This window comes from Carassius carassius, chromosome 21 (genome assembly GCF_963082965.1).
Source record: "Carassius carassius chromosome 21, fCarCar2.1, whole genome shotgun sequence".
NCBI classification, from domain to species: Eukaryota; Metazoa; Chordata; class Actinopteri; order Cypriniformes; family Cyprinidae; genus Carassius; species Carassius carassius.
The window spans coordinates 8028546-8100634 of record NC_081775.1 but is presented as its reverse complement, the minus strand read 5'-3'; the positions used below and the strand labels follow the sequence as shown (position 1 = coordinate 8100634).

Sequence of the window (72089 nt, the reverse complement as noted above, 5' to 3'; positions counted from 1 at the left end):
AAGCCTGCCCTTTCATTTTCCTCATGCTAAAACTGAAGTCAGCAGCCCACATCCTGCACGCTAATGTGTGATGTGTTATAAAAGCCTAACGTCTGACGTGTGAGATCACGCTGGTGTCATTCCAGCGAATTCTAATGCGATTCAGAAAAACTCCAGGATATGTTTCTTTTTATTTATTTTTTACAGATGCTAAATAAAGCTATTGGTGAGGACATACCATAAACATGTAATGTTTTTATACTGTGTAAAGTTCATCACAAACATTGCACACTAACCCTAAACAAAACCTTAACCAAAACCCTAAAAACTTTATGCATTTTATTGGGGAACGTTTACACAGCAATGGGTTGATCCCATGGGTTTTTGATAAAAAAAAAAAAATGTTCACATATAAGTTTCACATATGATGATTAGCCCTCAAAACATCCTAGGTGTATAAGACTTTTTTTCTTTCAGATGAATCCAATCGGAGTTACTTTAAAATTGATTCGTGCTCTTCTAAAATTTAAGAATGGCAGAAGGTTTTTTTTTCAGCAGTCCAAAATAAGTCAAATAAAGTGCATCTATCCATAATAAAACATGCCTCACACGTCTCAGGGGCTTGAATAAAGACCTCCGGTAAGAAATCGATGTGTTTTGAAAAAAAAATTCTATATTTAAAACATAATAAACATCCTTCTTTCACTGCTGTCTGGCGTAGGCGGAAGCCGTTTTAGTGGATGATGTAGAATGTACACTCACCTAAAGGATTATTAGGAACACCTGTTTAATTTCTCATTAATACAATTATCTAATCAACCAATCACATGGCAGTTGCTTCAATGCATTTAGGGGTGTGGTCCTGGTCAAGACAATCTCCTGAACTCCAAACTGAATGTCAGAATGGGAAAGAAAGGTGATTTAAGCAATTTTGAGTGTGGCATGGTTGTTGGTGCCAGACGGGCCGGTCTGAGTATTTCACAATCTGCTCAGTTACTGGGATTTTCACGCACAACCATTTCTAGGGTTTACAAAGAATGGTGTGAAAAGGGAAAAACATCCAGTATGCGGCAGTCCTGTGGGCGGAAATGCCTTGTTGATGCTAGAGGTCAGAGGAGAATAGGCCGACTGATTCAAGCTGATAGAAGAGCAACTTTGACTGAAATAACCACTCGTTACAACTGAGGTATGCAGCAAAGCATTTGTGAAGCCACATCACGCACAACCTTGAGGTGGATGGGCTACAACAGCAGAAGACCCCACCGGGTACCACTCATCTCCACTACAAATAGGAAAAAGAGGCTACAATTTGCACAAGCTCACCAAAATTGGATAGTTGAAGACTAGAAAAATGTTGCCTGGTCTGATGAGTCTGTATTTCTGTTGAGACATTCAGATGGTAGAGTCAGAATTTGGCGTAAACAGAATGAGAACATGGATCCATCATGCCTTGTTACCACTGTGCAGGCTGGTGGTGGAGGTGTAACGGTGTGGGGGATGTTTTCTTGGCACACTTTAGGCCCCTTAGTGCTGATTGGGCATCGTTTAAATGCCACGGCCTACCTGAGCATTGTTTCTGACCATGTCCATCCCTTTACGACCACCATGTACCCATCCTCTGATAGCTACTTCCAGCTGGATAATGCACCATGTCACAAAGCTCGAATCATTTCAAATTGGTTTCTTGAACATGACAATGAGTTCACTGTACTAAAATGGCCCCCACAGTCACCAGATCTCAACCCAAAAGAGCATCTTTGGGATGTGGTGGAACGGGAGCTTCGTGCCCTGGATGTGCATCCCACAAATTTCCATCAACTGCAAGATGCTATCCTCTCAATATGGGCCAACATTTCTAAAGCACCTTGTCGAATCAATGCCACGTAGAATTAAGGCAGTTCTGAAGGAGAAAGGGGGTCAAACACAGTATTAGTATGGTCTTCCTAATAATCCTTTAGGTGAGTGTATATTTATAATGCTGGTCACAAATTAAAAGCACAAAAGACGTATTTGTAAAGAAAAAATATTGGTGGATTTCGTTATAAGCCAAGAGGAGACTTGTTTTCCTTTGCTAAAGTAAGGAATCTTTGCTTCCTTTGTGCCTGTAAACAAACTTGCGAGACTATCATATTCTCAACAGAGCATGAGCGACGTGTACATTTTATGTAATCCGCCAAAAATCTTTGTCAATTCCGCTGGTCGCCAACGGTCGCTGTTGCTTGTATCGCCAAAAATCTCCTACTCTTCATTTAAATGAATTGGATCATGTCATTGCATGTCGTTTGTAGTGTGAAAAGTGCTTTACATTCAATACGCATGCACATGACGTCAGAGTTTTCTCAAGTTTGCATTTTTGTAGTTTTCACAGAGATGATGACGGTATTGCTTTCAAAAACTTTGAAACCCTTTTTTCTAATGTTTGCATTTTCATGCCTCAAAAACGCTATTGTCGTGTAATTGAATGGCCAAAACACAGAAAAAGTTTTTAGTTGAACATGGTGTTGTGTAAATGCCCCCTTAGAATTGAAAAATAAAGGCTACGAGAACAATTTAAAATGAGGATGACACTAAAGGTTCCCAAAGGTTTTGTCCAATGAAACTTACTCCTGGTGACAAATCCATCTTCAACTCCCAACACACACACATGCACAATCATTGAGCTGCTCAATCTACCCCAAACAAAGACATGCCGGAAAGACACAGAAAGGCTGATGGAATGCACAATGCGGTGTTGACAGGTGCATGAGCTTTATCACAAGTGGAGGTGGTTCCAACGTTGCTTTGGCACAAGTTACCTCATCCAAATCCCAACAACACCACCTATGCCTACAAAACACATTTAACACTAATTATGTAACCCCCATATTCTGTTCTCTATCATTCTTTTGTATCATAAAGATGTTATCTTTTAAAATATGTGATTTTCCAACGGTAAAATCTGACTGATTTGTGCCCGATATGTGCCTGATAAGTCTTCTAATCTCATATAATATCTTTGTGTGAAGAGCATATTGAAATTTAAATATCTAAATCAGTATAAACTTAAAGGCTTAACATCCCTAGCGAAAAAAACAACAACAACAAAAAAAAACACTTTAGCATGTTTTATCTTCAAATATAATTTCATAATTATATCTGTTGTCTTTGAAATATGGCTAAAGTGTACTGCCGAATGTACTGTCAAATTCATGGTAAACTAAAGTATAATTTAATATAATTTAATGTACTTAATTGTATATCCACTTGCACAATTATAAAGTTGTAATTAGGCACATTTAACATTGATTACATTTTATATTGAATAAAACTACGGTTAAAATATTTACATTAAATTATTTTAGCATTTTACATGTGCTTTAAATAAGTGTACTTCTTTAAAACGTGACAAAATATTATTAAAACAATGATTTAAAATGTACTTTAAAGTATAGTCATGAAAGTGTCCCTCTTACACTTAAGTAGCCTTTTATTTCAGTAATATTACTATTATATATATATATATATATATATATACAGTGTTGGGGAGTAACTAGTTACATGTAACGGCGTTACGTAATTTAATTACAAAATTATTGTAACTGTAATTAGTTACAGTTACTACGAAAAAATGAGTAATTAAATTACAGTTACTTATGAAATTTTTAACGATTACAAAGGGGATTACATTTGAATGTTTACACGCATCCACATACAGATTTAACTGATTTCTTTCCCAAATTGCACTGACTATTCTGAGACATACCGCCCTAATAATTTCTGGGATGCGGAAATACAGTCTGGTTCGTAGAATCCAGTCATAAAAACGAAATGCCTAACGCGGACGGAATATGCCACATTTTGGATGACTAAATCAAAAGTAGGTCAGTACACTTGAATCAAAACATGACATGGACTAGTGTCTGTGAATATTAAGCCACAAAAATGCAATATATGACTTGCACATTCTGCGTGTCTGTGGAAATCAGGCGCCGACCGGACACCGGGAGAACCGGGACAATTCCCGGTGGCCTGGCAGCTGATTTTGCCCCACTATTTAATATCATTATTTTATAATTGCCTGCCGAATGTACTAAAGCGATCATTTGCGAATCCGCCATTTGAGAATTAAATCTCTAATAAATCATGAAGTGTGAATCATGACTCGCGCGCTCTCCGCGCCTCCGCCAAACGGTTTGGATCAGACTCGGAGTAATCAATGCGAGAGAGAGAGAGAGTGCGAGAGAGAGAGAGAGAGAGAGAGAGAGAGTGTGTGTGAGAGAGAGAGAGAGAGGGAGAGAGAGAGAGAGAGAGAGAGTGTGGACTGCTGGAGCAGAGAAGCAGAACTCCTGTTCAGGGTTTCAGGTCAGTTTCATTTGTAAAGATGCTTTTTTGTCTTTGTTTTTTTATTTATTTAATCAAGCAGCAGCACGTTGCTCATCAGTCATCACTCAAAATACTATATAAAGGACATCATTATTATCTGTTGTAATGTTACAGTAGTAATTTAGCTGAAAAAAATTCAGATTTTTTTATAGGTTTAGGGGGAGCTACGACAGACAACAACACAACCCTTACGAAAATTAACATTTTAATATTTATCTATAAATCCAGAGAAAATGGTTACTATTGTTTAACTGTGATAACCAAAAATTTAAAATTATTTTACAAATGCATTTATTTAAAAATAAATACAAATCCATTTGCAAAAAAAAAAAATTAAACAAGGTTATTTTACTTTTATATAGGCTAATAAAAGCATGGTTAATTTTTGTAAGGGAAAAATATGACTCGTGTACAGTATTAGGATTTTTCTATAAAGATATTGTAGTATTGTAGAGTATTGTATTGTAAAGTATAGTTTTGTTCAATCTTGAGTATTAAAGTCACGAGAGAGATGGATAACAGGGCAAAATAAAGAGACTGAAGAGAAAAATGGAAGTGAAGGTGCAGTTCAGGAGAGAACTTTTAATTATTTTGCATGTCCCCAAATTAAAGATTTAAAATTAGATCGTTAGATAAACGATTATAGACGAAATAGATAAAATAAAAAATAGTTTGGTCCATGAATTTGTTTGTATGAGTTTGAATTTTCCAGTCTGAATTTTTTTCCATGGTTTTTATTTCCAAAGACATGGTTTCATTTACTACACAGAGGCCTACTGAAGCTCGCAGTGTTTTCAACCTCTGCTGCCTCAATATAGGAGTAAACGAGCACATAAACACAATTTCTAGAACTGCTCTGTGTCACTTCATGTGCATTTTACTTATTTTGAGAAAACTATCATCATATACAAAGAGACAGCAAAAACACCAATGTTTAGGAGTTTATTACACAGAATACGTCACATGCTTATTAGATAACTGTATTTAAGTTGATGTATATGCTTTTATTTATTATTCTTTATTTATCTTTTCACAAATTTAGAAAAGTAATCAAAAAGTACTCAAAAGTAATTAGTTACATTACTTTAATAAAGTAATTGAAAAAGTTACACTACTATTACATTTTTAACAGGGTAACTTGTAATCTGTAACCTATTACATTTCCAAAGTAACCTTCCCAACACTGTATATATATATATATATATATATATATAATATACTTTTAATATTTCAAGTACACTACAAGTGTACATTTAATACAGTTAAGTGCCAATATTATTCCATTTTGGAGCTTTAAAGCCCCCATTCCCAAATAATTCCCTAAGTTCCACAGAAGAGAAATTCTCATTTCTCAAAATTCAACTGGAAAATTGTCCTGGAAAGGCAAATCGTTAAGGAAAAGGTGAGTAAGACCGTGGGAGCAGTTAGAGACTAAAAGCTGAGTATGAAAATCGGTATGCAAAGATAATTCCACGGTCCCATTGTTCAGAAAGGGTTCTTCTCCCTCTTAGCTCTGGCTCATGACACTGTGTGGTTTTCTCTTTTTTCATCTTCACGGATGAGAGGGTTCTGTCTTTACTGGTGCCTGCAGAATTTCCTTATGCTGATAAAGAAGGGAGTGGATATATAGGTATGGAGGATGGAGTCTTTGTGAAGCAAAACAGAAGTCAACAGCCAGTGTTTTAAAGGGAAATGGTTCTATGGATGTTTGGTGGCAGGTGTTTGTCACTGAAAAGACAAAGACATCCGTCTTATTTGTCCTATGCAAACATTTGTGACAGTCGTATGACCAAGATTATGTGAGTGGGTGAGAGCTGTTGCTGTTGCGTTTCTAAAACTACCAGGATATGCAGAGGTCCAGGGGAACGGTCAATCATTAAACGTCTAAGCAGAGTTTATATAAACCTCCAATAACACAAAGGCTTCTTTTTTATTGCCACTTTATGGAGGCTTGTGACTTGAGTGTGCGCACTCTTCAAAGTTCCTTCTTGGGAGCTACAGCTCACTTCCCAGCTGTCTATTGACTTACATGCCAAACACACACTGGATGGCCCTTTTTCCACATCACCACTAGCTCTGTTCCAAGACCAGTGCGCTCCCTAGTTAGACAGCATTTTGAGTGCCGGTTTGTTACATTTCATTGCAATACTTTTTTAATAGGTGCACAGCCTCGCCGCTTTCTCAGCAACACATTTTAATACTCAAATTAAAAGGAGTTCAACTGCCCTGCATTCTTTTCTATTTTACTGCACCTTGTATATAAAAGTGTATTCGGTCTGAGTATGTTTATTATATATCTATTAAGTAAGTATATTGTGCTTTATTTGTAAGTTATAGGCCAATTTATTCATTAATTTTTTTGTTAAATGTTTATTTTCATTATTGAGTACAGTCCTTTTAGATTAGCAACATAATAATGTCAAACTATTATGGTATATAATGTACAATGTTCCAATCATTTCCTTTGGTTCAATTTCAGTTAGGACTGGGGTGTCTAGCCCTACTCCTGGAGATCCACTGACCTGAAGAATTTAGCTATATCACTAATTAAACACACCTGAAATATCTAATCAAGAACTGAATCCAAAATCACAAACTGTCTACTAGGTACTACATTTGGTTTGGACCTTACCCTTACCATTGAATAAGGTTAATATGAATGGAATTCAGATATACTGCATCCACCATGCTGTCACTGTCACATGACCTACCAACATCAGTTGTGTCACTTCAATGGCATTCACAGCTCCTCTCCTCTGGTTTAATGGGACAGTAAAGTGTCAACTGAATGCTCATCTTGCTGTAAGTAACAAGTACTTTTCGCCTACTTTGTGTATTATAAATTTGGATGTACTACTCTTGGGTTTTCGGGCCCTTTACTAGAACCTTCTGACAGATGTGTTGGAGCAGGCTGGAGCTAAACTCTGCAGGGCATAATTCCTCAAGGAGTAGGTCTGGACACCCTTAAGTTTCTGTACCCCTAATTAAACACACCTGAACCAGGTAATCAAGGTCTTTAAGATCAGTAGAGATTTGCTGTATTCTATTTGTACTCAGAAGTTGGAAATTCTGATTTATGACTTGGAATTTTAGAGGAATCGCAAAAACTCCAACATCTGAATCTAATATGGCTGCTCAAAACTGTAGTCATATTGTTTTTTTAACACTTTTATTTGTCTGTTGGTGCATTCAAGTCATGTTGGATACATCGTATTTACGAGTTTAACGCACATGAACGCCACCACAAAGTCGTAATTATGAGTGGGAAACTCAGAATTTTCTTTAAGCTCGGAGTTGGCTGGGAGGGGGGGGGGGGTGTCAATGAGAAACATGACAGAATCGATGGATGTAACATTTGTTGATGGTATTTTTTTAGTTGAAAATCAATAGACAGGATTGCAATAAACATTAATCTGTTTTTTATGCAATACAGATTAAAGTGACTTCATAAGTTATTAAAAAAACACCAGATGCAAATTCTTTGCTCTTCATTTTCTACAAGCAGAGTTAACAAACCCTGTTGTGTCTTGTAATATATTAAAAATCTTGTGCAGACTAAACTGACTTGAACACACCCAATGTCATATTTACAACTCAATGCTTAAGTACAAACTTCCCAGGAGAACTTTAACGCAGCATCTGTTGTCAGGGATCTGGAAGGACCCAATTGACAAAACAGACTGATACAACAGGGTAATGAAGTGCACAAGAGATACCACAACATGAATACAGAAACAGCTAGGGAAGGCCACTGGGACAGCTTCCAACATCAACTGGCAGAATACTATGGCGACAGAGGAGGCAACAAGACCAGGCTGATGGAGAAGATCACACCAGGCATCATATTGCAGAACTCAGATACTTGACCACAGACCCTGAAGCAGACCAAGTGCCAGGCAAGTAGAACCAGTGGCAGAACACACAAACTCTAACAACAGAACAGGACAAAGCTCCACAGAAACAAAACAACCCCACAAGACAAGGGGAAAAATAAAACCGATAAGTAAAACAAAATATAAACCAATTAAACAGAATAACAGAAGACAAAAAGTCAGGATAAGAACTAAAACCTTAAAATTAAAAGCAAAAACAAACAGATTACTAAAACAAGGACCAAGACAAGAACAGGGAACTACACAGGACCAGACAAATCAAGGGCACAAGACCAACCAGGGAGACACTGACACAAAATCAGCCATACCCACAGACAGCGACAAGGAGGGTGACAGAAGGGGCAAGAATGACCACAAACCAGAAAACACAAAAGGGTAAGGGGCACTATAAATTGGGAGGAAAATACATGAGGGACAGGTGAGCACAATTAGACTAACCAGGCTAACAAGAGGGTGTGGTAGAAAGGAAACAAGGAGGAGGGGCTGAAGGAGCACATTGTCGAGAAAACAATTAACAAGGCCATGTGCTGACACAAGACATAGACACAAGAAAAAAAAACACAAAACAAACAGAGTGACAGTGCAAAACCCTGACATGTGTCTTAATCAACTCATGGTGGCGCATGCACACAGTAGTATGGACATGACATGGCGTTAACTGTGCAAAATACTGCTTTTTAAGTGTTTTAAATTGACTGTAACAATGGATGCGTCCATCTTGGTTTTCTGACTTCTCTACAGGAGCACGGTCCACATGAGTGTGATGTCATTACCAGCTTTCAAGGTAATCCAACATCTGACTTTAAAGGTAAATGGAATGCAGCATTACCAGCAGGTATGTTGGAGATAAACTTTGCAGGAAAGTTGTCCTCTAAGAGCATGATTGGACACTGCTTTAAAGGCAGCTGCTTATGTAGACAAAAGACAGTAAGGTGGCCCATTAGGTTTTGGAACATTTCTGTTGTCTCTATGGTTCCTCCTGCTAGGCTAAGGCTCTGTGGACACAAGTCTTCCAGAAATTTCCAGATATACAATGCCACTTTATTGTATCTGACAGAAGCCCCATACTTTCAGCCCCCACATAATATGCAATATTACATCATTGGGTAGCCATTAAAATGTCAAACCTCCCCTAAACCCTAGTGTCTCAGGAGAGAGCAATTTATTTGAGGTGATTCTGACCAAAGAACTATTGCTGCATTTACACTGAGGTTAAAAGTTTTAGCCTCAGCTGTTGCCTCTGTGCGTCTAAATCAAACATATGGTGTTATACAGTGTTATACACAAACTCTGAATCATTGAGTTCAAAGACCAGTGCATTGGGATGACATTAATAGCAATCTTGAACATACTGCACATTTAACAATCCCATTTTTACTTCATAGATGAACAGGCTTGTATGATTCACCCACATACTGCACTCAGATATGCATTGTATATTTCATACAGTTAATCAGACAGACCTTGAGTGAATGCTTAGCTTAAGAACTGCAAATGTGTTCCATGTGCTTCCACAGAATTAAACACATTTCGGATGGTGAGGATGTTCTGAGGATCTGAGGAATGTCTGTGGGCCATTTGAAATGCCTTGTGGTTCTTGGCCTTGGTTACTGTCATGATCCACTGCAGCTGGAAGCCGCACGTGCTGCTGCATGGTCACTGTATTTAGATAATGATGTGCTAATGGTGTTGGCTAAGTAAAGCATCACTTTCACTATTTATACATTATGTGGGGTTAACAAAGTATTAAGCTTTGCATTTAAATGTAACCTGTTAGAAGATAAAATAATCCATAGATTTACATTAAAGGAAGGCCTTTTTTGGAGGCTACCCAACCCCTGCTGCCATGACAATGAAAAGCAAAGTTAACTTGACATCTTGTCCTGGGCCAGTCATTATGATTTCAACCAAGGTGGACCTACCTTCTCCCATAAAGTTCTTAAAACCATGCCCAAAATTTGGATATGAAACTATAAAATACATGTTTTGGTAGCTAAACTGAAAATAGTTGTTTGCGTTTATATTGCACTGTAAACTGATGGCGCCAGGACCCTAGTGTCCACACATTTTTAGCACTAATTCTTCACTGTGCATCTTTAGTATATCCTGAAAGTAATATTTTAATGCCAAAAGATAATTTGCCGCAAACTGTTAATAAATCTGGTCCCATTATGTGTTAAGGGGTATGGAGGCCCTGATAGTCACTCAAAGCACCAAGGGAAAATCTTTTACTTTGGAAGTCTCTAGACACCCGGAACACCTTATAAATATGGTAGCAAGTTTTGTGCATTTCTTTCCAATTCCAAGCTCTCATATCTAACATCCATCCATCCATCCAGTTTTCAAACTGCTTGTCCTAAGCAGGTTCGCAGGGATGGTGGAGCCCATCCTAGTGTCTCTGGAATAAGATGTGAAAACCCCTGGAAAGATGGTCAGTCCATCATAGAACTAAAACTCACACCATATGGACAATTTATTGTCTCCAATTGGCCAGTCTAACAGATCTAGATGAGTTAAGATAACATGCTAACACTCTCCCCGACTTTGTAAATCTTTTTGATTAAAAAGCCCCAGTAATTATCATAGGGAAAAGAGGTTAGGTGAGAACAGACAAGCTTTTCCTTTTAAATGGATTGTATGGTGCTTGTGATCAATCAGCTGTGAAGCTACAATCCATTCAAAGGTTCTCAAAAATTTGACCAATAAATCCGTTGAAGGATGATTACCTTTGTACAGAAGAAGAATTTACACTACAAAGAGCAGTGAATAATACAAAGGGATCACACTATTCTTTAAAGCATGTTTACTTCAGAGAGAGGATTTGCATTCAAACACAGCATCTCTTATTGACAGTCAAGATGATTTGCAGATTCTATTGAAGAAATGCCAGCATCATTTAGCAGGCAAATGTTGAACACACATGCCTTATCCAAGATGAAGCTGCAATGAGTTCACTTTGAGCATTGAAGGCACATATGGGGATACAAATATATTACAGATATGCAAACTAGATGATTGCAATATTACTTCCAGATATACATTCTGTTTTTATGATAATGGTTGTGCAATTACAACCGTTCTGAACAACTTGTTTTTCCCTAATTAGTAAATTTCAAACATTGACAACCACATATTTTAAACTTTCCATAAAGGACTAATTATGTAAATAAAATGGTTCTTTTGTGATGCAAACATGACATTTGACTCTGAACTGCTGCTAATCATTATTATTTTGTCTATAATATTCTGACCGTCTTACACCTAGATTGCCTACAGTTCTTCATTTCATTGTTTTTGAGGATACACGCGAGCGTTGCAACATGTTAACATGAATCTACACCCGCCTTCAGCACAAGGGTTTGTCAGAATGTTCTGAAACAGTATACCGTTGCTCAGCCTTTTCAAACTTCTTTTTGCCCCCCAAACGAAGAACGAAAATTAACTTTGTTTGAAGTATATTGGGGCATTTATGAGATCTCATAAGAATAATGGTGTGTGTACACCGAAAGCGAAGTGAATATTCGCATCACGCTATCACTCTAGATTACGTGAATGAAATCATTGTGTAATGCTCTGCTTAATTTTCTGATAGAGCCAGATGTGTCAAACAGGATGTGTCAAGAAGGGTTTTTTTTTTTTTTTTTTACCCTGAAATTGTTATTATTGTTAACTGTGTGCTCAACTTACATTTTTGGGTCTCTCCGGCATGAGAAGGGTAACACCAAGTTGTATAAGCCTCAGTCGCGTTTTCCGCAAGAATAAAAAAAAAAAAATTCAACTTGAACAGAAAATTCACATGCTGCTCAAGTTGAATTTTTTTTTCATTCATGCGGAAAATGCGATTGAGGCTTATATTGCACATTCGCGGCAATCATGTCAGCCAATTTGTATCATTCACTTCCCCAAGTGTGAATTTTGATACAACTTGTTACCCTTATCAGGCCGGAGAGACCCAAAAGTGTAAGTTGAGCACACAGTTAACAATAATAATAACAATTTCAGAGTTAGCCCAAAGATACATTAGAGTCAATACTGAATTGAACAATATCATGTTACCTTGTTTCTCTTTAAAATTTTGATTTTAGTGACTATTTTTCTTTCTATTTGCACACATAACACATTTATGATTTCAACCCTCTACAATCTCCACTATATTCTTAGATGGCTCCTGACATCTAAGTGACCTCTGACCCATGTTATATTGCTATGATTTCTCTTTCTTTTTCTTTTTAAACCCCACCTCAGTATCCATTATGACACCAATGACAAAAAGGATGAGTGGGCATATACTTGTAGTAAAGAGCATTTTCACGTGGAATGTATTCCTGTGTAGACTAAAGTGTCTTTGCTTCTGTTCTACAAATGTTAATATGATGGTTCACCCAAAGCATCATGTCTAAACATTTGTCATGGTTTTCCCAATCTTTGCATCTTTCTCACATTTCCTTCCTCCTTCTCCTCCATTTCCTACATCTCCGATTACTTCTTCTCCATTCTTTAGTCTATCCTCATCTTTATCTGGCATCATAAACCTTGGACTTGGAACAAATCTATGAGTCTTCATGTGTTCCTGGTCCAAATCTTGAAATTGGTTTTCCAGAGGATCACATCTTTCATCAGGATAGAATTCCATTGCCGTTGGACGAAGGTGAGATGTGCTTTGGGTTGTTTGAGTTACAGGTTCTCTCTCTGTTTGTGGAACTGTTACAAATTTGTAGCAAGGTATGTTTATACAAAGGTCATACTAGTAAGTATGTTCCTCCTCATCTGTGGCTTCTGAGTAAGGCTCATTCTCTGGTTGACTTCTCACTTGTTTCTCTGTTTTACTTTCTTTGTCTACTTAATTCCAGCCATCGGCTTTTCCAAGGGTAAGTTATTGACAGCCAGCAAGAGGTTGCAGTGAAACAGGAAGAATCTTGGAACATCGGATTGTATCTTGTGCACCGGGCCATCACCAATGTGCTCTATGACCCGATGTACATCCTTTTGCCAGTATGCATGCAACTTTCCCGGGCCACCTCTCTCAAAAAAAAATTCTGACCAACACCCGGTCTCCTGGTTAATTGGCACCTGTTACTACTCAGTCACAGTATTTATTGCCCTTTGCCTGTTCTATTTTGCAATTTGATATGCTTGTCTCATTTTGTCTTCTCAGTGTTGTGGAAAAGCATGTTGATTTGAACATGGTCGATTCATGCCTGGCGCTATTATAAGCATGCACAACATAAGGCAGGTAATCTTTCCATTCACTCTTTTTTACCTCCTTCAGAGTCCTAAGCATGATTTAGCATCTCCACAGGGTTACACTGAGGGTGATATGGTGTGGTTCGCAAGTGGGCTATTCCTCACAGCTGTTGTAACCTCTGAAACAGGTGGTTCTCAATGTCCCTGCCCTGGTAGTGGTGGAGTTTTTTCAGAATAACCAAACCGAGGAATATATTGCAGGATTTATTTCTCGTTGGATATGCCTGTGTAAAGTAGCAACATTATATATACTGCTGCCTTTTCACATAGATATGTAAAGATGCTCGACCGCTCCAAGCACGTAGATGAGTCCACCATCTTGGAATGGTCAATTTGATATCATTCACTATACTATGGGTTTTCAGACCATCGGCTGTGCAGGATTGTGGCATATTCGAATATTCATTGGTTACTATGATGAATGACGTCAAGTTGACCATTACAATATGGCGGACGGCTTACAAATAGTGGTCCAAAGAAACAGTCACTAATGAGGCATCTATAAATATCTATGCCTTTTTGCAGGGTTGTTGTTACCTAAACAATGGTCGTTTTAAAGACACAAATGTATTGTGGTTCTGACCCAAAAATTACAACTGTGAACAGAATCCAGCATGGAAAGTAGGAGGGGAAGCAATCAAACTCTGATTCCGAACAAGCAATTGTACCAAATATGAAAGTAGCTACTCTAAGTACATGTAATGAACATTTTCTGCTCACTCAAAGTGCTAGCATAGTTCTCCTCGCCAAAATAAATGAATATAGACATTGTTTGAGTAGCACCAATGGTGCAGGACGAGTTACCCCAAAAATTGAGCTTTTGACCACATGTTCACTCTTCAGTTGCTTGTTTGTCTGCACCCTCCCCCCTTCTTTCCTGCAGTCTATCACTCATTAGTCTCAATGAGGTCGGTTCACACCTCATTGCCACCTCTATTCATTGCTGTATTTGGTGATAAGCCCCCTTTAGTTGGTCAATGGGACCCTTTCAGATTCAGCTGCCTTCTTGCTTGCCAAAAGAACAGGAGGGGGACTAACAGACAATTAGTTAGATTTATTCCTAGGCTTTGCCATTGTGGAAAATAAGCTGAGAGGAACACTTCCTCATTTCAGAGAATGTATATTTTGGGTCGTACCAGCATCTGGTCTCATAAGTGGAGTTAGGGATGACTAATCCATGTGATGGTCTAATGGGAAGTAGGGGTATATAGTAATTTATCTGTCACTGGGAAAATAATGTTAAAGTAACTGATGTTTCGATAAAACGTGTCAAAAGAAAAGAAAACAGACAAGGAAACATTAGTCCTGAGGCCCTTTTTGGAATATGAGTGGTGTGTCACCCATTGCAGAGGTGTCTGCTGTCTCCTTCTTGGAGTTTGCTGTTGTTTGGAGAGCAAATTGGGTCAATAAAGGTTTTAACAAGAGAGAAAATTGTCACCCCGAGCCCTGTGAGGAAACATTACAACTGTGAACAGAACACTGCCAAACAAATAAACAACGATCAAATTGAAATTTCAGAGGAAGCTGTTTGGTTGTTTTTCAGAAAGAAATACACCACACTTTACTTGTTTTATTGTAATGTTTTTACTTTTTAAGATGTTTATTTTCATTTTAATCATATTTAATATAGCATGCAAAATGTGTCTCTGCTTCTCACATGAAAAAGAAAACTAACATTTTATTTGCTCTCCTGAGCTTGTTGAGTAGGCTCTAATATAGAGGACCTTAGTGGGGCCCCCTTCATTGCAGAGCCAGGACAATGGCCCCCAACAATGGCTGCGCTGATACTTAAGCAGATGCTTCAAGGATTCACGGATGTTTTCTATGCTATAGTACTTCCAAACTAATTGGAGTTTGAAATAAAACAGGAGATGTTATCTGGAGTTTGACCGAGCCTTTTCCTGCTGTTGAGATAATACATTTGCAAACTCTTAACGTTGTTGTGGTCATCTTTACTTTGCAAACACAAACCTTGTCGGGGTGTGTGGACATTGTTGACACAAACACAAAGAATGGATGGAACAGCTTTATCAACAGAGAATAAAGAAACAAGACTTATCAGTCATTCCATGTATCTAACAATGTCTTTCAAGCATTTAGAATGGGTAGTTTATGCATAATGTTTACATAATAACGTGTGTGTGTGTGTGTGACCCTGGACCACAAAACCAATCATAAGTAGCAAAGGTATATTTGTAGCAGTAGCCAACAGTGCATGTAGCCTATGGGTCAAAATTATAGATTTTTCTTTTATGCCGAAAATCATTAGGATAGCATGAAGATATTTCGTAAATTTCCTACCGTAAATATATTAAACCTTTATTTGTGATTAGTAATATGCATTGCTAAGGACTTAATTTGGACATGTTTAAAGATGGATTTCTCAGTATTTTGATTTTTTAGCACCCTCAGATTCCAGATTTTCAAATAATATAATATAATATAATATAATATAATATAATATAATATAATATAATATAATATAGGATTTTTTTTTTAGGATTTTTAAGAGGGGTTTGGCGTGAGAGAAACTACAATCCCAGGATGCACTGGGTGAGCTGTTTGGTAGTCCTGAGGTGTTCAGTGATGGAGGGGGAGTCAGGTCTTCCATCCATGAGTGCCGAGTCTCGCTGTATCCTCTGAAGTGCTGGGGCAGGCCGACGACACGGACTATCTTCAAACCAGTTGAAAGATACAAATGTAAACTTGGTTTCCGACGGCTATAACAATCTATACAGAGGACTGAGAGTCGCATTTGAACGTTTTGGTTAGTTTTGACTTTGAGAGGACTGTCGACCGAAGTGGAGATTGCGGTAAAAGTTTTTTCTCCCTCTAACGTACCTTCTTTTCCCACGAGTGCAAACAAACACCGCACGGGTGGGATCTTCAGATGAAAAACAGACGAACTCGGTCGGACATTGCTTTGTTGGGTCTGTAAGTGAGTGTTACTTTACGAAATCATCTTGACGCGATCTTGGGGACGAGCACGCGTCTCTGTAGAGTATTTCCACTCACTTCAAAGAGAAACTGAGTAACAGCCGAGTGATTTATTGAAAACCCATAAAGCTACGACTCAGGAAGGAATGTGGAGATGCGTCCAGTGAATATTTGGGAGCCTGTATTTTGTGAACCTCTTAATCTGATCTGGGATTGACTCTTTTCAGAGTATTTGTTCCCGAAAGGAAAAGGTGAGTAACGCCTGTAAACGGACTCTAGCACGTTCGTCTGTAGTAAAATAGCTACAAGTGCTTTGCGGTTTTATGGAATTTGAATATAGTAGGCCTAGTGTTTTTATAAAAACGCTTGTAAGTTACACCTTTTTTTTTTGGGAAGAGTTAGATGACAGTTGAATTACGTTTCCAGAAACGTGTAAAGCCAAGCCTACCATTTACAGGATATTTCATTTTCTTTTCTTGTGTGCAGAATTTTTTTTAAGCCCTCCAGCAGACTACTGTACAACAACAAAAAACTATTTCTCAGCAATTTGAGCAAGAGTAGCATAAGACATTATATCTCTCCTGTAGATACAGGTAAATAAAACCTTTAATGTTTCACTTAATGGCTTCTGCGGATAACGTGTTTTGGTTTGTTCAGCTACAGTTTTGAGCGATTGATTTTTTTAATAGTCAGAATTGGAACCTGATTTTGAGTAGAAATTGCCCCTGCACTTTTTTTGTGTGTGTATTGTTATTTAGTTTATTTTTAATTATTGTTATTGTGTACATGCAATATTGGCCCTCCATCTTGAGGTTTTGCAGATTCCCTTTGCCAAAATAAATGCCTGAAGTTATCTTGATGTGAAAGGCAGGTTTGTTCTTGCAGTTGTTTATCTTCCCACAGTAAAGGACAAACAACACAACTATACTAAAGCATGAGTTTGGATGGCACGGTGGCAGAAGGGTTATTCATAAAAATCGTAAAAAGACGTGAGACGCATTAAATCCTGGAAGCGTTTGAGTATTTTCAATGACAGAAATAGACTCTTCAGCTGAAAGACACATTTATGTCCTTATTTGGGCAGCTAAAAAAATTTACCTTTTACAGAAATCAATATATATTTATTATATTGTATTGTATTGTGTGTGTGTGTGTGTGTGTGTGTATATATATATATATATATATATATATATATATATATATATATATATATATATATAAAATATATATTAGGGCTGTCAGTCGATTAAAATGTTTAATCTAATTAATTACAGGGTGCTGCGATTAATTAATCTTATTAATCACAAACTAAATATAGTTGTGAAAATTCACCCAAAAGATCATTTAAAGCTATTATTGTTTTAAATGTTTAGACTACAATGGCCTAACATAAAGTATTGACACGCTCACGGTGTTTTCCTAATCTTATCACAGATAAAGTGAATTAAATGCAATATTTGTAAAATATACAGAAACATTTTTATGAGCTACAGAAACATTTTAAGAAAACGTTTAAAGACGTAATAAACGTTTAAGAAAAATGTTCGACGTATAAACATATACACTACTAAAAACCAATAAATTGGGGCTATATGTAATTTTATCATTGTTTTTTATAAAAATGACTGTGTGACTACACTAAAAAAGCTTTTACTGTTATAAAAACGCAGATATGTGAGCATTATTGGAATTGAATTGTTAGAATAAACACGCAAAACACTTCGTGCTTGTCATCACAAAATCTAACCAATGAGAATAAAGTGTGTCGTCATGACCTAGGTGGCTGGTCTTGCTTTGATCTTGCGGTACTTTGATGGCACGTGTGATTGTAAGGCTGCCTGCAGCTCTGATCAAAATCGGACAAATGTTGTAACCAGAATGCATTGCTTTGTGGTCAGACGACAGCCGATCTTTGCGGCGCTGCATGAAGTCGCTATTTGTTCACACGGTTCATTCAAAACACGGATTCATTCAAAAACTAAACACTGCTGTGTTTCTCTGAGATGCACAACAGTTCTGCTGTGGCTTTATAGGTAATATTTTTGTTGGCAAAATTGAACAAAACGCACAATATTGTGTTTTGCACAATATTACTTATTTACTGAACTGTTGTATGAAATCGCATGTGCACTGGTGTTCTTCGTGACAAAAACAGCACTCCTGTGATATTGCTCTCATTGCTGGTGTGATATCGCTTATCATATGATATAAATATGAAACAAAAACTCATACAGGGACGTTTTTTGCATCAATATTTAGATTTTTAGGGCATGAATGCATTTGTAGATTTGTTGTCCTGCATCATATCTGTAAACAGTCAACTATATTAAATTTCTGTTGGTGCACAGGTCTGGGGCGGGGCTAGTGCGTTAACTGCATTCAAATATTTGAATCACATTATTTTTCATAATTAACGCGTTAAACTGACAGCCCTAATATATATCTGTGTAAGCACAACAATATTCAAGAATGTTAAGTGATGCATGTGCACACATATATACATACATATGCATATTTATCATTTAACATTCTTGAATGTTGTTGTGCTTCAGATCGTACGTTCTGTCACTTGGTACGTGGCAGAGTAAAGCCTCTGTTATACTTTCTGAGTCTGCTATGGACCGCTAGGTAGGTGCAGGTGGCAAGGAAGTCGACCGGAAGTTGAAGTCGGCCGCGTGCCGCCATCTTGTAGCAGAACTTCACTTGCGTTAACATTCCCATTGACTCCCATTCATTTTGGCATCACTTTGACAGCGAATAACTTTACATCTGAGGCGTTTAAAGAATCCATTTGTCCATTATTTATTTCTAAAGATACACAACAATGTATAAAGGGCTCCATTACCTTCTATGTTACATTATGGCCCCGTAGAAACAGTTTTTGTTAAAATAGGCTAACGATTGCGTCATAATTACTTGACTCTCTGTCGCACAGTAGAGAAATTACCGTACAGACAGGAGGAGAAGCTAGCAGGCAATTAACTTAATATGGCGTACTGGCGTTACATTTTAAAATACTATACAAAATAATTAATCAGAATACTTACTCCTGCTCACTCACGCCAAAGAACTCCCCGCTCAAGCTCGCTGTCTCTGCAAGATTAACGATGGCAGTTTGCACGCACAGCCACTAGAAGATTTACATCTGTCAGACAGGTTGCTGACGTCATCAAGCTTAGTTTGAGTCTGCGCATCAGAAACGGAAGTGCTAAAAAACGCTAAAAATGGGCTTCATTTGTCTTAATTGAGTTCCAATGGGGTCGCTGTGTCCATTTCTTTTACTGTCTATGGGTAGGTGTGATGTAAAAATCGTTATTGGAGAGTGTGCGCAGAGGCTCCGAGCAGACGACTGTGTGCCTCCCATTTTTTGTGACCGCGTGGGCTTCAAAAGCACCATTGCATATACGCAGGCTGTCTGAAGAAGCCCGTTGCTACACGAAACCTGTACAATCCGTCAATAAAGCAATATAAATAATAAATAATTCTGGGAAATTGTTTGTTTACATGTCTGTTTCGGAGCAGACAATCAGCGTACGCTTTCAGTAGTATAAATACAAGTTGTCCCGTGTGTACATCCGGATTGCGCATGCGGAAAGTATAACAGGCTTAATTCTGTACCCGCCTCACAGTGTCACCCTCTCTTCATTCTTGGACTGTGTAATAAAGTCTAGAACTTTCTGATCATTGCAATACTCTTTATATATACTACAGTTACAGACTTTTCTTTCAGTTCAGTTTCAGTTCTGCTCTTAAGTGACCATTGTCATTTCAAAGAACATTCACAGATAGTCTCTAACTCATCACCAGTGTGAAGAACTTTGTGCGGTTTGTGAATGGCGACATGCTGGCTGGCAACTGCATGTGCAGACTTGACCAATACTTGTTGCAAGACAGTGCAGAAATGTGAGCAAGTCAATTAGATATGAACATCTTTAGGCAGTTTGTTCAAGAACGTTTGCTGAAAATGTTTCCTAATGAAGACCCATATTGTAGCTTGAGGAGAGTTACCCTTTTGTTTAGATGTATTTCTGTGATTTCAATCGAATCTTAAAACTAATTTTCACAGAACATAAAGCTCATGGTAGATGATGTTTCTGAATCATAGCTGGTTCCTTTATTCATGAAGCTGTTTTAGTGATTTCCTTTGAAAGTTTTTTGTTAGTTCTAGTCAGCCACTGAAATACTGAAGAACTGTAACTGACCTTGTGAAAATGTAGTTGTTTAAGTCCATAATTAGTTACATCAATTACTTAAATTAGAGGGGAAATCATTATGGCTGCTCGTCCCTTAGGATCTGACCAGTGATTTTACTGTTAGCCGCTCCAGACAGGTCATCAGTTCGTCTGGTTTGCAGTGAAGTTAGAGTATATTGATTTAAGATTCAAGATTTTATTTGTCACATACAACAAGCAGTGAAATGTAGGTAAAAAATAAAAAAAAAACACCGTGGAGCAACCAGGATGGCGTCTGTACGTGGTGGCACCATCTTAGTATTATTGCAAAGCATCAGTGGTATTTCCATAGAGGGATATGGCATTGACAGTTTGAGTTTCATTGATTAAAGTCAGCAAGCTTGTTTCTGTGTGTTTGAGTCACAGCACAGTGATTTGTGTAAGAGTTTGTGTGTTGCATATGGTCACAAACACCCATTTTGGTTTGTTGTGGTGATCTTGTAGTTGCCACTTTATAGTGAAATGCTCTGTTGTTTGAAAATGAAATGAAGCCAATGGATGAAGGAGAAAAGACGTGCTGTGTTGTGGGTGTTTTTCCGGTGGAAGTTTGTGTTGAGGGTTTGGAGAGAAGAGGAATTCTCTGCCCTCTAATTTACTGGGCTGGCAGGGCTGGGTTGGCACAGTAAACTATCGCCCCGCACTTTTAAAAAGAAAGTTACTATTACACAACTTTCTGAGACCTTAATCATGAAACTTTAGGTGGAGTCTCTCACAATGGAGAAATTCTGTTTACATCAAAATATCTGCAACAAAACTAAATGTCCTTAGCTGTCTGAAATCAGATATTTGGGGTATGAAAGGTTAGGGTACAAAATGACACTAGATAAGGGCTGCCCTCGACTAAGGATTTTTCTGGTCGACTAGTAGTCATTCATTTTAAGCATTAGTCGACTAATCGCATGCTTATTAATAAACCATTTAAATCATAATAATGAACTTTTAATTGGCTGCATAGCCTAATAAGCACTCAAGCACACGCATAAAACTTGCCACAGTGCACATCAGAATTAGCCTAATGATTATGAATGTGTCAGGGAAAATCAGTAAGGAGACTGCAATAACATTTTAATAATTTTGATAAGCTTGTGTTTTTTTTGTTTTCGGTTTAACAAATGAAGTCGGCGACACTGACTCGTCTTCTCCACAGTAGTGGATGCGCCTGCATGCATGTTTTATATGGATTACATAATCTAAGAATATCTGTCTTCCATTTAAAATGGTTTATTTTAAATGAGGGCTAAGAAAAAAAAATTTTGTTAGTAAAGGTGCTTCTGTGATAATTAGTAAATTTCCAGCACGTGCTTTCAGACAGAGTGGCATTTACTACGAAGAGCCGTAGTTCTGACAAGCTACAAATAATCACGTTCAAAAATGTGGGCAGTTCATTGCCGATTATGAACCGATTTTGTGTAGCTTGTAGATGAACAGAGACCAAGACCGCAGAAAGCGCATCCTAGTTGCTTCCATTATTTTACAAAAGTGCCATGTTTGTTTGTTCGCATGAGTGCGCACAAATAAATTAATAGTCTTTACAGATTTGAAAGATATTACTCTTATCTGTATGACCAAAAATGTGTATTATAGGCGCAAATGAGCACTCTTGTGCCTCCATCTGTCCTGCAGTGAGCACTAATGTTCAGCTTCCATATCCACACTGACACTTGAACAGCGCACATTTCTCTTGTTTATTATCATTAGATTGAGCAGCCATGAAAAGTTGCTAATACTTAGATATTCCAGATGATAAGCCGTAGTTGTGGTGGATGAATGATAGGCGAGTGTTTGGATGTTCTCCCCGATGTACTATGTTACAGTATTAATAGACCAGCCGTTAACGATCTGTCCGTCACAGACTGTGTGACTTTAAAAAAAAAAAATCTCCACAACTAAATAATTTTGGCTGGCCAAGCCTCCTCTGGTCAACTAACGATTAGTCGACTGAAATAACATCACATTTCTGAAGCGTTAAACATAAACCACATGAGTCAACTCAAAAAATCTACTGACACGCGATTAGTGTTGTCACGGTACCAAAATTTCAGTATTCGGTAACAATACCAGTGAAAATCCATGGTTCTCTGTACCAGTTTCGGTACCAAAGCAAAACACAAAAACACACTTATTAAAAATGCCTTGCACTGTGTCGGCATATATGCAAATGTATTCTCTGCCAGCAGGAGGCGCTTTGTGGCACCCTGTGAGTTTAGAGTAGAATTAGAGATTTGGCAGAAAACTGATAAAGAAGCAGGAAAGAGCTATCAGCCTGGCCCTAATAGCCTCCCCATGGAGTGGCAGTCTCCTGGTTTAGTGGGCCGGCTTTTGCTCTGGCTCCCACCGTCGCTGGAATGAGTGAGGTCAGGCGTCCCGTCTCCGACACAAACCAATGCTGTTCTCTGGAATGTTCCGCTCCAGTAGTAGGCAGCGGTAATAAGCATGGCCGGCTGTACGCTCTCCTCATGTTCCCCTCCAATGATCAGAGAGAGAAGAAAAACACACTGGGGTTCATTAATTAGGGAACTAACTTCTCTTTCCACTTGACTTGGTCTATTTCTTTTTATACCGTGCACACTCTCTGTCGTTTGTCTGCGCCTCCTTTCCTTTTTCCCTCTCAAAGTGAACACTGTGGAAAGAATTTAAATATAATCAGCTGAATGTTCTGCTGTTTGTTTTACTTAGAAATAGTTCATGTAAACATGTTTTTTTTTTCCTTTTAAAAAATGTTTAAACATTTGCATCAGCATAATCTTAGCCACGTAATTTGATCATAAACTAATCCTTCTGCCTTGTGTTTTTTTTCTTTCCAGATGAATGAAATGGGTTAAAAGCTAAATCTAGTTTATGGTACATTAGTCTTTCAAGCCAAGTTACTGTAATTTGACCTGTTGAATCATTATAAGGCTAGATTAAAAGAAAGCAAGATGTTAAAGAGATTAAATGAGCACAGATTTTCCAAAATGTACCATTTTTATATTAAAAAATATAAATATATAAAATATAAAAATATAAGACAAAGAAAGAAATGTCACAGAATCAAACATGTTTAGAGCCTGTGCATTAGCTGTTCAATAACTCCAAAAAGAATTACCATGCTTTTTTCCTTTTTTTTTTATTTTTTTTTTTTTGGTAATCAGCAAACTGAGATTTTGTTAACATGTTTGTATGTAATGTATGTGTTCTGATTTTGTCATATTTAGTTATTGTTATACAGATTCATATTTAGGGCTGGGTAATATTTTTTTTTTTTGATAAATTCCTATTCCAATTCTGCTTTTCGATTCCCAGTTACAATTCCAGTGTGATTTAAAAAAATAAAGTCAAACATTTAGATATCAAACATATCTATTCTGTGTCTCTTTTTGCTAAACATTTAGTTGAGTTTAGTTGTTTAGCTGAATACCTTGAACAAAAACTGGACTTGTTTGAGAGCTGCTTTTGTGCAAAATATATTTTTTTAAATGAAGATTGTGGTTTTCTCAAGATTCTGAAGGGAAAAAAAACACATTAGACTACTAAACAAAATCACATGTAATTTATGAATTAATGATTCAATGACTCAATCACTCAAGATTTATTTGTTTCATTACTAGATGAATCAGCGTTTTTGAAGTAACTAATCTCTTGAATGATTCAAAGACAGATTTTAACAGCCTCTTTTTGCCACCTACTGCCATAACAATGAAATCGATAAATCTTTTTGAAGTGTCAAAAGGTGATTTACTCTATTTTAATCGCTGCCGTACACATTTAGTTTATATCTGAAATATAAACTATTATCCAGGTACTTCTGTGATTATTTGAATGTTTGTAACAGATAATAAGAAATAATGATACATAGTGTTTCATTCATATACATGACAGATGCTCTCTTTAAGTCGGTGTCAGCACAAACGCAGATTTGAATGATCATTATGAACTAATAGTGATCACAGTGTTGTGATCACACATGTCAAAGGTTGAGGAATGTTTGATCACAACACCATGATCGCTCTTGGTTCGTCCCAGCAGTGTACAATCAGTGTGAAACCTCTCTTGAAACATGTTTAGCTTATCACAAATATGAGCTTTTTTCGGCTTCTGATCACAGGTGTAACAAAACTTTGGAGTGCTTAGATTAGCGAGCAAGGTTTTTTTGGTGTATATTTCTGGCTTGGGGATGATTATTGGCATGTCGTAGGTGTCTCTTGCAGTGTTTGGCAGGCAATTGGAGTTGGCACAAGCTTCGAGTCCGTCTCCCCTGTCTGACCATTCGCTCGTCTCTCCATTCTTCTGGTTTGTACCAGCTGCAGACATGACTTGGAAAATGAAACCAACACAAACTCTGGGAAAAATTTTATGTGTATCAAGTCTCAATTCTTGGTGTTTGTCCAGATTTCTCGTTCTTATTAGAACAGCTGTGAATGCGATAGACATCTCATTGCATTGTTCTGTAAAATATTCATCTCAAGGGCATTATGCACCACTGTTTTTACAGGGGCAGTAGAACTAGAAATGATTGCCTAATACGGTGTAAGATATGTTATTGTAGGTTTGATTTAGTGTGCAAAGTGATCTAGTTTCTAAATCTTATATATGCCTACATATTCTACTGTTTGGAGTCTGTACGTTTCTTTAAAGAAATTAATACTTTCAGCAAGAATAGATGCATTAAATTAACAAAAAGGGCTTTACATTGTTACAACAATTATATTTAAAATAAATTCACTTCTTTTATACTTTATTTATCCATGAATCTTGGAAAAATGTATCAAGATTTGCACCAAAATATGAAGCAGCACAACTGTTTGCATCATTGTTAATAATCAGAAATGTTTCTTGAGCAGCAAATCAGTATATTAGAATGATTTCTGAATGATCATGTGACACTGAAGACTGGAGTAATGAAAAACTGTTTAAAAACAGTTCTTTGTGGATTAAATAAATATAATGTATATCAAACCCTAAATAATTGTCCAGTTGTTATTTTTAAAATCTACTTGGCTTTAAAACGTGACAGGGCATGTGTCCAGCTTGAACGGGCATGACATTTATTATCTGGCTAGATAATTGAAAACCATTCATGACAACCCCCAATTCTCCAGGATATTTTCTCAGCTTTTTTTCCCCCTGTGTTAATGTTAAATAGGTTCACACAGTCAATTGTGTTTTAGTTTATTATTATTATTATTATTATTATTATTAATTTGTAAATTTATTAAGTCTAGCTTCATATTAGCTTTAACCACTTAAAGATTTATTTCAAGTTATTTACATTTTGGGAGGACAAAATCCCAATTACAAGCAAAGATACTCAAATTACTACAGCTGAACATTCTGAAAGAAAAGCATCTGGCGAATTGTGAAGCAATGCTCTTTTCTGACCGATCGGCTTGTAATGGAGTATGTGATGAAATGTGTAAATGATGAGTTCCGATAGCTAGTCGGACAAATGGCGTGTCGGGGTCATGCTGGGGTCTAAACCGGCACAGGGTTGACGGATATCTGTGAAGGGTTGGAGGAGTGTGGTTGTGTTTCTGTGTATTTTACTGCGTGTGTTAGTAAGAGCAAACAGATGGAGTGACCCTGGCACAGAATAGCACTATGGAAAACTTTCTACTATAAAAGTATGTACGTCAAGCTTTATGCAATCTGCAGTCTTTGTTAGCTTTGCCTTACTACATTGATATACTAATTATGAAAAAAGTGCCATGTTAACTTGTTGTTTAAAGACTCTGAATGTTCTATCCTGTAATAGTGGAAAAGCCTGATGTGAAAATCCTTGAGTTCTTAAAGAGCGTGCTGTTCCACTAATGACCTTATACAGCAAAGTTATGTTTTTGTCGGCCTCGTGGCTACATCTTAAATGGATGGATAGTTTTATCAGGCTGTTTATATATATCATTGATCTTTGCAACTTATGCATCATATTAGCTTTACAGGAATTTTTCTGTCTGTGATGCTTTTCTATTCTCAACTTTACAATAAAAATTGTAAGATTTATATTGTTAGTAAATTTCCTTAGTGTGAATTTGTACAATTCCTCAGTGCAGATAATTAGAAAATTTGTTAGTATGCTTTATTATTCTGAGCAGAATGCTTGCTTAGTAATGGTCGTGTGAGTGTAGGAAAATATTAACCAATAACATCACTGCCTTTGTTTAACAATCCAGTCAAATCCAGATGGTTGCATTCAAGTCCCGTCCAATGTTATTTCCAACTAAATATACTGTTTCACTGAAATGTCACATTATGAAAGATTCATGTTGTCTTTAATCATTAGTTGTAAATATTTTTAATTGTTTTGCTTTCTGCTTTTCTCTCTCCATCTTACACCCAGTTCTGATGTCCTAGCTGTTTTTATGGAGAGCTGGGCTGGATGCAGAGTTCAGATGTAGATAATCCTTGTTGATGAAGATGATGATGATGATGAAGACCATGTTGCTGGTGATCGCCGTACTTCTAACTCAGGCTCTTCAGTCCCAGGGCAGACCGGCCACCCAAGATGAGAGTAAGTCTTGTTTGAAGTACTCTTGTTGTATTGTGTCTCAGTTCAAGTTGAGTTATTAATAAGCCATGTCTCAGACACTTTGCAATTAAGCCACCTGAAATAGTTTTTAAATTGGTCATATCCTACACGTTCATGGCAGTTTTTTTTCTATTTTTCCCACTTTAATCCAATTGATGTTGTTTAAAGGAGCATTGCGTAGGTTCTGAAATTTCTAACCGTTACTGACACCAGTGGCCGTTAGAGGAACTGCAGTCAGTCTCATGCTCGTTCTCAGTGCGCACGCTATTTTTTTTTTTTTTTTTTACTTACGAGGAGTGTCCGTGGGTGTCTGAATTGTGCTGGAGGCTGGTCGCTTTTCGCACCAGTTCGGGCCCGACTCCTCCACACACAATTGAGCCTACAGGCTGATAGAGGCAACCGTGGTGGACAGTCGAGGTGTCACCCTTTTTTTTACATCATGGTTGGCTCATACATGTACAAATGAAAACTCTATCTTAAAGATTTTTTTTAAGTAAAAACCTCCACATAGCTCCTTTAAGGTTTCTTTCACCAAAAACAAGTGTGATTGTTTTCCACCCTCTGTCTGAGCCTAAATGAATCAGACTGTATACTTCAACATTATCATTAGGATTTCTTCATATAAATGTACATCAGTAAGGTTTCACAGTGACCTAATGTTAAGCTTATATGCAGGTATCTGTCTGCATAATACATCAAACACTTTTCTTCTTCTTAATATTCACTATAAAACGTGATTTAACCAAATCCAAGTTCATTTTTAATTTTAAAGAGATTCAACTCAGGTGTTTAAAACAGTTCAAGATGAAATAATCCGCATGTTTGATTATACTTAAAAAAAAATGTTCTTATACTTAAGAGCAAGTAAAATGCTGTCCCTATTAAAATGAGTTTGTTGAAATTGCACAATACAATTGTATAGCTAGGCCTATGTTGTATGACTAAATGCACATTCTGAAACCATTTTCATATCTCTAATATGCTGTGCATAAGTGGTGTGCCAAAGGGAAAACACATTCTACACTGAGCTGTGGAAGTTTACACTTGGATACCATTCGTTCTCCATTTCCACCTCATATCCAAAATAGTCATTTAAAACCCTAAGGACTTTCATGCATTTAGTCATAGATAGAGAGTGAAAAAGGGAAACGCGCTAAAAAAAAAAAAACACCAGCTGAAATAAAACCCTGAAAAATGTGTCCTTTGGCAACATTCCAGCTGAGCGAGTACCTGTGGCTCTCACAGACCCAAACGTGCTTCCGTGGCCTCATCATCTTCTTCTGGATTTCGGAAACACAGTGTTCCCAGGAGACTTCTAAATGCCTTACATTACAGTTACCACCATTATAAAGCAAGCGGTCACTTCTGCTCTGGCTGTCTGTGGAGGCTTTAAATAAACACACTAGGTTTGAATTTACCCCAGAGCTGGAGGTGTGAAATAGCTTCCATCTGTACCCTCCGGCTATGCAAAAATACCTCACTTTTCACTTCCCCCGCTATCTCTCTCTCTCCTTCCCCATTGTCTCACCATCCTTCTTTTGTAATGAAAAGGTATTTGTTGTCAAGGGTTCACTACCGGAGACGCTATAAATTACTGCTTTTAAAAGAAGACACAGAAAGTACTCCGCCCTGTGGCGCTATTCCACAGTGGAGATCGTGTTTCTGGGAAAATGAAGCATGTTTTCTTGTGGTTGTGAGACCTATGGGTAGAGAGCATAGACCTATGGGTAGTAATCTTCATGAAAACATGAATTGCATGAGAAATCTGGTAAATATTACCGAGAATCCAGATTTATACCTGTAGACTGATTGTGGGTTTGACAAAGTGGGGGCTCGTCCGGGATATAAGATAATTTTGTTGATTTCTGACTATTTTGATAATACATTTCAGTTTCTGACTATTTGTTTGAATACTTCCCTAACATATTTTGTTGTGACTATAATGTAAGGAGGAAAACCCAACCCAACCAAAATCTGATGGATTGACTTTTACCCACTTAATGCTTGACAGCCAAATGGCTAGGCATGCTGATACACTCTACGCGTTTCCTCTACTCCTCCTCTCCCTTCTTCCTCCTGTCAGGACAGAGAGCATTTTTCCCTCTCTCCCCTCAGGCCTCCTGTGGTGTAAATTATAGTTTCAGCTGTTGATGGGTGGCTGACACTCCAGCATTTGGTTACTTTTTTTTTTTCCCTGGGTGGGAATACAACCTGCACAAACAACATGATTTCCTTAAGTAGTGTTTCAAATTTTCTAATTTGTGGTTTGGATCAGAAAAATTTCAAAGGCCCAAAATGCATTTAATTCAAAGTTGAAATAAAAATCGAAATCTAATATAAATGTGTCATTCAAAAATGTTCCTTTTGTACAAATAAACATGTTACACCTTTATAACTTCATATATGGTTAATGCTGATAAAATGTGGTTTTAATTTAGTTTTGATTATATACTAATATAGTAGTATAATTTTATATATATATATATATAATATATATATATATATATTAGTAATAATATTTTGAATTATATATTTTTTAAATATATTTCTTATACTTATACTTTTTTATTTTTAAGTTATTCACTGGAGCAACGTTTCTAATTTACATTTTTAAAATGTAAGCTTTTTATCTAATATATATATTTCAACTTTGTTTCAATTTCTTTAAAAAGTATTTTTAATAGTTTAACAATAGCAACACTATTCTTTTAACTTCCAAAGAGCCATGCGCACACTACAGTACTCAAGCTGATTGTCTTTGTTTTGGTAGGTGAGTAGTCTGTGGCAATATAACATGCTCCAACTAGTCATTGTTGCTATGGCAGATTTCAAACCAGTTTCATACTTTAAACCTGTTTCAATGAACCAGTAAATCAGTATATTGAAAATCATTCAATTAGTTGTCACTCAATAGTTTCCCCATCATACATAATACATTGCTTCAATGATATAGAAAAGTATTGTTAATATGTGTGTTTCTATCATTCTGATTCCTGTTGTTCATGGTTAATTTCCACTGATGCATTTTAATGACTCTTTTCTTATTCTTGCCACATCATTTTTGCTCTCTGTATAACAATCTGACTCTCTAGAAGGAGATGAATAAATACTTTTTGGGAAACAATGGGTGTGATTCAGCAGCGTATGCTGATCTCATTCCGCCCCTCCTGCAGACCATGTGCGTGTGTACATGGCCACATTTGTGTGTAGCCAAGCGGTGATTATGTTTGTACAACCATGGCCATTGTGAACAAATGCCATTAGCATCCAAGTCCTGATGTGGGCTTTAATTGACGCAGGCTAGCATAAGACAAGTTAGGTTAATGTTAGAGGAGGTGTGCGTGTTTCTTTTGGTGTCACACTTAGCCAACACATTCACTAACCAGTGATTTCTAATCAGAATAATAAGATTTGGTCACAAAATAAACTTAACAGTCACATTCCAGTTTCTTTGCATTCAATTCTCATGATTTTCCTGTGTTACTGAGACTAAACCTCTCGTTCTGCTTGTATGTTTTCCTCTTCTCTGTACTTGACCATCATTCTCTTTCATGAAAGGAAATCCCTATGGTCATTCTCTTTTTGCATTGCTTCCTCTCTTGTTTCCAGTCTCTCTCTGAAAGGCCCCTCTGCCCTTCATGCACGCCGACTAAGACTCACTCGCTCACCTCTTTTTGTCCATCGCCATAAAACTTCCTTTTCATGATTTACTGTAATTAACTTGATTTTCAGGGATGTCAATCATTGTTTTCCAAATGGCTTGAAGCAGGAAAGAAAAAACTGCAATGGCTATTCCAGCTGGGTTGCTTTCATGAAAATATGGACTTCAGTCCAAACTAATCTGGTCACAATATCTGTAAGGTCAACAGTTTTGAGTTTCCACACAACAGAGTGCACCTTTTCTTGAAGGTAGTTTAATTAGAATTAAATTTGCTATATGAATTGTAATAAAAACAGCATTGTTATAAGGTGACTGCTACACTACACTCAAGACTTACTGGTGGTTATTGCGGGGCCTTCTGCAGTGCGTGTCCAGTGTGCTCTTCTGCTAACGTTACACCACTGGGCAGACAGCACATTGCCTGTTACGTCGTTTGGGCCATCTTGTTGAGTGCAGTGGCACTGAGATCATCATATTTCACACACTTTAAGTTGCTTTTTAATTTCCAAAAGTAATCGGATTAGTCTAATGCATCGAATCGTTAAACCGAAAGCCTCGTACTGAATGGTTCAATACGAATACGTGTATCATTATACCCCTAATGTCTGTCCGTCTTTCTTTCTGTCTTTCTTTCAAGCCAGATTTTTGCTCCCAAGTGAAAGTTTTAGAAACAGACCATTAATTTTTCTTAACAAAATAAGTATCTAAATAGAAAAATGAATTTCTTAGTTTCTGCATGTTCTAATGAGTGATATTTTTTCAAATTAAGAAACAGGTTTGGGTTGCCTGATATTATTAATAATAATATCATCACTTTTTGTCGATCTTTTAAATGCGCATTTGATAGTAGCTTGAGTTAAGATGCAGAGGTACATTTTTGTTCATTATCAAAATCAGTAACATCTGTAAAAAATTGCAGCAACCTCAGTTTTATATGGTTAAATTTATTCTGACCAAGTTTTTATTTATTTATTTATTTATTTATTTTTATTGAGCACATTTAAATACATTTAAATCATGATAAACCGTTAAAACCACACATATAGCACCTCGATACCCATTCACAGGTAGCCTATTTGTATGAAATAACAGTCTAAAAACATTCAGTATAAATGCACACATGCTATAGCTTAATCAGAAATAAACATTGCAATTATATACCATTACTCCTTTAATAAATTTAGTGTGAAAATCCCACATTTCTGTCACAATACCATGGTGCAGTGAGTGTTACTAGAGTAAATCCGATAAATGATGGCGGTTTGTAGATTGAAAAGCCTTGACTGTCCCGTTTCTCCTGCTTGGCTTTAAACTAGTTTACATCACTGAGTCATTTGTGTTAATTGCTGAATTCAAGCGCTTCACACTGGATCTCACAGCACCGTTCAGTGCTCGCGTGACCAAGTAAACACATCTGCTCTAGTGAGCTTGCGTCGCCCGGCAGTTTGAACTCTGATCCGAGTGGATAAACGGTCCGTGTGACGCGATTCAAACGAGTCACGCTGTTTCGTTTCCGCTTTTGCTGCATAAACAGTGTATTGAACATTTATCGATCTTTTCATATTGTTTTATTGAGTAAAATTATATCGCGACAATTATTATTATCAAATTATTGCCCTGCCCTTTACATTCATATATGTGTGTGTGTGTGTGTGTGTGTGTGTGTATGTGTATATATATATACCCCAAATGCAGTAGTTGTGCCAGACTACATCTGTATTCTATAGCTTTCTCACCGGAGCATGTCTTCATTTTTGTTCATTCATGTTTTTGTTCATTCATGTTTTGTTCTTTGAACTGACTGATGGCTTGGTAACATGCCACTATTTCATATCCTGGAAGGAAGCATGTCGATTAATGACTATAAATCATGAAGCAGCTGTATAATTTTCTCCCTGTGTGATTATTGCAGAATACTCTTACTTGATACCTCACAGTAAACAACTTCTCTGGTGACTGGTGCAAAATTTTCGGCACCTGCTCTGCTCAATCGAAAATGCCAAAAGGAAATTACAATCTCATTGTCATGACCTTACAATCAGTCAGTATGTCTGTAATACGACTTTCTCATCAATTATAATGTGAAACATTTCTGGCTCACTGACACTGAGGTCAAGTGAGGATGTGCTGTTTTTAGTCTGTGAGTGTTTTTGAATGGACCCAGGTTAGTTGTTATAGGACAATTTTTTATGCCAGTATACAAATGTTTTCTCTAGTAGTTTTTTAATTGTGGTTTCAAACATATAGTTTAAAAACCCGCTTAAATTAGACAATTTTTTGTAAATTCTGTCCATCCACCAATAATTCTGTTCTGTATGTTGCTATGGGGGAAAAAGGTGAGCACAAAAAAAAATCACACTGGCATTCAGAAGAAAGAGGTAATTATATAATGAAGGTAGATTTTAACTGATCGACTAGGTATTATTTCATAAATTTCAGGTTGAGGATGAGTTTCCACATATGGGAATGGGAACACAACTGACAGTGGAAGGCAATGAGCCTTATACTGTAAGTCAATGAGTTGATTCATCCGTCTTTTAATACGCTGCTGGTCTTAGAGCTTTTTGTATGGATGCTGAGGCTTTTTAAGTGGAATCTGCAATCTCTGACTGAGTGTCAAAATTGTCAGTGGGTGGAGTCACACAGACCAAAACAGGACATTTTGACACAAAATACACATTTTAAAGCAGAATAACTGGCTGTAGCATTGTTTTTCAGAGAAACAAGTATGTGAACTTATGTGAACTCTGCAAACATATTACCGTGTTTTCCGGACTATAAGTCACACTTTTTTCATAGTTTGGCTGGTCAGGTGCGACCTATTTATTAAAATTATTTTGGCATGAACCAAGAGAAAACATTACCGTCTACAGCCGCGAGAGGGCGCTCTATGCTGCTCAGTGTTCCTGTAGCCTCTCCCTGAAAACAAAGAGCACCCTCTCGCGGCTGTAGACGGTAATGTTTCTCTTGGTTCTAAATAAATGCGACTTATAGTCCAGTGCGACTTGTATATGTTTTCTTCCTCATCATGACGTATTTTTGGACTGATGCGACTTATACTCAGGTGCGACTTATAGCCTGAAAAATACGGTACATATTTTTCTGCTTAAGTACAGTCAAAAATTACATACAGCAACTTTGAATCTTTACTTTCCTGAGCAGTAAGCGTGCAAATGCTCAATAGCTTTTCTGTAGTATAGAGTTCAAGGTTAATAAAAAATGACCTGCCAAACTTGAAAACAATCCAACCTTGAGAAGGCTTTACTTATTTAAAGTAAACTTATTTACTTGTTTTGTGGCTAAATAAGTCTATGCTAGCTCATCTTCTTTTCTCCTTCCTTCATTCTTTTCTGCAGTGTTTTGGTGGGGAAAGTTGATCCCTCCCTGGCCCCTGTTCCTGTCAAGATTAAGAGCCTGTTAGACACATGCGAAGCAGGAAATACCTTAACTAGACCCTACTGAGGTCACCATGGATACCAGCCCAAAAACCTGCTGCTACAGACCTCCCACTCGCTCGGCTCTATTAGCAAAGTCAATGGTAGTGATGGGCGAAGTTAACTAGAAAAATGTGGCAGGATTTCATAGAAGTTTGACCTTTTTTGAACGATCAAGTCCTGATGCATCTTTTACAGGAAACCAAGCATTCGTATCCTTTCAGCAAGTCAAATGCATTGTTATTGAAAGGAAATTAATCCAATTACCAATTGAATATGAAGCCGTCACCATTTGTTTTGTAAATACAAAAATCTCACCTTGGCTTATTACTGCTTACTGTAGAGTCAGAATGTGCTCGCCAGTCAATTCTTTTAAAGAGGACCCCCAACAGGGATAATTCTCCAGTGTACTACTCTAAGAAGCAGCCCCCATTAAAAGAGTATGGGTAGTTGCAGACGGGTGACATAATGTTGATGGGCAATGAATCAACATAATTCAATTTAGACTTCCCACCCCGCAATCTTCCCCCCCATCTCTACTGGTCGTCAGGAGCAACTGGTTGGCTCAGGTGGTGGTGTCTGAGGCAATGCCCCTAACCTTGCATCCCATAATCAAATTTCAGCTCTATCTCAGAATTGATCTGACAATTGGCCCTTGACTAATTCAAACTCGGATTTGATTTAGCAGTGACTGAGGTGGGATTTTGATAGATGCTTGTAGGTGTTGTCGCTCATCTAAAGGATGCCAAACACTTATACTCTTGGGCTTAATTACACCTTTCTTTTCAGGAAAGAAGTTAAGATAAATTCTGAGATCATCATGTGCCATAGGGATGTGCCATATCACACCATCCACGATAACACCAGTATACATTTTTACATAAAAATTAAATTTTTACAAAAAAGTGTCAATTGCACTATCAGTGATATAGCATCGCGATGATGTATTTACTAGGGATGCACCAAATGTTCGGCAGCCGAAATTATTTGGCCGAAAATAGCAATAAAATTATTTAAACATTTCTTTAAAAAATCGTGCACTAATTATGCCCCCAAATTCTATTAAACGTCCTTAATTAATTTGATTAAATCAAACTAATTTCTTACATCCTGTTCTTAGTGTTAGCCCTGGTCGAGCCGATGCTGTACACTTTGTATCCGGGGGACAAACTGGAGCTAAACTGTAAAGGTTTAGAGGAGCCACAGGAAGTTACCTGGACTAAGGACCACGTTCCCCTGGTTGATGGAGAGCACACTCGCCTGCGTAACCATCAGATGGAGATTGAAGCAGTAGAGCCGGCCGACTCTGGTCTGTATGCTTGCTTTGCTCAGGGACCCAACAGCAACCATACAGATTACTTTAGTGTCAACGTTACAGGTGAGAAATAATCTGAATAAGATATTACGGGTTGATTTTTGTGTTGTTTACAACAACAAAAATGTAACCTTAATTTTTTATCTCAATCAGATGGATTGGCTTCCACAGAAGATGATGAAGAAGATGAGTCTTCCTCAGAGGAGAACAAGCTATCGAGTGACCAGAAACTGCTTCGTGAGTCACCCTCCTCTCTTAGTCAAACTCTCTGTGCTCAAAATTCTGACTCAAAGATCTGCAAATGTCAATAACATTATCTGTTTCTTACGCAATTGTTAGGATTTTCTTTTAAAGTAGGAACTATAACAGGAAATAGTTCACATTTTTGTCTTATAAACCACAGGTGTCTTGTGTGGAATGTGCCTTTGTTCATTAGACTGAAAGTCTTTATTACTTTTGATGGATTACTCTTTGAGTCCCAAGGGCACTATCTAGCCAGTCAGGAGTGAAACCAGCAACCAACACCCAAATCTCACACACTTTGATCTGCCACTTTGGATTACCGTTCTAAAATAGTCATAGCCTTGGTATTGTTCACATTGTGTTTTTGAATCAGTGGTTTTCATTGACCAATTCAACTTTGTCTTATTTTATGTGCTTTCGGTCTGTTCCTCAGCAATGGCACCAGTCTGGGCTCAACCTGATAAGATGGAGAAGAAACTGCATGCGGTTCCCGCTAGCAAAACCGTCAAGTTCCGTTGCCAGGCCAATGGTAACCCTACACCAACGCTCAAGTGGCTGAAGAATGGCAAAGAGTTTAAGAAAGACCAGCGAATAGGAGGCTACAAGGTGAGGGAACTACACCACAGTCCATTAAAATCGTGAAACATCCAACATCTTGGTTATCTAACTTCAGGTATGCTAGCCAGCTGCTCTGGTTTGGGGATTAAAAGGGCACCTTGTCCTCAACAGATCTGTCTTCCAGACACCTCACTGTAGCATGACAGAGGCTGAATAGCCATGCCTGGAAGGCAGACACTGGAGTCCTGGGTTTCTGGTGGAGGCAGCCTACTCTTGCTTGGCTCTCCTCATTTTACTCAACTGTTTGTACTTATACAGATAAGAATAAACTCCAGGATAAACCAACTCTGTCCTTTTACTCATTTAACCATGTTGAATATCAACAGACCCAAAGTAACAAACCATTTAATTTAATTCCTTAGTAAATCATTAGTAGTAGTGCTTTGTTTGAGTTTCAACCTCAGTTCACTTGTTACACACTTGTTAAATTTGTAATTCGGACCACAGTAGTTCTAGTTATGCACAGTAATGTTTTCATTTAAAATGAATCAAAATTAGATTTTTTCTTTATGCATCTGTTGCCTATATAAAAACTATTTGGTAACACTTTAGAATAGGGAACCCTCATTCACTATTAATTAAGAGTTTTCCCTAAATAAACTCCTAATTTGCTGCCTTATAAATTTTAGGTATGGGGTAGAGTTTAAGGGATCTAAAATATGGTCATGCTGAATAAGGCATTAATATGTGCTCTACAAGTACTAATAAACAGTCAATAATAATAATAGCATGCTAGTAATATGCATGCTAATAAGCAGCTAGTTCATAGTGAGAATTGGTCATTAAAATAGTGTTACCTACAATTTATTATAATTACTTCTGCCAAGCTTTAAAAGGGAACAAAAGCTAAATATATCAAAGTTGTGTATAGAACTTAAATAGGTATTTTAGCAATTTTCATAATTTTCCCACCCACATATTAATCCAAAATCTTTTGAAGAGAGACAGTGACCGCATATGATTAACAGGTTTAATTTAGGATTGTATTCACATACAAATATTGATCAAAACACATATTTAGAGCACATCAAATATGGTCAGTCACAGCTCAAGAATAAACCTCATGTTTGACAGCCTTTAGGGCCCGTTCACACCGAGAACGATAACTATAATGATAACAGTTTTTGCATTCACAATAATGCACAATATCTGTCTGATTATTATAAGTTTGTGCTGCGCTTTAAATCCTCAAGTTCTTTAAAACAATATAAAGAAAATCTGTCTTGTCAATGCAGACCTGTAGCATCTGTGTTTCTCATCAAGGTGTTCTCCAGCTAGGAGACATTAGTCCTCTTCCGCTCCTTACTGCATACACACTTTACCATCTGGAGAGTGTTTGAGGCCACTGCAATGCATACACAATAACATGTCCATCGACATGGTTTATTCAAACATTTGAGTATAACCAAGCATTATGCTCTCTTTTTTATTTATTTATTTATTTTTCCTAACCGAGCCATGTCATAGGGATGAAGGTGCATTCATATGTTCAATTAAATGTGTCTTTTAGCTCCAGGAGTGTGAGGGGCTTCCGTTAAGGGGCCCTGCAGCTTTCCGTAGTAACCTCCCCCAGCACTCTTCTGAGTCTCTCGTGGTTTCTTTTGTTTAACAAGAGTCTGGCACAATTGTTCATTTACATTAAGTGATTGTGAAAAGGAAGTCAGGCAGACTGTGAGTGTAGCAGCTCACATCTGGGGTTCTGTAGGCCGAGAAGCCATAACCTCTTATTAATTTTGCCCAGCCTAAATCTCATTTAATCAAGAAGAGCTGTTACTGCAGAGAGCACTTGCTCTGCTTGCTGGATCTTTATAGGTTTAGTTCACCTGAAAATGGAAATCCTGTTGTCATTTACTCACCCTCATGTCATTTCAAACCTCATGAGATAGTGGTCAAGGATGAAAAAGGCAGTATAAAGTACCATAACATTACACTTCTGTGCTTCTGAAGCCACATTTAACTGTGTGAAATGGTCTAATAAGAATGTTAAGTACATATTCACAAATAACAAAATGTTGCAAATATCTGCTATAGTTAATATACACAAAACAAAAACAAATGTATTGTAAATATTTTAATAAAAATATACATTTATTGAAAACTCTGCTGGTTGTAATAGAGTTAAGTTTGGTGTTTTCTGGCAGTTCATAGAGTGTTTGGCTTGAGAAGAGGTCCGTATTAGTAGACATGGAGTGGCCTGTTTCCCAATCTCCACCAGGAAACACACTGTTCTCCATGGCTCTGATCCCGTGCCTGACTGATGTTAAACTGACCTGATAGGAACTTGCTGCCACCTCACTCTGTTAAACTTCCTCAGCCTTTCACTGAAGTGAACTTAAAAGACAATCAGGTCCTAATGCATCTAGCAGTTTTCTGCTTTTACATGTTGGGCTGCATTGTCTATAGAAGCCTATAATTGAAGAGTTTTACTTATGTGCCCACATTTGTTTTTTTCCAATAAAGTTCCAACGATATGTGATATCTTTAATTGCATTTAGGTCTACAGAATTTTTTTACATTTTTATTTTATTGCACAGGTTCGAGAGCACATGTGGACCATCATAATGGAGTCGGTGGTACCATCAGACAAAGGCAACTACACATGCCTGGTGGAAAACAAACACGGCAGCATCAATCACACCTACCAGCTGGACGTAGTCGGTTAGTCATGGTTCTTTTCTTGTCTGTCTTCAACATTTTGAAATGTAGTTTTAGTTAAGTCCAACTTTTTTAGTTGTTGGTCTCTGTATGTGAGTAAATTTGTGTTGGTCTCCCCTTCCCCACTAGCTCAGCTGCAATGATTTATTGCTAAACCTCTGATTAAATCGATTCACTTTTTTTAGCAAAGCACAAGAGATGGCAAATGCTCCACAAGGGAGGGTCGCAGAACCACTGCAATGTTTACTCGAGTCAGTCAGATGCAAATGGGTGTTGTTCACCATGCAGCTAATGCTCTGACGCAGCACCACTAATGGTTACCATTACTTCTCTGAAATGAACCGAAGTAACGGGTGGCTTTACACTTTGCGTGCGAGTATCTGTGTGCTCGTCAAGTACAGACACGTGGACTCCATTGATGGTGCGTGTTAAATGATCCGTTGCAAATACAAAGTGTTTACTTGATGCCGTGGATGAGTTAGAGACGCGGTTAGTGGCTCAAGATGTGATCAGAGTATTTGGAATAAAGGAATTTAAACACTGATTGGCTGGACTTGATTGATGCCTTCATTAAATAGCAAATAAATCAGTGCTACACTCATCTTGACGGAGCCCACTGTGACATCATTTGCACCAAACACACACAGTAGTGAGAAGACACTGTATGAATTTGGCACACAGAAGACATTCACACATTTGTGCCATCAAGTCCTCCTGGGAAGGTCCTACTTATTAGTTTAAAGGGTTGAAATTATGATGTAATGTCATGTGCATGATTTTGATTTTGAAAAGAAATGGACTTATTGGGCAAGTACATTTTTCATATTTTTCCCCTCATGAAGTATTATTATTTTTTCATAGTACCACAAAATGAAGAGCAAAAGAATGCATGTAAGGGGTGTAGTTAATGCTTATTGTATTATTATTGTGCAGCCACAGAGATTGAGTAATGTATTTTTAATTAAAAATTATAGAGATTATACAGATTTGCATGGTACCAACTACAACAAAGATGCCCAAACCAAGACCTGTGGTCAGTAGTTGGCCCATGGATGTCTTTTGATTTGGCCTACCATGCTATCACAAAAAATGTACTGTTGAAGCTTATCTTTATTTCTAATTTCATATTTGTTTTAACATATTTTTAGTGTTATTTAAATGTAGGAGAAAATAAAATAAATACAATTTAACATAATATAGTCAAGAGCAAATTGTTAAAAAAAAAATTAATGTTGCTTAATTAAAAAATAAAGGGTTTGTAAAGGCTTAAACATTGTCATATTAAAATTTTAATTTGTACTAAGGGAAAACTTATATTTGAGTTGACCAATTTTAAGGCACCATGAACATTTAAAGTTAAATCAACTATTTATTTTTTTAAAGCAGTGTTGTAAAATTTTGGACACCTTTGGACTGTGACTTTTTGTCACAAGGCCTGAGAAATGGGCTGTGGCTTAAAATAACATTTCCCCCAAATTACAGCAATTATAATAAACGTTTAGCCTGCATGGTAAAGCGGCTGCTTCCTGCAGGATTTATGACATTAGTGTTTATTAAACATCTGTTATATATCCTGTTTGCTGTAATGTAGATTCCAGTTTTGATTTCTTTAAGAGGATAAAATGATTCAAAATCTGTTTTTATGTTAATGGGGTCATTTCTACAACACTAACTGTGTGCAGTGTGTTTGTGTGTTTTATTCAGAGCGTTCACCGCACAGGCCGATTCTTCAGGCGGGGCTGCCTGCTAACCGGACAGTGGTGGTGGGGAGTGACGTGGAGTTTGAGTGTAAAGTCTTCAGCGATCCTCAGCCACACATCCAGTGGCTGAAACACATTGAGGTTAATGCCAGTAGATTCGGCCCTGACGGACTGCCATTTGTTCGGATCTTAAAGGTAAAATCCATTTAACCAGTCAACCTAAATTTTTGATTAAAGTGCTTCCGTTTAATTCTTACCTTGCCATTAATGGAATTTCCCAACGTTTATGAGATGGCGCTACCGTACCATTGACCGAATATTCCAGCTTTCCATGTTTTCACTGTTATACAGTAAGAGGTGCTATTGCACATCTTGTTAAAGAGCACAGAATCTCTGGATCAAAACACAAGCAAAGATGATGTGTGTGTGTGTATATGTGTGTGTGTATATACATACATATATATACATATATATATATATATATATATATATATACATACATATATACATACATACATACATACATACATACATACATACATATATATATACACACACACACACACACACACACACACACACACACACACACACACACATATATATATATATTAGGCATATTACTCAAAACTGCCCAGTGCTACCAAATGAAATGATGATCCGGGAAGTGGCTGGCAAATTATTATTATTATTATTTTTTTTATAAATGTTAATTAATTACATAGTAACACCTCAAGAGTTTACCATATTTCATCTGCAATTATTATTTCAATTCACCCTTCATCAGTGTTATTGTACTGTTATTTATATGCTATTGTAGTAGTATTAATATTTTGAATAAATCTTTTTTATATTTTCATATTCTATTTAGCTTTAAACTTTTTGTATTTTTAGTGCATAAAAACAACATTTTGAAATATTAACTTAGCAATAAACTGAAATATGTTTCAGTTTATTCCATCTTTAATTTCAGCTATATTTAAATTATTGAAAATACAGTTTTTAATACTTTTAGTTTTGTTAGTTTTCCAATTGAAGTCTATGAATCAAACATAAACTAATTTCCAATTGTGTATAAGCTTTTTTATTTTTTATATATTTATTGTTTGAGGTAATTGATGTTGTCACAGGAACATTCTTTTTAAATACAAATTTCAGATCTTTAGCTTTTCTGTTGCTGTTAAACATCTGTGTCCAAAACATTTTGACCACGCCTTTTTTAAATTAACTTTCAACATATTTCTTCACCTCTATGGACCGAGCACCTAAGCAAATGGAGCAGGACTAACAGCTTTTGGGGGAAATACTGTCCGAATGTATTTCATAAGATCAGTAATGGCAGGTGTTGTCCTTCAAAGATGGCTGGGATCTCAGTGACCTCAATGTTTGACTTTGTGCTTGACCTCTGACATATGTTTGACCTCCGCAGCACTCTGGGGTCAACAGCTCGGACACGCAGGTCTTGACACTGTACAACGTGACAGAAGAAGAAAGTGGGGAGTATATATGTAAAGTGGCCAATTATATAGGCCAAGCCAACCAATCAGCATGGCTCACCGTCGTTAAACACTTGCAAGGTAACACATGACTCCTGCTGCAGAGATTCAGAGATCATCCATGCAGAAAGAGGCAGTCATACACAGTTAGATGGAGGTAGAAACAGTGGTTATCAGGCTTTTAGATGACTGCGACACATCTTCTCACTTTGTCACTCTTTATTTTATTTTTTTCCTGTGGTGCCTTAAATGACGCCATGGAAAATCCCAGCAGAGCAACTGGAAGTATTTTGGCTTTTGTTTACATTGGATGTTTCCTTCTCTCCATCTTTGTGCAACACTTTGCCCTCCTAATAAGGGTGTGTTTCATGCCCTCTGAAGATTACTTGCACTCTCTTGCACTTCAAAAGCATTTCAGTGGCACCTTGGGAATGTTCCCGTCTAAATTCCTTCAGCTCGCTCAAGGGCTTATTCTCTACCTGACTCCACTTTGCTATTGCTTTGCTTTCATAATTAAATTCTACAATCTCTTTCTTCCTCATTGGGTTGCCACAATTGAAAAACATTGTATTAATACAATAAGATAGAGTAAAAATTCACTTCAAATATTAATATAAATCTCATAATTCTAGGGAACGCATATAGTCTGGATATATTTAACAAGCTTTCAAGTATACATTTTGAAACATGATGAAATGCTACAATTTAACATTACATGGTATATTTGATTGCTTTTGCATTACGAAAACTGCAAAATTAATAATTCCTGCTTTCCGCACTCCTTTGCAGAAAAGTGAGGAGAAACCTTTTAAACAGTCCACATCCATCGGAAAAAATCATGTTATTTTTCGTGTTCTTTGTTTTATATTATCTGGCCAATAGTACTCCCTTCTGAAGATGGCCACAATTTTCAAAATAGAACATCCCAGTGTTTTCTTGATGTGTTGACCACTTCGATAGCAAATTCAATCGGTACTATAGTATCGCTTCAGTACCTTTGGCATCCTGACTCTTTCTTTGTCACACATTCTTTAACAGACCTTTCAAATCCCTTTTTGCTTCCTTTTCTGAATATGTGAGAGTCTCTGCTGGGTGATGTTCCATGTGGCCCGTCTTGTGCATGTGGACTCTAGAGGGTGGACGTCACCCTCATCTTCAGGTGTTGGGTCTCTAGCAGGTGAAGCCATGTGCTTCGTTCTCATCTAACCATAACCATCTGTCAGCAGGGTCATCGAAGGATCCAATAAGAGAGCAGTCCTGATTTCTTTATGGGTGCTGAAGGGTGTTTCTCCAATGCCTTTCTCTTCACCGCTCTTTATCCAAAACCTCTCTCTCTCAACTCTAATGGGTTTTCCCGGAGCTCTATGGCTTCATCCTGTGGTTCTTTTCTCTATAGACGGCAGGCGTCAACACCACGGATAAGGAGATGGAGGTACTGCATCTCAGGAATGTGTCTTTAGAGGATGCTGGAGAGTACACCTGCTTGGCTGGAAACTCTATCGGCCACTCCCATCACTCTGCATGGTTGACTGTCTATAAAGGTATCTTGTGGTGCTTCTTTTGGTTGCTGGTTTCTTTTCTCTTTTTAACAGCGGCAGTTCACACTGTGGGTTGAATTCGGTCACATCACTGCATTGTGTCTTCATGAAATCATACAATCATTTGTATGGAAAGCACAAAGTAGTGTTTTTGACTCTCATGCTCTGTTAAAATTGACTTTACTGGAGCCTATTAGACCACAAAATAACCCTACTCCGTTTTAGCACATAGACTCACTTTTCATAAATATGATTTGCGTTCAATCAATTTACACTTTTGTTTACTTTCATTACAAGTAATGCCGTGGTTTTGTAGCAAGTAACAATGCAAACCTATTCTTTGTGAACCGCACCATTCTTCAACCCCTTTGTGTCTGCTTTGTGTTTTTTTTTTTATTCATCTGGGTGTTGACTGACACTCAAAATGTCAGTCGAAGCATGTCAAAATGACATGAAAAATGGAATCAGAGTGAAGCCAAACATCCCACAATCTCTAGAGTAAAACTTAACTTTTTTTACAGCTGCACCAAGAAAATATCAACTCAAAGACAGGTATGGTACTTTTGTAAAATCATTAATGCTAACATGAGTTTATGACTGTAACAGTGGACTCATTAAAGCAGTTTCATTCTAATGGATTGCCTTAAAGTGGGTGGCTTGCTTTATATTGGTAACCCCATGTTATTTATTCACTTATGGAAGAAAATTATCATAGCCAAGTGGCATTGGTAAAGAGCAATTGCATTTTATTTTACAGTACATGTACTTACAGAAATACTAATGTTCACCACTTGGATTTCATATGAGTTAAGGTTAGGTTTAGTACCTAGTTGTAGTACAACAGGTTCTGCCTATGTAGAATCAAAGTATGTCAGAAACTGTAATTTAACTGCAAAATAAGTTATGTAAAACATAAAAATAACAACCGAGAACAGATGACTTGTTGTGGCTTGGGGTTTGGCAAAGCTTTGTTTCCATTATAACTTTTATATTATAAAACACTTTTCCTAGTTTTTCAAGATTAACCTGTTTCCAATTAACATTTCTGTTTGCCTTAACACTGGACAAGCATCGCAAAGAGCATGATTCTAAGCATAAAGGCTATGCTGACATCATTTCCTCTTTGGCTCAGGTTTGATAAATGCCTCACTCAGAGGGTGAATCTGTTTAAATCTATTTAAGTAGATTCAATTTATCAAGTTGCTTGTCAGTCTTAAATACATTCAACACTTGAGAATGGAATTTAATTCTCACGGTTGAATGTTGGTTTTCTTGCATGTTGCAGTCAGCAAATTGTGGGCTTACGTCTTATTATAAAGCCCATTTTTGTAAATTCAATAACTTTAGCATTTGAGCTTCATGTTCACACTACAATATTCATATTTGATTGTTCATTTAGTTATTAAAAGAGAAGTCAAAGAGAAGTGATCTGTCAATGAGATGCATTTGCATGTGTATTGTTGTGTGCTGTGTGAAATGTATACATGACACAATAACATCTTTTGTGTGCATGAATTGTGTAAAAGAAACCCATCATTATGAACCCGAGCCTTGGGGCAGACAAACACCAACCGAATAGCATAGGAAATATCTGTATCAGCCAGACTTCTCATGTAATTTTACCCTCATAACCTAGCTCTCCATTTATACTGAAATGCATACCCGCTCAGATTTTGTCTACCCACCCAGATAAGCCATTCCTCTCAATTTACATTTGTAGTTGTGTTGCAAATTTAATGTCTCATATGAGTTTACATGAGGCCATTTTTTGGCCTAACCTCGAAGCGAGAGCTGCCAAATATCATGAGCAGTGGTTTCCTTCTCCTGCTAGTCACATAAGCAGAAGAATGTGCCATGAAACCCGATCCATGAAAGAAGTAATTATCATGCTACAATAGGAGTTTGTGTCCACTGCAGTGCGCCACTCACGTGAACGACGCCATGTCCAGAATTGTTTCAAGAGGATTTTTGGTTTGTTTTGTGCATGTATGTGTGTGGATCAGTGTGTCTGTGCTGTATATTCAGGTTTATGAAAAAAAGAAGTCTCCTGCTAATATGACTTCTGAATCAGCAGATATTTACACATCTTCATATCTGCTACACAGGCTGACCATTAGGGTCACAGTTCAAAATATCCTTTCCAACTGACCTTTTGCTAAGCTCCAGGAAAGAAAAAGAAGATTTTACCTTGCTTATTGAAAATTGCAAGATATAAACTCAGAATTGCGATAAATAATTTGTGAGTTGTGTGATTTAATAAATCCCAAAAACATTAAGGCATTAAGTCAGTTGCAGTGATTGTCAAAGATTCAAGCTCTGCTGGTACAGAATCTTGAGCTGTTTGCACCGGTATAGACTGAATTTCTCATTTTTAATACACAAAGGTAAACACATCATCATCATTCCTTGAGCATTCAGAAAGCTCATTCCCTTCTCTTCTGCCACCTTGCATTGCTCCCGTCTTTCATAATATAGCCATTCCTCCGACTCCACTGCCAAACCAGACCTACCTGGAGGTGCTGATCTACTGCGTGGGCTTCTTCCTCATCTGTGTGATGGTAGTGATCGCTGTGCTGGCCAAAATGCACAGCTCGGCCAAGAAAAGTGACTTCAACAGCCAGCTGGCCGTCCACAAGCTGGCCAAGAGCATCCCGCTGCGCAGACAGGTAACAGAAAGTAGATAGGGGGTTTGATCTCTTTACCACTAAACAAAAACATCTCATTTCAACAGCTTCTTCTCATGTTAATGCTACTGTGTCGTAGCATGCCAAGGATACTGAAGTGTTTCTCAGGTCACCTTTGGAGGTTATCTAGAGCCATTTTGAAGATATTTAATTAGAATGTTAAGCAATGAAAATTCTGTCAGAGGGTTTTCATTAAATAAAATCCTGGTCGCACTTTAGTTTAAAGAACAATTCTCACTATGAACTAACTATTAGTAAAATGACTTTTGCCTCAGTGAACTCCTTATATACAGCTTATTAATAGTTAGTTAAGGGATATAAAATATAGCCGTGCAGAATAAGCCATTAAAATGTGCTATATAAGTACTAATAAACAATAAATATGCTAGTAATATGCATGCTAATAAGTAACTAGTTAATAGTGAGAATTGACCCCTAAACTAAAGTGTTGCTCTGTTCCTTAATGTACATTCACATTTGTGAAATTTTATGAGCAAAAAAGGTGGAAGCCTTTTTTTTGTGTGTGTGTGTGTGTGTGTGTATTGATGTATGAAGCATTTTCAAACCAAGCAGCACTGAATCTGCATGACCAAATTGAACTCATTATGAAATTGCTTCATCATGCAAAATTCACGTGGATTCCGACAGTAAAGACTTGATTTTACCTGGGAAGATCAGGCTGAGGTGAATCTGCATGCCCAGCTAGAACCTTTTGTGAAATCTGCATGGGGAAATTATTTACAAATATTCAGATCATGGATTCCTGATGAAATAAAGCTTTCATATGGCTTTTAATCAAATTTTTCATTTAAACTCAAGGTTATTGTCAATGGTCTAGTGATGTATAAATTACTTTCAAACCAGGCAGCAGTGAAACGGTGTCTGTAGGAGCCTCTTGAGCTAGTAACTCACATACACACATGAGTCTTCATATGTTCTTTTCTGTTGCTTTCTTGTACGGAGAGTAAGTTGTAAGTGTTTCCGTGCAGGTGTCTGTGGACTCCAGCTCATCTATGCACTCAGGTGGGATGCTGGTCCGGCCCTCGCGTCTGTCCTCCAGTGGATCCCCTATGCTCTCAGGGGTCTCCGAATATGAACTGCCCCAGGACCCTCGCTGGGAGGTGGCCAGAGACAGGTAACACAAACATACACACAGTGTACTCAACATTTGTTGACCAGCTGATTCATAAAAATGCTCAAGTGGCCTGGAGGAATGTTTGCTATTCAACAGTGATTAATATTGTGTGTGTCTCAGGTTGGTTCTTGGGAAGCCGCTTGGCGAGGGCTGCTTCGGGCAGGTGATGATGGCCGAGGCTGTCGGGATGGATAAAGACAAACCCAGTCGTATCACCAAAGTGGCTGTCAAGATGCTCAAATGTAAGTGTTTTCTGCCACCGTTGTTAGTTGACGGTTGTGTGTGTGTGTGTCGTACCCCAGCAATCTCTGTCTTTGATTTCAGTATCTCACGAGGAATCTGACGGTCTGCTGAGCGTTCGTCTGTATTTCACCTTGACCCTGAAGCATGTTAATCGTGCTCTTGTGTCACATACCATACAAAGCAGCTGTTTATTCGGATTCATATTGTCTGTTTCCCATCCTCTCCTCAGCGAATGAATGCTCACAAACACTCAGACACTCTGTGTGCTGTTTTCTGAACTAATATCATTTTTAGCATTAATTACTAGTATTATTTTAGTGTTGTTTAGTATTATTTATAATAATTAACAGAATATATAATTATAGTATAAGTAAATATACTAAATATACTTCGGCCTATTCATATTTTGGATTAGCTTTTATTTGAGATTTTCAGTTTTCATTTCATTTTTTCAAATTTGATGTGCTTATGTCTTTTTTTTATACTTTTGTACATATTTAGAAAACATATTTTGTTCATAATAGACAACATTTTTCATCATCATTTACTCATTGTGTCAAACCAGAATGACTTTCTTTTGCACAACATAAAAGAAGGTACTCTGAGTACTGTTGGTAACTAAGCTGTTTTAGTCACTAGTGACTTTCATTGCATGAACAAAAAATACTGAGATGTTTCTCTGATTATCTTCTTTTATGTTCCATACTTTGTTAGGCCATTGTTGCCTTTACATTTAAAACAATAATAGTTTTAAATGATCTTTTGGGTGTATTTTCACAACTATATTTAGTTTAACAAGATTAATTAATCGCAGCACCCTGTAAATAAATAGATTTTAAAAACATTAATCCACTGACAGCCTTGATATATAATGTTCTAATTATATAGATATATAAAAACATGCTTTTTGTAATATAATTTTTTTTTTTTTTACTTACCAAGAAAATATTGAACTCTTTTTTTTTTCGTTTCTTTTTAAGTTTAGATTTTTATCCTAATGTTTACATTTCATTTCAGCTTTATTTACAGCTTCATAATATGTCCAATAGTTTTAGTTTTTAATGAACAATAATAACACTGCACTGCATCACTGATTCTATAGCACTGCTACATAATGAATCAAATGTCCTATTTGCGTTGGCTGATTCACAAATAAATGACTCTTATGAATTGATTCTGTAGATAAATTGGCAAAACAAACTCAAACAAACTCCCAAACTCTCATTATCCATTTGATTCATTCACTTAATTAACATCTGACGCACTTACTATTTATAATACATAGACAGTATTTTTCTCAACACCATTATAAATTTTAGCAAGCTGTATTACCCCGAACAAAAATAACAATTATTCCTGGAATTGTTGTACACAATCCATCAATGCGCATTACTTTATAAAAAATCCCAGTAATAACCTTTTTTTCCACTAAAATCAAGTGTAGCTCTACATAATTTTCTACCAATAAAATACTGGAAAATGCATCAAATTATGCAAATTAAATGTTGCAGACTGTTAAGTTGATTTCAAGTTGACATCAGAAATAAATGAAAAAGGAAAGCATAAATAAAATGTCTTGTCTGCACGGTCCGTGTGACCCTCACAGCTAAAAGGCTGAAGGTTTCGTGACCTGTCATACTAAAATATATGTGTGTTCATCAATATTGCTTTTATAGCCGACGCCACAGAGAAGGACCTGTCAGACCTCATCTCCGAGATGGAAATGATGAAGATTATTGGCAAACACAAGAACATCATCAACTTGCTGGGGGCCTGCACACAAGATGGTGAGTAAAGGAGGAATTAAGAAGGAAGGAGGGAGACTGGTGGGCAGATGGAGACGTTTAGAGATACGGACGTAAATCATTTCATATTTCAAAATCAGTTTGTAAGGCATGCTGCTTTTCGCCTTCAAAAGGACAGGATGTTGTCATCAGTCCAGCTATTGTGATTGTATATGCAATATCCTTATTGAATCATTTGTAAATCCTAGATTAAAAACAGCAGCATACTACCCCCATATAAAATAAAATGTAAATTTTTTTGTTATTTTTGTATTATTTATGTACTGTTATAGTATTTGTTAATATTTTGAAATATCTTTTTAATATATTTTCAGTTTAATTTTAGTATTTTTCTGATGAGTTTGTTTTATATTTATTTTTATATTTAATTTTGTCATTTTTGTAACTTAATTGTTTTTATTTCAGTTTCAGATTTTATTTCAGTAAGTTACAAAGGCAGCATTTTTGTTACCTTTTTTAAAGGTTTTATAATTTATTTATTTTGGCTTTATTTACAAATTTGTAATGTAAAAAAAAAATTCTAATAGTTTTGGTTAACAGTTTACTTACTTTTGGAATAATTATTATTTTTTATTCAGCAAGGATGCATTAAATTGATCAAAAGTGACAGGAAAGGCTTTTATTAAAAAAAGAAAGAAAGGGGAAAAAAAGAGAAAGTTTTCCTTCAAACATTTTATTCCAAGAATCCTGAAAAAGATCTGTCACATTTCCACATGAACATGAAGCCACACAACTTTTTTTTTCTTTTTTTTTTACATAGATAATAATGTTTCTTTGAGCATCAAATCGTCATATTAGAATAATTTCTGAAGGGTCATGTGATACTGAAGACTGGAGTAATGATGCTGAAAATGCAGCTTTGCAACACAGGAATAAATGACATTTTTAAATATATAAAATAGAAAAACGTTATTTTAAATTTTAATAATATTACACAATAAAAAAAATGTTCTACAATTTTAATAAATGCAGCATTCATGAGCATAAGAGACTTTCAGTAAAAAAAAAGCTGTAAAATGCATGTTTATTTAAATCACGTTTGCTGTCATTATATTGTATGATAGAAATACTGGCATTATAATTGCTTTCCAGTAAGATGCTCTCTAGACACCTTAATTAGTATTAGTATTATGTGTTCTATTTCTACATGTGACTGAAATGTTTCATATGTCTGTTGTCAGGTCCACTCTACGTCATTGTGGAGTTTGCAGCAAAGGGCAATCTTCGGGAGTATCTGCGTGTGCGTCGTCCTCCTGGGATGGAGTACTGCTACAACCCTGACCAGGTGCCTGTGGAGAACATGTCAGTCAAAGACCTGGTGTCCTGCGCCTACCAGGTGGCACGGGGCATGGAATACCTCGCATCCAAGAAGGTGGGGGTCTCAAATGCTTCTGTTCTCATATCAGTCAAATTAACATATATCTTGGATTAATTATTTCCTTGATTAATTAGCATGCGTGTTTTCTCTGCTGCAGTGTATTCATAGAGACTTGGCTGCCCGTAATGTCCTGGTTACTGAAGATAACGTTATGAAGATAGCAGACTTTGGCCTGGCTAGAGACATCCATCATATTGATTACTACAAGAAGACCACCAATGTAAGATTTTGGACTGAGACATTAGCAAAGTCACTTTATTAAAAATAAAATCATGTTAATTTGGTCTTTGATTGCTGTGTAAAGTATTATGAACCTGTTCTAGCAGCTGCTGCTTGTCTGAAATATTATACTTTATAAGATTATTCTTGGCGCAGTTATCGGTTAGATTTTCTTTGAACATCGACGTTGAATCATAACTAGATACATTTTCTGACGTAAATGGGAGTGGTGCTTGCTGTGGCAAAACTCGGCACTGCAGTTACTAGCGTGTTTTTTGAATCATGTTTTATCAATTAGCTAGGATTTCTTTAGCACATTTGAACACTATGCTAATTGCTATTAGCATGTAACTATTCAGTGCTAGCATGTGTGGCATGTTGGGAGTCCTGTTTGCTAGCATGAGTCAAAAGAGCCAACCCCCATGTCTATATGATGTTCTGATGCAGAGATGTTTGCCATGCTAAATCGTTGCTAGGGTACTCGGGTTGGTTGTTAGGGAGTGGTTTGGCAGCTGCCAATTATGATACTCCTAAGGCTGCTTGCCAGTATAAATGATATAAAGCAACTCCCATGCCTCTATGACATTCAGATTTGAAGATATGCCTCTTTAGGTTTGGGTTGCTAGGGTGCTGTAAATGGTTGCTAGGGCTTGGCTTGATAGCTTCATGATTATTCTGAGAGTCTGGATCCCCCATGTCCTGGATTCTGAGAGTCCCGTCCATGTCCAAGTTACCATTGTAGGAAATACACATGCTCACCATAGTATGTCTGTTGCCCAGTTTTGGAGGGCTCTTACGCCCCAAGGGTACAACTTATACCCCACTGAGGGGGGTATATCTCTGCACTCCTTGCCAGCCTCTTCAAATGCAGTTATCCATGTTTCTACGAAACTCTCACTTGGCGCAATGACCCGTCAAATTTGGTTGCAATGTTAAATCTATTTTTGTTTTTAGTTTTTTGCCTGCTGTGCAAACATTGTATGCCCAATCGCTTATAAAAGTCATAGTACATCTCTCCGCCTAATTTGTGGATCTGTGACAAATGGTGCGTGACGAGTTATGCACCAAAGATTGTACAGAAGAATAATAGACAAATGAGATGCTTCACAAGCAAAACTAATTACAGTTTCTTCCCAGCAGGATTTGAAGGCAGCATTTGTCACAAGCAGAAATCTCAGTTCTTGATTAAACAGATGATGATTAAGTGAATGAAGTGCTTTTGTTTTTGACAGGGTCGTTTACCAGTGAAATGGATGGCACCTGAAGCCCTGTTCGACCGCATTTACACCCATCAGAGTGACGTGTACGTCTCAATATATTCTGTCAAACTCAATCGCATACAAAATGCATCTGTCTGTCAATAATGGTCATCCTTTGCATCTAAGGTGGTCTTTTGGGGTGTTGCTGTGGGAGATCTTTACTCTTGGCGGGTCACCGTATCCAGGTGTCCCTGTTGAGGAACTCTTCAAACTGCTAAAGGAAGGCCACCGCATGGACCGCCCCTCCACGTGTACCCATGAACTGTAGGACTGTTTTAATGCTGTATCTTCTGTCATGATGGGAGGGGTTCCTTATTACAGTTTATAATCTGTGTACCTTTCGCAGGTATATGATGATGAGAGATTGCTGGCATGCCGTCCCATCTCAGAGACCCACGTTCAAACAGCTGGTGGAGGATCTAGACCGCACTCTCTCTATGACGTCCAATGAGGTGAGCCCTCGCTGAAGCTACATCGAAACAGTTTAATAATCCACGAATCAGCATCCAATGCTTTTTATATGGCATTATAACTGTGCTTCAAAAAAGTCTTATTTTTTTTCCTCCTAATAAAATGTAATTGTGACCTTGCATAACAGCATAGAAATATTAAATAATAAATATACTAAATAATATAATAAAGCATATTATTATTCAGTAATTAATTATTACAATAATTGGTCAGTGATAATGAAAATACTAATTTGATCATCAATGATCATCATCAAGGATAATACAAATAAATCATCTAATAATAATCATATTTATTATTATTATTATTCTGGTTCTTCAGGGAATATAAATAATAATAATAATAAGCGTATAATTAAACAACTTAACAACTACCAACCTTACTATTTATTAATAAGCAGCAGATTAGGAGTTTATTGAAAAGTCATTGTTAATGTTTTGTTAATAGCGAGAATTGGATCTTAAAATAAAGTGTGACCAATAATAATGTCAATGATTTGTTTTTGTATTAACAACAGTAATAAATGATCTGGGTATTTTTTACGTTTTCAGGAGTATCTGGACCTGTCTGTGTCTCTGGACCAGTTTTCTCCAAATTTCCCCGACACACGTAGCTCGACGTGCTCTTCCGGTGAAGACTCTGTGTTCTCCCATGACCCCGGTGCTGATGAGCCCTGCCTGCCCAAATTCCCTCCTCATCCCAACCGTGGAGTGGCGTTTAAAAAGCGCTGAGCTCCCTCACCGTCAGTTCCTCTCCAGTGTGCTACCTGGCCGGACTCGGCTCATGAACCCTAGGAGACCATGCTTTGCCACATAGCACACTACAGAGCGGCCAAGAGCTGAAGAGCTTGGCATGGACGCTAGTTTCACCGCTGGAAGAGAACAAACTGGGCCTTCACTGACCCCATTACCTGTTGTTGCTATAAAGCTACAGCACACTTGGGCAGAAAGTGGTACACGCGTGTTTCTCAAGACTCGTCAATGTCCTCCTGCCATCTAAAATACAGAAAACCTTGTTTTCAATTGAGGAACAGAATGATGGATGTTGGGAGTGTTTATAGCAAGAAGGACTTTTCTTTTGACCAAATTCATAAGAAAATGTATCCCACTAAATGCTCTGCCCGAATGTATTTTAACAACGGGCACACAGATGATCTGACTGACAGCCTTTCTTGTAAATACATCTAGAAATGTATAAATATGACTATATATTTACACTCTACCCTTATTTTTATTACACTATTTGTTCCTTTTTGTACCCGGATGAGTTTATGTAGAACTTTCTGAAGTGTAGCTCTTTTGAAAGGGACTGCGAAAAACGTCCACGAGAATTGTAGATGAAATTATATTATTAAGAGCTGATAGATGGCCAGTTTTGTTTCTTGTTGTTGTTGTCCTCTCTCGTTGATGCAGCTTGGCAGAAGTGGCTCAAAACTGCTGCTATCTTCCTGATGGTACTCAGTACTGCGTCAGACTTAAGCTATTATAAAATATATGTATTGAAAAGGTTCTCTTCTTCGCGTCTTAAGCAAGTCTGTAACAAGTCGGTGCATTTTTGGAAAGATCATAGGAAGAAATTAAAATTCTCGATGAACACAAATATATAAATCACCTAAAATGTACCTCAGAGAGAAGCTATAAATGTTTAGCTTCATGTAATGAGATGACTGTACATTAAAACAATGGTCAAATGTGGGTTAGATCAACAGATCGCTTGTGTTACTCTACAAAAATGACGTACAATAAAATGCTGTCACGAAAGCTTTCATGCCACATAAAGAACCTTGTAAATATCACTCTTGCTGATGAGTTTACAATGCGAATGGTGTTTACAGTGAAACTGACTCTCTCATTTACCGCAGGTTAGTAGGGATGATTAAATATTATAATGCATAGCTTACAGTGTAAAAGCCGAGCGTAGCCGTTACTGTTTTATTTATAGCGGTGTGAATGACCCTTCCTAGCGAGGTGCTATGCTACAAATGCATCAGACGGGTGACACTGTTACCGTGGCGACTGGCTCCCTGCCAGCGGCTGATGCATCACATTGTGCACTTGTGAACCCTGATGCCCACTACCAGCTCATGCTCCTGCAGCCAAGGCAAAAGTACCAGCTTTGATTTATACAGCTGAAAATGTAGTTGAAGTATACAGCAGTTTAAATTTAACACTGTTTGTCATGTTTATGGGACGGTTGCAGTAAATATTAATTAGCGGAACATTGTTTTGTTCTGAGACGCAGCGTGGGTCAGCGGATATGGACTTGTGAAACACTGGTTGTATGTCTGTTTTCTTCAAAGGCTTGCAATTATGATTGGGATTGTTGCATTGCGGTTTCGACCACACCAAATTTATGGCTCAAATGCATCAATAAATGTATCAGCTTTTATTTTATATGCAACCGCTTGTGTGGAATTCTTATTTTGAGTTGAAAGTGGGTGACTCCAAGGTCATTGTTTACTCAACTTCATAGCATTTCATAGTTTCTTTGAAGAAAAATTGGTTAGACACGATGTATACGCTGCTCTTTTCTGTGAAGTGAAATTTACAGTAAAAACATAAATAAAAAAGCAGATGTGGTTGGTAGAAATTTACCATAAAATATATATATAGTAGCTCAAAATATGGTAACATTTTAGGTTTTGCAGATTGTAATAGTTCAACAGTAATATATAGATGGATGGATGGATGGAAAGATACCACAATAAGCCTTTTATAACGCTATTTGATGTTTCCCCATACAAAGACATAGGAGCTGCACTTGGATGCCCGAGAGGCATTTCCAAGATGATCGCCGATAGACATGACTTGTCTTAAAGAGACTTTTGACTATGTGTGAAATCCTCTGAATCAAATTATGATAGCTTTGAGGGAGGGTAGGTGATTTCAGAGAGGCTAGCAATAGCACGCTAGCTTTGAAAGCATAAGATCCCACTCTCCCTGCAAATCACTCTCCAAACCCACGCCTCCTTTAAAACACATGACCGCACAAAGGCAGACCAGAGGCTAAGCAGCCACATGATAAGAGATGGCGTTGTTGGAGGTTTAATGCATCACTGTCAGATTACCTCATGTCTCATTTGGTGAGAAAACATTTCCTTACAAAACACATAGTATATTACACATATAAAAAAAAATAATGCCTTCCATTCTCAATCGGTCTGCTGTAACGAACACGCGTGGAGGTATGCAAAGACATACTTTGACAGACAGGTAGGACAGCCTATCCAGGGTTGCCAGGATTTCACAACAAAACCCACCCAATTGCTACCCAAACTAGCGCAAGGGGGATTCCCCGGTAAAAATGCATTCAGGTGGGATAAAATACATGTTTTTGGTGGGGTTCCACTTGTAAAATTAGCATTTTATGGGATAAATATCACGTTGTTGGGGTCGCTTAAACCCGTGGACATTAAAAACAACCCTCAGCAACAACGTTAAAGTAGCCCAATTCCCGCGGACTGGCAAAACTGAGCCTATCATAGCCCTCGGATCAAGAAATGATTGGACCGACGATTTATGGTCGTACGCCTTCCACAGATGACATAAATACATAGAAATACATTCAGACCACTTAACTAAGTGATGTTTACTATCGGGAGGTGGATTTTCAACCACCTAAACCAAATCCCCTACCGAGTGAGGAATACCACATTATTGGTGCTTTTTGTCATGTTTGTAGCCTGACAGCCTGTAATTGCCATCCACTTTTATTGTATATATATAAAAAAAAAACGGAACGACATAAATGACAACAAACATTTGTCTCTTACAACAAGAACACCTTACAGCTGGGGTGTCCAGTCCTGCTCCTAGAGGGCCAGTGTCATGCAGAGCTCAGCTCCAACACACTTGTCTTGAAATTTCAATCTGGACACCTTGATTACTTTGGTTCAGCTGTGTTTAATTAGAGCTGGATCTAAACTCTGCAGGACAGTAACCCCTCGGTCTTAAAGCATCTATGTTCTTGTGTGTGTGAAAGAGGGAGGGGGTGAGTTAGCAGGGAGGATGTAAAGTGATTTGTATTATCAGATTGGGTCGATGGTGGGAAGTGGAGCCATCAGCAGGAGCAGGACAGCTGTGCTTGAGCCTGTACGTGTTAACTCAACAACGTCAGCAGAATCTCAGCCATCAGCACAGAAAGTTGAAGGGAATCCAATGTAAGCTGTGTACTTCCAAGCATTAAGTGTCACAGAGAGGACAAGTGCACAGTGTTGGGCCAAACTACTCTGAGCAGCCAAGAAAATCAGAGTATCTTAATAAACATTACTTTAGTGTATTTGCTGGTTTATTCACGGTAAGACTGTTTGTAAATACATTATTCAGTGATTATAAAGCCATTTGAAACTCTGAGGGAATGGCATTTCCCTTCAATAAGGTAAAAACAAAAATTTCTTTTTGGTTCTTTTTCAATGAACGATCAGTGAAGGAGATTTTTTATAAATTTTATATGAGATGTGTTGTTTTTGTATAACAAAATTTGTGACATGTTTAAGTATTGATTTGTGAGTTTTCTTTTTTCTTTTCTTTTTTTTTAAAGGATTAAATAACTTTCCACAAACAATAATCAAATAAACATTTCATTTTTAAAAATATAAGTTAATTATGGACATGATATGCAAGAAAAAATAAATAAATCGAGCGCGCAATTTACTAATTCGTTATTATAATTCTCGATTTATAAATCGTGTGCACAATTTAGCAAATCGAGGAAACGAATTAGTAAATCGCATGCACAATTTATAAATCGAGGAACGAAAAAATAAATTGTGCACACAATTTAGCCTACTATTTTTTTTTCTTCATGCCATGTGCGGGTAGTTAATAAAGTGGTTAAGAGGGTTATGGAAAGTACGAAAGGCTAACTAGTTTATGACCAAAACTGATTTGTAATAATAATAACTTTTCCATAAAACTTAAATACATTTATTTAGATGTTTGTTTGTTTATTTTTATTTTTTACCAATACAATGGTTAAAAAACTGTACTCAATGCTACAATTTGTGTAAAAAATTCGGATAAATTAGCTTTCTGTCATATCTTTCCATAAAAACATTACACTATTGATATAACAACAACAACAATGATTTCTGAAGGATCACATGACACTGAAGACTGGAGTAATGATCCTGAAAATTCAGCTTTGAATTCTAGGAATAAATTCATTTTTAAAATCTATCCAAATAAAAAAATAGTTTTGTTAAATTGTAATAATATTTCACAATAGTGAATTTTCAGAGCGCTGCTAAGTCAGCTAGATCAAAATATTTTTCAGAACTGATTACCGCACATTGTCATAGACCTCAGTAATTAATCCAAAATCCCAGTTCTCCAGGGAGCCGTCAGCAGGGCTCTGAGAGAAATTTTTGAATTTTTTTGTTGAGAAAGTTAGTGCCATTCGCTTATATTTTACTTTACAGCTCTCAGATCTGTCTTTGAACTTGCATTTTCAACATGTCTCTTTAATAGAACTTTCCAATCTCATTAACAAAATTAAGTCTACTAACTCCTCACTGGATGTAGTTAGTCATCTTTGGATATTGGTGTGATTCCGAACTGCTTTAAGCATGAGGTTGTTCAACTTTAACTCAAGAAACAAGGTTTGGATGAAAGTTGCTTTAACAATTTTTAGCCTGTCTCAAAGTTATCATTTTTGTCAAAGCTTTTGGAAAAAGTTATGCAGTTATAGCTGATCACATTCTTAAATAGAGCTAATTTATTAGAACCTTTTCAATCTGGTTTCACTAATTATCACAGTACGGAGTCTGCTTTGCTTTAAGTGTTCAATGATATTTTAGTTGCAGTTGATGCCAGTAAAAATGCAGTATTGATTCTACTGTATCTTTCAGCTGCATTTGATACCATGGATCATAATGTTCTTATTTGCCATTTAGAACATCTGATCAGTATCAGGGGCACAGCCTTACGATGTTTCAGCTCAAAAATATGTCTTTTTCTGTAGAGCTAGGCAAGTTTTCCTCATAATCTGCCCCAATTATTAGTGCAATACCTCAGGGCTCTATTCTGGGACCACTTCTTTTTAACTTATATATGTGCCCTCTGGGGGATACGTTTAGGAAGCACAATGTTTATTTTCATTTATATGCTGATGATTAACAGTGGAACTTCACTCTAAAAGCTGGTGATTCCATTCAACCATTGCTGGAATGTATCTCAGATATAAAAAAAAACATAAATCACATAACTTTCTATAACTCAATAAAAACTAAATTATAAAGAAAATTAAAAAGAAATTATTGTTTCTGGTCCCCAAAAAATAAGAAAGGATATTATTAAGGAGCTGGGCAACCACTTTCCCTGCATTTCCTCACAGGCATTATCATAGACTCAGAATTATGTTTGTCCAAACAAATTAATTCTGTCGTGAGGAACAGTTTTTACCATTACAGGTCATCTCCAAACTTAAATTGTTTTTGTCTTTTCAGGATTTGGAGAAGGTTATTCATGCTTTTATTACTTCTCGTTTAGATAATTCAATGTACTCAGGTCTTCCCTCGCTCAGTAGTTGTGATTTCTGTATTCATAACATTAATGAGCCAAGGTGTTGTGCTGAGCAGAAGCAACAGAAATAAATAAGCAGCTCTCCTCTATTGAGGCCATCCAAGCCCCTGTCCATGGAGAATCAGACATCCCTGACTGAAGCAGAGCATCTTTACTGGGTGGAGTGCAGGGTCTTTATCACAGTCTCTGATATCTTTCCTCTCTGAAAAGGAAAATGAAGGGTATGGAGATCTCTAATCTTCAAAGAGCCCCAGATTGCTCTCTAAATAAATGCCTCATGAAAGAGAAATGTTTTGTTTATTCACTGAATACTTCAGATGGGGACAAACCCAAATATATTTACTGTTTCTGCATGAGTTCTGAATGTACAGAAAGTCTTCATACTTGCGCAAGTGTTTATGGTCTGTGGTGTTAGATTTAGCCTACTTTAGTTGTTTACAATTTAGCATACTTGTTAAAGAAACAAAACACTTTAAAATAATATACTTAAGTGGAAATGTAATGCATGTATGTTTTGGACACACAGTTGCATAGCATTAATGCCATTAAATGAAAATTTACAGTAATATAGTTTAAATTTATATTAAATACTAAGCCCATTTACACCATTGGATTTAAAATAAAAATGAAGTAATTGTGACTTCACATTCTTTTATTTATTTTTTTTTATTCAGTGGCAGAAATGGGTTTGCATAAAATACAGTTTTTTAACTTGGGTCTTTTTTGATCCACTTAAGTAGGGCTTAATTACATCTTCAAGTCATTTCATAATTACTTCTGTTGTTTTCAAAATGTGGTTAAAGTGAATGTACTGACAAGCATTTATATTACACATAAAATTATTTACAGATTTACAAATTATTCACTTTTTAAAAGTGCTTTTCATGTGCTTCAGTATATTAGTCAACACTTCAAATTAAGTGTACTTAAAGCATGACAGTGGGACGGTTCATTTAACACGTTAAATTTTTGTGACAACAGGAGATTACACTTTAGTACACTATATGGGGTAAGTTGTCACAGCTTTCAGTGGTCAATTGTCCGCTATATTTCTATATGAGAAAGTCTTGTGTCTAACTCTGGCAGATGCAGGGCTTTTTGACATTTAGGTGGGCCCTGTTTTGGGTCAGTGACCCCTTGACTAAGTGTGTGTGTGTACTGCTGACTGGAGTCCATGTGGAGCTGAATCACTGGTGCAGAAATGTCAGAAAGGCCAAACAGGGTGCTCAACCTGTCAATCAGTCTGAAATCCTGTATTGTTTGTTATTTCCTGTTTCTTCAGAAGAATGGTGAGTGGGTGGAAAAAGAACCAAAAGAAATCCGACAAAGAAATCAACAAAAGATTGATAGAAAACACTGTGACAACTTAAATTATATCAAATTGTAAAAGTCACTTCTGGCTAAAATGCGAGTCGAAAATCCATATTAACACTTCCTCAAGTGAAAAAGTCCATCTCCTGTTATCCTCTCAAATCAAAATCCTACAAATATTTGTTTAGAACCGTTTTCACTTTTCACCATGATTGATCTGTGCATATTTCTCTCCTGATTCAGATGAGATGACTTTTTCACAAAAGAGTACAGTATTATGCATTGAGGACTATTTTAGATGAAAGCAATGGTTTAACATAAATAAATAAAAAAGAAAATGTCTTGATGGATTTGTTTCTTACAAACATGCAACTTTCCTTTTCACAAGACATAAACTGATGGACGTGAGTGGTGTGGATTACTTGTGGATTATTGTGATGTTTTTATCAGCTGTTTAGACTCTCATTCTGATGGCACCCATTCACTGCACAGGATCCATTGGTGAGCAAGTCTCTTTTTTACTACATTTTAATTGCCATACTTTGGGGAAAAAGGAGCAACAGATTGCTCTAGACACATCTTCTCCCATAATACACCTGCTCCCCTGAGGCTGTGCTCTGCCCCGCTCACACTGGATCAGATTTCCTCCTCAGGTTGGTAATATACTCACATACATTAGGTGGAGCTATATGATTTTGACTTATCAGCTAGTTATACAGCATTAGCCCTTTGGCTAAACTTATTTTTCTTGTATGAACAGACAAAACGATACCTGGGAGAGAAAACACACTATATCACTTAACAGATAGAAACGCCTGGCTTGAGGCTGTTCTACATTTAGAATTGCTGAATCTTAAATAGATTAATAATGTAGGTCATGACAATGATGACAATGTTGAAAGATCCAATGAATCAACTGAATCAAAAGATTGAATCAATTTGTGATTCCTAAAATTACCCGGCAAATAATGGTTAAGACAATTAGTAAAAAAAAAAAAAAAAGAGATTAAAGTAACTGACAGAATTTTTAATGCTTTAACTGCAATAGATTACTTTGCATTGTACAAAATATTGACACACCTAATTATTAATAATTGTAGTCCCCTTACTTTATCTTTTGTTTCAGTCATTGAAGATCAGACTAAACGATGGCAGCTTTGATAGGTTACTTGAATCTGGGTCTCATGTTTTGTGTAATGAAGGGAGAAATGACTCAGTCGACCGATGTCTGCCTCAGTCTCTCTAATCATATCACTGAACCTTGAAGCTTATGTCTTTGTGTCCTCCTTAATTGAATTGGGCTTAGATTAAATTGCATGACAGCACTCCTATTGTTTAGCTTCAAAATAGGACACAATCCTTCCTCGGTAAGACTGGAGGGCTGAACCCACTGTCAATGAAAAGCATAAATCAGTCCAGCTATGTTCTCTCTCCTCATTCTGCTCAAAGTAAAGAGAATGTGGTGTGGAAAGTATCTACACAGTTGATAAATTTAATTTTTTTTAAAAAAAATTTTTTGGGGGGGTATGCAAACCTTTGAAGGTTTCTGCAGGTTATATGGAGCTAAATTTAAGACTTCATGCTTCAAACCCAAAACTTCTGGAAACTTTCAGGAAATTTTCCACCCCTTTGCAATCCCAATGGCAAGCCATTTGACAACTTAGCAGACCACTCCTCTTTCCATGTCTGATATTTATGGAATTAACACGCTTGTCCATAGATTTTGATAACTGAATGGATCATTTTGCATGTGGTGGCTCTCAAGAATGTTTAGAAGTTGTGAAGAGTTTGACAGTTTCACTGAGACTGAGCTCAACAGTTTTGATCAACAAGCCATGTGCTTTTAGTTATTGTGCAAATTGCAATTACTAATTTGCACACGTGCCAAAACACACACAATTTGCTGAAATCAACAATAAATTCTAATCTAATGTGAACAAGAAAATAATTAAGACATCTAAACGTATTGTTTTGAGAAAAAAAACTTTCATTTGTGAACTGAGCCAAAGCAATTGAGAAAAACTGTAATTTGTGAAAAAATTTCAGTCACCACAAAGATTTGATTTCAAGTGATTTCCATTCAGATTTCCATCACACACAACTGAGACTTATTTACAGAATTTTTTTCTGAAAAGTTCATTTGTCCCAGAGTTGTTAGAACACATTTGTGTGTAAAAGGCCTGTGTAAGCAACCAGGTTACTTGTATTGTAACTTCCACTTATAATATTCCTGCACTTTTTTTAAGCCCATTTGTTCAGTCCAGAACATAGAAGCAAATGATTCATAGCTGCATTCAAAAACATATTCAAGAGAAGCCAAAAAGTCCTGCATGAACTTTCCTGCTCAGGTCTTACACACCGGCCAAACTTTAAAGACAGAGAAACTCCAACAGATGTGCAAGAGAAACACACAGAGACTCTTTCAAGGAGCCTGGCAAAAGATTCGATTCAGGAAGTGGGTTTGGGATATAAACTCAACAGTGTGTTTATCTGCTGTTTTTCTGGTATGAATCAACATGGCAGTAATTCCTGACATAAATTCCAAGCCAAAACAGTTTACTGCTCCATAGAACGGAAGTCATGACTCCTGTCATGATTACTGATGAAAGCATATACAAAGCAGGCTTAAATGAAAAGGGATTTAGATTACCTGAGATAGACAGACAGACAGACAGATAGATTGACTGATGGATGGACAGGAGGACGGACGGACGGACAGACAGACAGAGACAGACAGACAGACAGACAGACAGACAGACAGACAGACAGATAGACAGACAGACAGATAGATAGATAGATAGATAGATAGATAGATAGATAGATAGATAGATAGATAGATAGATAGATAGATAGATAGATAGATAGATAGATAGATAGATAGATAGATAGATAGATAGATAGATAGATAGATAGATAGATAGATAGATAGATAGATAGATAGATAGATCTAGCAGTATCCTGTACTGTTTTGAAATTAGAAAAGAAGACCATAAAATCTTTGGCTCCAGAATGATTGCAGAAGAGCAGATACAGTGAAATGAAGGCCCTGCTCCAGAAGCACAGCTGGTAATGCTATGCCTGTGGGAAAACTGCTGACGGTGCAGTGTGAGAAAGAGAGGACCACAAAACATGTGTTTGACTCAAACTCTCTGCCCAAGGGCCACATAGGTGACCTGGCATCTCCCCACCTCACCCTGGGCTTCTCGGAAGTGAGAGGATGACTCAGAGAAAGCCTGTGGTCTGTGTACCTGTGACGTGGACTAGCTGAGTGGTGTCAGCTGGTGACAGCCGTGCCTGCCGCTGCAGTGCCACCCTGCCAAGATCTTACACAGTGACCACCGGAGCAGGACGTGGAGGGGGAAAAGAAAAACAAGCCAGTTCTCCATTCAGAGGAACCCTCAACTGTTGAAGGTAATGCTCTAGTGCCCTCTTGTGTTAACCTATCATAATAATTACTCCTTACCACCTACACTTTAGATCACTTCAACATGTTTGATTTAATATCTTGAAAAGAGTGTCACTTTATAATAGTCTGATTTAAATGTATTAAAGACACTCACATGCTTAAATAAACAATGATATTTGACAAAATGAATATGTGTACTTAGTCTTGTTTACTAAGGAAAGCTTCCATATTATTATTGTGCATACTTTTTAAAGATACATTAGAATGCATACAGAAATGTGATATTTTCTACAAATGTGAACTGCAAGGTTTACTGTTCAAAGTTGCATTTGAAATAATGTCAGTAGCTTTACTCAGTTTCAACTTCTCTTCCCTTCTCTTCTCTTCTCTTCTCTTCTCTTCTCTTCTCTTCTCTTCTCTTCTCTTCTCTTCTCTTCTCTTCTCTTCTCTTCTCTTCTCTTCTCTTCTCTTCTCTTCTCTTCCTGCTGTAAAAGCCATAGCTATTAAATATTTCCAGTAGATAATACATTTTGAATATATAATATTGTTATATTAAATTAACAATATTTATATTAAGATATTTTGTGTTTGTGTGTGTGTGTGTGTGTGTGTGTGTTCTATAAATAATAATAGTAAATATTATTTTTTTTAAATTATATTTTTCTGTTTATAATTAATAATAATGTTTAAAAATGTGGTGTCTGATGCTGCTTCTCCACAAAAACTGAAGTCTCATTCATGTGTGTAGAACAAACTGTACAGAATGAGTTACATATCAACGGAGTAAAAAATCATAGGACTAATGTGAGAGTGATGCCTCTTTTTCTTAAAGGAATAGCTCACCCTAAAATGAAAATCTGTCAACAGTTACTTAATGAATGCGATTGGCCTCTAAGTAAATCGATCAATGTTTATAAGTGAATAAAATAATTACAAATAAATCTGTTCATTAAGCAATCATTGATAAAACTGCTTTATTAAATACTTTTTTTTCCTTTTTTCAGTGTCTTTATAAACTGTTTTAGGGGAATGGACATTATTTATGTTTATCTTAAAAATCTTAAATTGTGTTTCAAAAATGAACTACGGTCTTATGGGTTTAAAATAACATGCAAGTGATTAAAATAAGTTTTAAGAATTGAGAATTTTAATTTTTGTGTGAACTATCCCTTTAACAACCTGCTGTATGTGTCTATAACAGTGGGTCCAAACTCAAGCACACTGCAATTTTCAATCCGTTCAGCTTCATTCATATGAATCAATTCATATGAATCCGTTTATGGATGCACATGCTGGAGACAGCAACGCATGCTCATTCAATGATGATGAATCAATGATGTTTTGCTCTGTGCTGTGTTGAGTGCATTTCAAAGATCAAGTGTGAATTTGTGAACTAACATGAAAACGTGTGACCAGTAAAAAACTGATACAGTACATCATAGTGCAACCTTTTTTTTACATTATTGTAATTTACAACTGTATTAATTGACAAATTATTAATAATAATAATAATTGTTAGTATTATTATTTTATTTGTATTTTTGGCAGATGGTGAAATACTGCAAACTTCTGCCCACCAAAATTTTGGAAATTATCTGAATGTGTCAGTAACATAAACCTAATGCACACTGCCTTCCCAACCGGACGTTAAACTCGGAAGACATCCAGAATTGAAGTTTGCTTTATTTATTAAATACGAGGTGTTCACATGAACACAGTGCTTCACTTTGACACATGCAGCACATCAGACTATACAGTTATTTAATTCAGTCGCAGTCTTTCATTTGATAATCACACCATGCTATTCACAATTGTCATGTCATCTCATTTATTTATTTTTGTTTTACATGGGATTTAATGAATTATAGTTCCTTCGTGAACCGGAATACTGTTCTAAAAGGTGTTTTTTCAAGCTTTTGCACTGACTTCTATAAGATGTGATGCTTGAGCATAAACAAGAGTTTTGTAGTACATTATTTAGTATAACATGACCCCTGCCTCTTCATCTTGATTCAACCTCCCCATCCCACTGCCTTCTCTGCTGTGTTCCCTGCCGCAGTTTAAGTGTTAGTCCATGCGATTGTTAATAATTCAGTGTCAGCGTTGCTGCACTCTGGTCTGAGGCTGAGCGTGTGCAGAGCAGCGCTGGCACAGAGAGAGAGAGAGAGAGAGACTGCAGAGAACACTGAGATAATCAAACACACCCTCATACATGCACCCAGGGAACACCAGTCACTGCCCACTCTCTACGGTCCGACTCTTCTGAGCCTAATTCACTCCCTGAATCTTCTTCTCTTGCGGTTTTCTTGATAGGGACGGATAGAAACCAGGATCATCCAGTCGTCTGTGTTTCTTGACAACTCAAGCTGGAGAAGAGAAGGTGGAAGATGATGGAAGCAAGGCCCAGATGGACCCCACGATGGCCGGATTGGCGGCTCTCTGTTTGTGTGCTGCTTTTCTGTATGTTTGGGATGGCGGTGGGCCGCAGGGCTTCCAAAACCCCTCGGTGTCCAGCCACCTGCTCCTGTACTAAAGACAGCGCCTTCTGCGTGGACACCAAAACCATTCCCAAGAGTTTCCCGCCAGGAATCATCTCCCTGTGAGTACCGGCAAGATCACGTTTGCCTGTTTCTTCTCTCATTTTTTTTTCTTTATATTCAAAAAGGGGAAAGTTGCTCATGACTATTATCACTGACTTGTCATAAACCATTTTCACAGCAGCTTAACAGATTGTCTAGAGATAATGATTTATAGGACAATTTGTCCATTGTGTCACCTGTCAAGTGAGGTGTGACATAAGGGTTTATGTGATTATAACACAATCATAAAAATCCAAAAAAGCCCGGTTTTCCATATAGTGACACTTTTTGGCCTGTAAAGCTAAAAAAAAGACAAAAAAACATTATAAAGTAGTTGTATTGCCATATATATTCCAACCTGATATTAGTCACTGACATTTATTTATAACCTTTGGTAGCACATTTGTTGTCGAAGCTGCAGTGGAAGGGATTTAGTAGAGAACAATGGCTTCGTTTCTGTCTGTTTGTCACATCAGATCTGTTTCATGGCTTGAGAAGAGTAACCTTGTATATATAGTGCATGTTATGTAATATAAAGTCGTCAAATAGACTACTTTCTGAGAGTCTTGTATGTTGGTGAACTATGACAGATAAACAGAAAGTCAGCTTGCTGAGCTGATAGAAGATGAGGTGAAGTCTATATGCTGCTCAGCTTACGTCTGCTGAAGAGACTCAACCACAGAAACCTCAATACAATCCCGCTTCTTATCCGCTGGGAGAACATAACCGCAGATAGCATTTATTTCATCAACTGTCTCAAGATTTTTCAAGGTTTTTCCTCTCTCTGTGTTTTATGTACAGTACTAAGTTCACTGAAGTTATCACACAATTACACTATATTACATTTGATACTATTTGCAGACAAGTCATTCATTTATAAAGACTTATATAACCAGGTTCATTCAAGCTTATTCATATATATTCTGAAGAGAGTATTATTAAAGGCCTTTGATTTCCATTTCATGTTAGCGGAGTAATATAGAAAGTGCTGATGGTGCCCTTATTTTCAGACTGAGAATATAAGAAGGAAGGAAGATCTGTGTCCTACTTTCTAATAATTAATTTGTGAGATCCTTTCAGGTGTGCAGAGCAACTATTTAAGAAAAAGGCCAAACGTTACTGCTCAGAATTAGACTTAAATGACTTATAACTATGTAAATGATATAAACATTGGGAAGAAGTGGGGCTCCTCCTAAATTATTCATCATAATGCTAGTGTTATATATATTATTATATTATATATATATATAATCAGATGTTATGAAGATATTTTTCTGAACTCATGAGTTTTTACTTTAAGACAACTGTAAAAGCAACTATATTTGTGTTGATGATGTCGATGATGATAATGCTAATGATTATGATAGTGGTTTCTGTTCTATCTATTATGGTATTCTATCAGGACTATGGTGAACGCTGCTTTCTCAGAGATTCCTGAAGGAGCTTTTTCCCACATGCACCTACTGCAGTTCCTGTAAGTACCAAATGCACAATGATCCTCCTCTGCATTTTCTTATTATGGCCTGTGTGTGGAAAAAAAGTGTGAGGATTTTAGTGTTTGTCAGCTGCATGTCTGAGCAGTGTGTATTGTGATGTGTATCAGTGACAGACCCTCCATTTACAGACTGCCCACACTCACACAACAACAGTGTTTCTGTCCTCCCTCTGTGTGTGTGTGTGTGTGTGTGTGTGTGTGTGTGTGTGTGTGTGTGTGTGTGTGTGTGTGTGTGTGTGTGTGTGTGTTAGAAAGACACAAGAGAAACAACTTTCGACAGCATGCCAGTTCTTCAGTCACTGAATCAGTAAACAAATTAAAAATGCCCTGCAATATCAGATATTGTAAAATATATTAGGATAATACATATAACATTTAAACTGTTTTTGTATGAAAATATGGTGTTGTTTGTGTACAGACACTAATCTGCTGTCATATCTGTGGTTCTCGTTCTGTTCCTCGCTGAAGTCTTTGGCATATAGCAGTCAGATGTCATGAAGACGGTGTACTTTGCGATGTGTCTGATATTTGAGACCAATAGGCAAGATGTGCTTTCAGTCACAGGAATTTATTGTGGATTCATAAACTCCAAAGGCACTGATAATGGATTTACAGGGTGCTCTTTCAGGCAATGTAGCCTTTCAGTGTTTCTGATCTATTAGAAACAGTTCCTAAATGGCAAAACTAGATTTGTGCACATAAATATTTATATTACATACACTTTGACATACAGTCCATTCCTTTTGTAAAAAAAGCACACTTTAGCATACTTAAGAGTACTTATTATTATTAAGAACTTCAGTGTGCTTTTCTCATCCACCTAAATACGACTTAAGTTTGTCTTTATGTGTAATTTCACAATTACTCATGTTGTGTTTGAAATATGGTAAAAGTGCACTGCTAAATACTGACAAGGTTTGATGATAAACTAAATACTTAAATGTAATTTCGATTATAAAAAACATCTATATTGTGCTTGTAAATGTTTGTGGTTACACATTTGAAAGGATGAAGATGCAATTTAGTACATTTCAAATATATTATCTTTAAATACGATATTGAATTACATGCTACTTATACATTTACTATACATGTGCTTTAGTATGTCAGTCAACACATCAAAATAAATGTACTTCTTTAGAGCAGTAAAATAGTCTTGGCCCTAAGAAAATTTAAATCTGTCGAAGATGGATGAGAAATGTTCAGCGCTTATCTTTGTCTCTTTCTCTTTCTTCTGCACAGGCTGTTGAACTCAAACACATTCTCACTGATTTCTGATGATGCTTTCGCCGGTCTTGGACACCTGCAGTACCTGTGAGTATGTTTCCATGTTGCTTGATGGATGGATGGATGGCCTGAATGATAGAGGAGTGGGTTGATGGGTGGACAGATTGAACACTTGCCCAACATATGGACTGATTAGATGTTTCAGAATGTCTTCTGTTGCATTTCAAGTGTGATTTATTCTGATATTTTTTAGACACTGGCTTTTGTTCACATAAATGAACCCCCATGAACCCCCCCCCACCCCCATTAAAAATATCCAGGTAAAATCAAATATATTCCAGACTTTTCAAGGGCCCTCTCTTCCTTTGGGGCCCTGGTAATTAGTACTGGTTTTACCCCCAGTCCGACGCCCCTGTTTGAAAGTGTTTGCTCATTATAACCAGCCAAAGAAGGATTATTCCTTTTTTTTCTTATAAAATCAAGTTTCAAATGAAATGTTTAAAACAGGTCAGAGATCATTTGCACAGCCATTGACAACAATTATCTGTCAGAACATTTATTGATATGAAACAATGTGGCACAATAGCTACAAAGTCTTCCTATCCATCTCTCGTTCTTTCTACTTTCCTTTTACTGACAGTTATAGATTTTCATTACCCTTTGGGGTTTTACATTTTAGAGTGATGAATCAACAGATGAGCCTCCTGTTGGAGGATGTGCCAAATTCATATTGATTCACCAAAGAGTTTGTGTTCGTTTCGATAAAAACCATTTTCCTTTACAGAATATTAAAAGTTCATTTGGTAGAAGCCAAAAAATGCATTACCGCTCAGTACTTGTGCATTCAAACTAAATAATTTTTTGTATGCTGCAAACATTTAATCAGTGTTGGAGGTAACCCTACTGAGTAACGCAAGTTACATAATCAGATTACTTTTTCAAGTAACTAGTAAAGGAACACATGAATTTTTAATTAACAACAACATATCCAACTTATTTAAGTAATGCCGGTTACTTTGTTTCCCCATGTATTCACTGACATCTCTCCTGTCCTCATGTTGAAGCTTATTCGTTTCACTTTTGGTGTGAAAGGGTTTTTACAGTTACCAGAAATATGACTTTTGGATTTTTTTCTATTAATAAACAAACAAGCAAGCCTAGCCCAGATGGCAAAAAGTAACACACAAGTAAGGTAACATTACTTTCCATAAAGAGTAACTAAGTGACCCAATTAGTGGAGTAACTCAATATTGTAATGCATCACTTTTAAAAGTTTAAAAATACTGCATTTTATTATATAACAGCAGATGTGATGACTCTTAAAAAAAGAATCATTTAAATCAAATCCTTTTTGAAAGTCATTGAGATGAATTGGAATATTAATATCTTTCTCCAGGTATTAAAGAGACATCTTTGAGTGAGACTTGTGTGTGCATGTCTGTGTCTCTCATCTTAATGCAGGTTGTGCAGTGAGTCCTTCTTAAGATTCAGGTAGCGTTGTCTTTCAGACGAAAAGCATTGGCAGCTCAATGACTGCAGAAAGAGAGTGAATGAGATAAAAGAGAGAGGGTGGGTGGAGGTCTTGCTATTACAAAAAGCTTTTAGCATTAATGAAAATGGCCACAAGCTCAGTGTCATTAAGCTAAAAGCTTTAACAAAGCAAATGCAGCAAGGTTTGCAGACAGAGGCAGGTCTTCAGAAACGGCTTGACCCATGAATCCATCAGGGAACAGGCAGCGTGCGTTTCCATCCTTACTGTTTATTACGGTAGATACAGAGGGAGAAAATATGCCATTTGATTAATATCCCTGTGCTAATCTTCTCTCGCATGGCATCTAAAACATTTGAATGACTTCACCTGCAACTATCATATTTACAAATATGTAATTTTGTAGCTGTCTGACAAATGAGTTGTTGGTTGAATTTATTTACATGACTTAAATGGCTCATTTAATTCCCATACTGTATTATCTTTTGTCTTCTTTACAGATTTCTTGAGAACAACGACGTCCAAGCTCTGTCAAAGCACACATTCAGAGGACTGAAGTCTCTGACACATCTGTATGTATTGCATCTACCTATAATCAATTTTCAGTGTATTGATTTAAAAATAAAACATTTAATAATCGAATAAATCCATGTATATGCATTTAAAACTCCAAAAGAGTCCACAGTCAACATGTTTACATGGTCCAGTCTTCAATACTCTGAGTTAATCACACCGTAATGTGTTAGTTATTATATCTTATAGATTAGAATAAAGAATGAAGGGATAAATAGATCATGTTTTGTCTCTCTGGTTTGAATTTTTTTCACGTCAGGTCTCTGTCCAACAACAACCTGCAGGTCCTTCCCAGAGATCTCTTCGAACACCTGGACATCCTCACTGACCTGTATGTACCAGATTCCCAAATATTCCTCTGTGAGGGTCTGAGCTTTTTCTTTTAATGTGTGCAGATATAAAAATTCAATATATTTCTTCACAAGGCTAAATAAAAAAAAACTCTCAAATTGTCCATGGATCCCAGAATGAAAACCACTCACATA

At 37.0% G+C, this 72089-nt stretch overlaps 2 protein-coding genes across 3 annotated transcripts in view; both read left to right on the top strand.

Moving 5' to 3' along the window:
- The first annotated feature begins 16042 nt into the window (after positions 1-16042).
- Positions 16043-55396, top strand: LOC132097446 (fibroblast growth factor receptor 1-A-like). Of its 2 annotated transcripts, none has more exons than XM_059503161.1 (18): positions 16043-16666; positions 26961-27131; positions 35365-35622; positions 35713-35796; positions 36236-36408; positions 38955-39078; positions 40780-40970; positions 42205-42352; positions 46285-46475; positions 47483-47628; positions 47749-47870; positions 49548-49658; positions 50858-51048; positions 51152-51274; positions 52506-52576; positions 52659-52796; positions 52879-52984; positions 53555-55396. In XM_059503161.1, exons 2-18 carry the CDS (start codon positions 27032-27034, stop codon positions 53732-53734), a joined length of 2457 nt encoding a protein of 818 aa, XP_059359144.1. In that variant the 5' UTR covers positions 16043-16666; positions 26961-27031; the 3' UTR covers positions 53735-55396. The 2 variants fall into 2 exon arrangements, with proteins under 2 accessions (XP_059359144.1, XP_059359145.1); XM_059503162.1 differs by lacking the exon at positions 42205-42352 and adding an exon at positions 43668-43812 and having other exon boundaries at positions 16044-16666.
- An 11017-nt stretch (positions 55397-66413) lies between these two features.
- Positions 66414-72089, top strand: part of LOC132097445 (leucine-rich repeat LGI family member 3-like) — a 9221-nt gene continuing 3545 nt past the window's right edge. Inside the window, exons 1-5 of the mRNA XM_059503159.1 lie at positions 66414-66840; positions 68223-68294; positions 69558-69629; positions 71532-71603; positions 71864-71935. Of these exons, the coding sequence (XP_059359142.1) occupies positions 66629-66840; positions 68223-68294; positions 69558-69629; positions 71532-71603; positions 71864-71935 (500 nt within the window). The 5' untranslated portion in view covers positions 66414-66628. The remainder of the gene's footprint in view (positions 66841-68222; positions 68295-69557; positions 69630-71531; positions 71604-71863; positions 71936-72089) is intronic.

Bases quoted from the DNA above. Each gene is read 5' to 3' on its own strand.
- LOC132097446 (XM_059503161.1), top strand. From the start codon at position 27,032: ATGAAGATGATGATGATGATGAAGACCATGTTGCTGGTGATCGCCGTA. The intron at 27,132-35,364 runs GTAAGTCTTGTT...TCCTGTTCTTAG, and splicing joins ACCGGCCACCCAAGATGAGA to TGTTAGCCCTGGTCGAGCCG. The intron at 36,409-38,954 runs GTGAGGGAACTA...TTTATTGCACAG, and splicing joins AGCGAATAGGAGGCTACAAG to GTTCGAGAGCACATGTGGAC.